Source organism: Fukomys damarensis, unplaced genomic scaffold (assembly GCF_012274545.1).
Source record: "Fukomys damarensis isolate Sample0158 unplaced genomic scaffold, DMR_v1.0_HiC HiC_scaffold_16, whole genome shotgun sequence".
Taxonomy (NCBI): Eukaryota; Metazoa; Chordata; class Mammalia; order Rodentia; family Bathyergidae; genus Fukomys; species Fukomys damarensis.
This window is the reverse complement of record NW_022900928.1, coordinates 76,113,421-76,170,659: the sequence shown is the minus strand read 5'-3', so window position 1 is coordinate 76,170,659 and position 57,239 is coordinate 76,113,421. Positions and strand designations below refer to the sequence as shown.

The window sequence follows — 57,239 nt, the reverse complement described above, 5'->3', positions numbered from 1 at the left end:
TATTACTTAAATCTTCCTAATATAGTTGCGTTTTAGCTTTTGAGTTTCTAATGACTCATAGACATCCTCATTTTCATAATATCAGAGAAAACATCTCTTTAAATCAATCACAACGCTTTATCCCAATTGGTACATTCAGCAGCCCAATAGGATCAGGCACAGCTTGCAAACTGGCCACTTGTGGTAGTCATTAATGTATCACCTTTAACTCATGTGAATTAAATTAATTTCAAGAAGCAGCCCATAATATGTTTGCAGTGATTATGCTTTCCAATATAGCATCTTTACCATTTAGGATGGGGGGTTAGACTTAGAATGAGAGGATTAGATAAGTGAAAGAATTAGAGCAGGTTTGAAGTGAATCCAGAGGTTGTAGAATTACCTTACTATCTTTACAAAGCTATTAACTTCAGGGGGGATAGAGAGAGTGCAGGAATAAGTACAAGAATATATCCTCTTAACAATAACAGGTGCTTGCCTTCCCTTGAAGGTACAGAGCCATGAGTGAGATAAAATGACTGGAGAAAAGAACATAAAGAGAAACCCCTCCTAAAACCAAAAAATAGTAAAAGAAGAAGTCTGAGTTAGGGCATTAGCCGGAATAAAAAGGGAGATGAGGGATAATATGGTGGAGTAAGAGACTGAGTTGGAGAGAGAGGACAGAAAAAAGAAAATTTTAGGGTGGAATGAGGAAAAGAAAAAAGAGAGAGAGAGAGAAAAAAGAATTTGAAGGGCCTCTTTCAGACTGTCTCTGTTTTCATATTATACCACATATACAGCCATATGCAGAACCAAATCCCCTGCTCTCAGCTAGCCAATGGCAGTTCCCCACGACTGAGGCTGAACACAGTCTACAAGGCCTAACTTGAGATTCCCTACCCTCAGGGTTGAACTCCACTCAGTTCTACTACAGGTTTCCCCTGCCCTTTCTTTAAAGATGTTTGAAGTTGGGAGCTCAGAAAACTACCCTTCATGAGAACCTATGCCTCTGCAGAGTTGGTCTAAGGACTGGCCCAATCAGGAGGTTTGAGAACGGGGGGAGGAGGTTGTGGGGGAGGAGGTTGTGGGGGTGTTTCAAGGGCGCCTGCATGGCTACCTTCCTTACTGTGTCTGTCCGGGAGGTCGCGCACCCACCGGGTGATCTCAGGCAGGCAGGCAGCTGAAGAGAACCCCTCCGGGGTCTTTGGGTCCTTGCTGGGTCTTGGTTTGGATTTTTTAGAAAATATTTTTTCTGGAAATTTCATGTCCCCTTTCAATTAATTAGTGTTCTGCAATCATACAAAAAAGTACTTCTTTTATGCATTCTTTAATATTTTCTCCATTTTCCTTTGGAAATCCTTTTGGTTGGAAAAAAGATAGTTTGTCTTGACATTCTATTTTTTTATTTTTTTCTCTTCTATTTTCCATCAGTTTTCAGTGAAATCTTAATTATATTTAACCATTTTTTCAAGATAGTTTTAATTTTATGTTTTGTATATTGAATGTCCCTCAGTAGTCCTTGTGTTATAATATTTTGTTATTTTATGGATGCAACTCTTCCTCTAACTACTTGAGTAAATTTTTCTTAGTCTTTTGGCTTCAAGTTCATAGAATTTACCTCTTAGTGTATACATGTGGAAAGATAAATAATAAACAAAATTATAATATTCAAAATATGAAAACATTTGTGATATATTCAATGGTGATAGGTGCTATAATATAAAATTACAGAGGTAAGATTAATAAATGGAGATAGACAAGAATAATTCCACTCACTCATAGTCGATTACTGACTAAAATCTCATTATGCAATGCATGATGTACTTGCAACCAAAAGAATAGTAACTGCTACATAATTTAATACCAGGAGTGAGTGGGCATTATAATTAATAATAAGCAGAGATGAGACATGGTGTTAATCAAGGAATTAGGGTTGAAAGCAATAAAATCATTGTATTATAAACTGAGAAGTATGTAATCCGGATTATATAGAATCAAAACAACTAATTAAACTGTGTGCTATCATTCCATGGCACTTAAACTTTGTTTTCCAAGACCACAGCATTAACGAGTTTATATGGAAAGAATTCTGGCTACTTCTTATAGACTTGTGGAGTTATGTATAATCAGAAAGACTGAAAGAAAAGATGCTCCTTTTATCCAATGCTTCTAATACAAATTCATTAAGAACATAGTAATCTGGATTTTTGAAGGTTAGAAAAATAAAAATGTCATACTCTACTGGCAGAAAAATGGAAATAAAGTAAAAATAGTATTGAATTTTCAGATGTTTCCTAAGTGCCAACTGTTTGACTAATTTGTCTGAGGAGGAAGAGATTTCTAGGAATTGTAAGATTCAGCAAGGGTGAAGTCTGAAAGGCAAGGTAAACATTATAAGTACTGTTTAGTAATTATGAAGGAGAACTATTCAGAAACACAAATATCCAGATTTGTCTTGAAATTCAAAAGTTTGAATTTACTATGTGTGGTGCTTTGTCCCATGGTTTATGAATTCAAACAGAAACTGTCTTTGAAGGGAAGAGTGAGGTGCTTTATTATAAAACCATATCAGAGAAAGAGTTCACTAATACACTTTTATTTACATTTTCCTCCTCTGTTGGCCAAGCACTTAAGTTCCAATTACAAAAAACTACAAATCTTGTTAGCTTTCTCTTGGCTATAATTTAAGGAGGTTCACATTAAGGTCCTTAAGTAAAAACCTTTCTTTCTCTTCCTTTTGTACTAAAATTCTTTCAAAGATGGAAAATTTTATTAATTCATAATTCTTAAAATATACAGGAATTCCACAAAAAGCGCTTTGGTGATTTTCATTCGAAACAGTGTTAGAGATCCAATAGATTGTAAACTCCTTTAGACAAGGTACAGACCTTCTCTCCCCATCCCTGCCCCTGCTATATCAATTCTAGACCTAAAAATCATCTGCAATATGCTCTTAAGATTGAGAATTGAAAAAATGAACACAGATAGTTGGACAAATGCCTGAGAATTGATTATTAGAAAGAAGAGAGAAAGCAATTTAGAGTGCATACTCTGCTAGATATGAGCTGTGATTAAATAATATGATATATGTTTTTAAAAATTAGTATAAAATCCACAAACAAAACATATTATTTATTATCTTGAAAGGAAAGCAAAATATTTTTTTATCATATAAAAGACACATTGCCATTAATCCCCCTCAAAATACTCCCTCTCCCTTCAGATGCATTTATCCATTTGGTTTTGTCACTTTCAGAAGCAGTTGTAAAAGTATTTTTCATGAGTATCTTCACACATCTACTTTGACATCCTGAACCAATTCAAAATGTTTACTGTAATTTCTGTCAAATAAAAATGTTAAAGTGTGTTGCTATCCATCTTATTCACTAGATCTGGCAGCATGTGATCTCTGGTTCTTCCCCAAAGTCAAAATGCTCATGAAAGGTAAACACTTTGAATTAATTAAGGACACCTAGATAGCCAGGACAGTGAAACTAACAACACAAAAGAGGAATTTCAGATTTCTTTAGAAGGTGGAAAGAATTATGGAAAAAATGTGTTTGAAGCAAGTGGAAGTAATGGCAATGTGTCTTTTACTGTAATACATTTTTCAAAAAAAATTACTGTGTCAGTAATCTTATTAGGATCTTATGTATTATTGCAGATTAGAAACAGGAAGAAAGGAGCTAAAGGTGTAGGGAAGGTGGGATGGGTAGGGGAAGGGTAATAAGGGAAAAGAAAAAAATGTGAGATAATGAAAAGATGAAAATAAAGTGTTTGTAGATGGGGAGGGGAGGAGGGGGTGAAGGGAGGGCAGGGGTAAGGGGAAAAAATGAGAATCAAGACTTGTCATGTAGAGGTACAAGATCCCAACAATGAATGTAACTGTACTGTATCCCTAAAATGTACCAATAAACTCAATTAAAGCTGAAAAAAAATTACTGTGTATTTTGATCACACCTTGTACAACAAATCTTACAAAGAGTAACTCTGAAAGGTAACTGCTGTCTTCCTCATTGTACAGATGTAGAAATAGAAAATTCAAGTGAATTACTTACCTTATAGGCTGAATGAGAGTTAAATTTTCAATACAAATTTGTCTAGCTTCAAAGTAAAAAAAGAATTTAGTATAATAGGTTTAAGCATATTGATCGAGAGTCTAGTCGTCAAAGAGATCTATGCCTTGATGTGCCTCTGAGATAAAATGTGTCTCTTTGTTTTAATAGATCAGTAGCTGTTCTTCTGTTGCCCAATCTAAACATATGGAAACATGATATTATTCCAACAAAACGAAAATTATTTTCTCTTTGGAGAGCAGATATTGAAGATAATCATACAAATGAATTCCAAAGGTCAAATGGGAGAGTAAATGTTGCAGTTACCAAAAACATTTTAAAAAATGTACTGAGAGAGCTCTATTCTTTGACTCTATAGTTAATAAGGGTCAGTCAATACAGTGCAACAAAGCAAACATTTGTGCAATAGAAAAGGCAAACGATGATAACAGGATATAGCCCAAAAGCAGGTCTAACAGCACATAGAAAAATTATATGTGCTATAATGTGTCTCCAAAATCATGGGAAAAATATATTATTAAATAATATCGAATATATGTATTAAAATTTAAATATATCACTAAGTTCCTATATTTAATGTCATAAGATATACAAAATAAATTTTAGATGGCTTTAAATTTATATAGAAAAATCTACAAGCAAAAGAAAATATACTATTTATTATCTTGAACAGAAAGCAAAAGATTTTTTCCTCATATAATAAGCTGCCTATACTATCATTTATCTATCTACACCACATGCACATACTTGAATATGTTTGTGGTATCTATATCTATCTGTCTATTTATCTGAGATTGAAAGGCTATTTTGCCTGCTTATAGTACTTTTTAGATAATTTGAGTATCTATTTTTATTTTTACTTTTTTGTAGTAGTAGAGAGTGAAATGAAGTCCTTCACACTGAGCTACATGCCTAGCATTTTTTTAATCTCTATTTTGAGACAACAATCTAAGTTTTTTGGGTTGGGCTCAAATCAAGCTGCAGTCTTCATGTAGCTGAGATTATAGATGTGCACCACCACATCTGGCTAAATATACTTTGTAAGTGAACAAAAATCATCAACAATGCTCACTCTGTGAATATATTATGTGTTTTTATGAGGTTACTAAAAGTAACCAAATATAGAACCTCCTATATTGTACTGAAGTGATATTTTCAATTGACTGACAAAGAACACGTATTCCCAGCTTTACCTCAGCATTTGAACTCTGTCTCCAGGTAAGTAGAAAGTCTCCTTTTTATTCATCCTGCTCTGCATTATTCATCTGCTGTGCAGATCTGCGTAGTCCTAATGAAACTGAGATTCCTCAGTGCAGACCCTATTGAGATTCTTTTTTTTCATAAGACTCTGACATTCCCAACATTTTCTTCTCTTTTGCTCCCTTTCTTCCCTCATTTCTTCTTTGAAGTGGCACTTCAACAGATAAAGCTTTGTCATTTTAAGCTCAGAATGGAAAAATCTATTTGAATGAAACAAATGAAGTGAGATGATGGATTTATAAGTCTGTTCTGGAAAACTCAGTCTTGATGCCTGGCACATACTAACTCTTTCTGAAGAGACTTCACTGCTTTTACTCACCCTTCTCGTGTTGCCATGGTATTCCTTCATCTAACCTTGCTTTCCTCCTCTTCTTCTATTCTTTACCACCTTTGCCTCACCCTCGAGGCACTCAGGGACACAGTGGAATGATTGTAGCACCATGCCATCACAGTGTAGTGTTTCTGTTCTGCAGGGCTGTCAGGAAATAGCAATTAGAGTTCAACCCAACAGGTGACTCATAAGAAGACAAGATAGTAGCAAGGTGTGGGGGGTGAGTCACAAAGACTGGGATTTCTGGGTTATCAAAGTCAAATACAGTAAAGGGTGTGGCAGGACAGATAGGAAGTCTTTTGGTCAGGAGTGATGCATCTCATACAAATGAGAAAGGGAAAATAATTTCAAAGCAAAATGAGTAATTTTGAAGAAGAGAACTTGATTTTGTTGTTGTTGTCATTGTTGACAAGCAGAAGAAAGGGCTGGGGATTTAGCTCAGTGGTTCTGCTGCCTGCCTCCTAAGTACAAGAACCCAAGTTCAATACCCAGTACAAAAAAAAAAAAAAGAAAAAAAAAGTGAAAAAAGAGAAGCAGAAGAACCCAAACTATAGGTTGCTGGAAAAGGTAAAGGGAAATGTGAATGAAAGCATTTCAATGATTCCTACCATTGCAACTGGGTATTTCTATTCTTGCTCCATTCATCCTCTCTTCGTCCCCTCTCAAATAAACCACCTCTTCTACCTCATTTTCTAATGTGTTGAGGCCTTGAGGCTAGAACTTGTACATCAACTTGAAATAAATGGAGGCATCAGAAAGAGGAATTTGGAGCTGAGTTTTCTTAAGCTTTCACTAAGACAATGTCAGATGACTAGGAATTTTCCTTTCAGGAGAGGAAACCTAAGAAGTGAACGGAAAAGGTATAGCAATATTAAACTGGGAAGTTCTTGCTCACCTTTTGAATGAGTTTATTTGATTCTTGGCTATTTTCTCTTCCACTGAAATTCACTGTTCCAAAGTTCACAAGCAGCTGCAATGGATGGTCCTGGAACCATTTCTTCTCACTCAATGCCCAGGGAATATTTCCTAAAGTTTGTTGTTGGGGAAGTATTATGTATGTCTTGATGGATATCATGTTGAAAGCACCTTTTTTTGAGAAGTCTGCTTTTCAGAAGTCATTCTACTGGTGAGGATCCTTGTTAGAAATTTCCTCTATCTCTAAACTAAATTCAACTAGTTTAGGATAAGTTCTGTTTTTCCTTTAGAATAGCTTTCTTTTCGTATTTATGTGATGGAACATTATAGCGGAATTCTCACTCCTCCAGTTAAAATATCTTCTATCTGCTGTGCTCTCCTGGCTTGTTTCCAAGGTGCTGTGTTAGGGAGAAAAATATAGTCATATTGCTTGGCTTTTACACCTTCCTTATAAAGTCTAAGCATACCCTGGCCCTGTTTTAATGGGAACACAGCAACTCTTATAAGTATCATTAGTAAAACAATAAACCTCCCCTCTGTCCAGCTCACTCTCATATCATTAAGCAAGACCAGGATTTGATTATAAAACACTAGTGCTTTTCTTGAAAGTGCAAAGCAAGTAACTTACTTTTTTTTAAAGGAAAAGGAGAAATACAGTACACAGTAATGTCATATTTTCTGAAGGTGGCAGTATTCAAAAATTTGAGTGGACTGAGGAGGAAAAGGAAAAATGATGTCATGGATATGGAAACAGAATGTGGAATTTGAAGTCTCAAGTAAATCAAAAGTATTTTGCTTCTAATGCTATGGATCAACATTCTCTGTCTCTCTGTTGGAATCTGATACTTACATTTCAACAGTTATTATTATTTTTTTCTCTACTTGCTTTGTGCCTTTCCTCGTTGCAGGGATAAAGCTTATTTAGAAGAGAAGCCAATTACATAGAATCCCCCAAGGCACAGCTTAGAGATACTCTTTGGTCCTTGTAGACCTTGGATCTCCAGAAATATCTAAGATACTTTGATGTGAGGATGGGAACATTTGACATTTGCAAAAATAATAGTTTTATTTAAGCAAAGATATGGACCAGTGAACCAAACTTCCCTAATAATATAAATATTTAAAATATGTGAAAGGATATTTGATCATCCATGACTTGGGGAGAGAATACTAAGTGGCTCAGTCAGGCCATACTGCTAACTTATTTCAAAAAGGAGGCTGGAAATATCAAAGAAAGCTCCATATTAAGCACTTGGCAAAACATTTTAACAAAAAAGAATATGACCACTTCTACTTTCTACTATAGCATAGACATGAAGAGCACAGACTTTGGTGTCAGAGCTATGTATTGTTCCAAAGTTATTAACTGTTTTGAGCTACTGCTAATGTGTTAGAACATGGAGAAAGAAAATTTAAAAAAAAATCAAAGATCTAAATATTAAATCAAAACACAATCTTCTGGAAGGTAAAAGAGACATAGGCATAGACTTTCTGAACAGAATTCCAATTGTATAAGAAATAGTACCAAGAATCAACAAATGGCATTATATCACATCTTCTACACCGAAAATGAAACAACCAACACAGTGAAGAGACAAGCTAGAGAATGGAATAGAACTTTGCTATCAACTTCTCAGACAGAAGACTAATATCTAGAATGTACAGAGCTCAAAATAAAACACCCAATCAAGAAATAGATAACCAAAATAAATAGACACTTCTTAAAAGGAGTATTGATAGCCAATTAATACTTGAAAAAATTAACATCTTTGATCATTAGGAAAAGGCAAATTTAAGCAACACCGAAATTCCTCTTTACTCAAAGAATGGCCATTATCAAGAAATCAAGTAATAGCAAGTGCTGGCTGCAGGGGAAATTGTTGGTGGGAATGTAATTTAATATAACCACTATGGAAACCATTATGGAAATATTTCAGAAAACTAACAACATAAATGCAACTTTCCCCTAGCTATTCCCTTCTAGGCATCTTCCTGAAATAGTAAAGATATAGCAGCACAATTCTTAATAGAAAAATCTTGGATGCAACCTATATGTCCATCAACAGTTGAATGGATAAAGAAAATGTGGCATTTATACATGATGGAGTACTACTCTGCTATATCAAAGAATAAACTTGAGTCATTTGTAGGAAAAATGGATGTAACTTACAACCATAATGTTAAGTGAAATAAATCAGATGCACACCTTAAATATTACATAGTTTCTCTTATAAGAGAACCCCAAAGTATAAGTAATTTAAAGAACAATATAAAAATAGACAATAGGAAGCAGGGAAATATTTTTGCAATTTGGAAGACTATAAGAAGATGAAGGGAGGGGCAAGAAGAGGAGGGAGGAGCAAAAAGAATTAAGATGTTTTGTACATGTACCAAATCATGCTGAATATATCATCATGTACTGCAATGATTTACTAATAAAAATAAAAAATTTAAAAAGAAAAATAGATTTTTCTCTGAATGTATCATTGTAGCATAGTTCTGAGTGTCTGAAGGTAGCTACACATGTCTTAGTGTGATTATTGGGAGAGTTATTTAGGCAGCTTACAAAACATTTTTTTTTTCTGATATAAATGCCCTGAATGGGTTCTGTGTTCTACTCCTGTTAGCTTACTTTACATTAGGAGGTAATGTTGAGTTCCAGGTCATTTTATTTATTAGCCATCATCTAACCCGATTACATGCAGTTCCCATGTAGACTGACAGCAAAATGCTTTGGCCCACCCTGGTCTGTCTTGTACATCATAAGCCAAAGAGATACTAAAACCTGGATTAGATGGAGGAATTATGCTGGTTTCCCTAAGTATATACTAGACAAAATGATTCTAAAACTAGCATACATGATCTATTCGTTCTGGTTTTTTTCCAACCCAATCACCATTATTAATTTAAATTATGACTGAACTCAACTTCAAATCATAGAAATGCCAGTGACTTGCTTAAGCTATGTTTCCATTGATTTTAAACTAATCAGATCATTCAAAAAGCTGCCAAACCCAGCCCAGAGGAATAAAGAAATAAGAGGTAACCCTTGGATGTGGCAGGGCAGGCATCTGAGGCTGCTAAGAGAGCACTTCCCCCAGGTGTGACTATATTAAAGCCATATTTCACTTTAATGGGGAAGGGCTGGAAAAAAGCCAGGCGAAGGTGGCCCCTCCTGATGCATGGGACTCCATTTGGGCTAATAAAAGACCACTTAGCTACGAGGGCTCATTACAATTAAATTGTCTCTAAACAGTTGCTTGCTTGGTAAACCTGGAGTGGAACAGATGGAACACATGTAGTGGGGAGGCAAAGTCTGTATTGGCCCTGAAGTCAGCAGTGGATTGTGAGGTCATTGTAAATCTAACTGCATGGTGGTGATGTTGAGTGCTCTTTAATCATTTTTTGCCCCATCAGAGGACCCACAGCCATGGTATTCAATCTGCCCAAAAGTTTAGGATAACCTGTCTTTCCTCCTTCCTATAATATTCTATTCTAGTTTGGTTTCAAGGTAATATTAGCCTTGTTAAATGATTTGGGGATTGTTCTCTTTTTCTATTCCCTGATTTAATTTTTAAAACAGAGACTGTTTATTATTTGATAGATTGAAATTACTATAAAGCTTTAACATAAAAGCTTCACTTATAGACTTTTACTTTTAAATGTATAATGTTATAAGCTTTGATACATATGTACACAGATGAGGTCATAACCACGGTTAAGGCAGTGAGAGTAGCCATAATTTCTAAAAATATTCTTTTCTCATTTTGTAATTTATCTGGTTTCTCAAACCTTTATACCAAGTTGAGACCCAGGGAACCAGTAATCTACTATGTATTCCACAGTTTGCATTTTGCCTACGTATATAAACTTCATGCTATATTTTTATTCTTCAAATGTCTTTTGAAGTTATATAAATAAGATATAAGATTTATCTGATATGTTTACCTAAGTAATCAATATAAGTGGCATTCATTCTTTTGGCATATCTATATATTCATTTGACATCATTTTTCATGTGCCTTCAGGACTTTCTATAGTGTATCTTTTGGTTCTGGTCTGCTGGTGATACGTATTTTAAATTTTTCTTGCCATTTTTGAAAGGTATTTTCACTGCACACAATATTCGAGGATTAGAGTTTTTTCTTTCCAGGATTCAGAAGATGTTGCTACATTGTTTTCATTGCTGATATTGTTTCAGACAAGAAACCGCTGTCATTCTTTCTATTTTAGCCTCCTTTTCTTTTTCTACAGCCTATTTCTATGATTTTCTTTATCACAGATATTGATGAATTTAATTATAGTAAACATTGGTATAGGTTTCTAAATGTTTCTTGTACTTGAAGTTGATTGTGCTTCTTAGATTTATGAGTTTGTAGTATTCATCAAAATGTGCAACATTTTAATCATTATTTCTTTAAATATTGTTGTCACCTCCTTTTCTTCACTTTCTTCCAACCCAATCACCATTATTAATTTAAATTATGACTGAACTCAACTTCAAATCATAGAAATGCCAGTGACTTGCTTAAGCTATGTTTCCATTGATTTTAAACTAATCAGATCATTCAAAAAGCTGCCAAACCCAGCCCAGAGGAATAAAGAAATAAGAGGTAACCCTTGGATGTGGCAGGGCAGGCATCTGAGGCTGCTAAGAGAGCACTTCCCCCAGGTGTGACTATATTAAAGCCATATTTCACTTTAATGGGGAAGGGCTGGAAAAAAGCCAGGCGAAGGTGGCCCCTCCTGATGCATGGGACTCCATTTGGGCTAATAAAAGACCACTTAGCTACGAGGGCTCATTACAATTAAATTGTCTCTAAACAGTTGCTTGCTTGGTAAACCTGGAGTGGAACAGATGGAACACATGTAGTGGGGAGGCAAAGTCTGTATTGGCCCTGAAGTCAGCAGTGGATTGTGAGGTCATTGTAAATCTAACTGCATGGTGGTGATGTTGAGTGCTCTTTAATCATTTTTTGCCCCATCAGAGGACCCACAGCCATGGTATTCAATCTGCCCAAAAGTTTAGGATAACCTGTCTTTCCTCCTTCCTATAATATTCTATTCTAGTTTGGTTTCAAGGTAATATTAGCCTTGTTAAATGATTTGGGGATTGTTCTCTTTTTCTATTCCCTGATTTAATTTTTAAAACAGAGACTGTTTATTATTTGATAGATTGAAATTACTATAAAGCTTTAACATAAAAGCTTCACTTATAGACTTTTACTTTTAAATGTATAATGTTATAAGCTTTGATACATATGTACACAGATGAGGTCATAACCACGGTTAAGGCAGTGAGAGTAGCCATAATTTCTAAAAATATTCTTTTCTCATTTTGTAATTTATCTGGTTTCTCAAACCTTTATACCAAGTTGAGACCCAGGGAACCAGTAATCTACTATGTATTCCACAGTTTGCATTTTGCCTACGTATATAAACTTCATGCTATATTTTTATTCTTCAAATGTCTTTTGAAGTTATATAAATAAGATATAAGATTTATCTGATATGTTTACCTAAGTAATCAATATAAGTGGCATTCATTCTTTTGGCATATCTATATATTCATTTGACATCATTTTTCATGTGCCTTCAGGACTTTCTATAGTGTATCTTTTGGTTCTGGTCTGCTGGTGATACGTATTTTAAATTTTTCTTGCCATTTTTGAAAGGTATTTTCACTGCACACAATATTCGAGGATTAGAGTTTTTTCTTTCCAGGATTCAGAAGATGTTGCTACATTGTTTTCATTGCTGATATTGTTTCAGACAAGAAACCGCTGTCATTCTTTCTATTTTAGCCTCCTTTTCTTTTTCTACAGCCTATTTCTATGATTTTCTTTATCACAGATATTGATGAATTTAATTATAGTAAACATTGGTATAGGTTTCTAAATGTTTCTTGTACTTGAAGTTGATTGTGCTTCTTAGATTTATGAGTTTGTAGTATTCATCAAAATGTGCAACATTTTAATCATTATTTCTTTAAATATTGTTGTCACCTCCTTTTCTTCACTTTCAAGAATTTTAAATCCATGTGCTAGGTCACTTGACATTGTTCTCCAGACAAATGTCAATTTTTCATTTTCTAAATTAGTTTTTCATTCTCGGGGTTGGTTACTGTGTCTTCAGTGTCACTTATTTTAATATTGAATTTATGTTTATCTCACTCAGTATATTTTTATTTTCCAACATTGTAGTTTTCATCTCTAGAGCTATGATTTTATTTTTGTTTTCATTAGGTACCTGCTAACTTTTTGAACATATATAATACAGTTGTTCTTGTCTAATAATTCTAATGGTTATGACAGTTTTCCAGGTTATATCCCATTGGTTATTTTTTCTATTTCAGTCATATTTATGTTTTCCTTTTCCTGTGTGGTAGTATTCAATTGGATTCTGATATTGTAGCTTTTACATTGTCAGCTGCTTGATATTTTCTGCAGAGATTCCTGAGTTTTGGCCTGGCCTCAATTACAATATTTGTAAATAGTTTAACCCTTTTGTTTCTTGTTTTGAAGACTTCTTAGGTGGGATGTAGGCCACAGCATTTAGCCTAGGCCTAATAGAAGTAAACCCGAGTCCTCTAAGCAATGCCCTACAAATTATGAGGTTTTCTTGTGTTTCTGGTTGGGACGATCTGAACGGACAATACTGCGTACACCAACTCCTATAGCCCTAAGTACTGTTCAAAGTACAGTGCTTTCTTCACACACATTGAATTAGTAATCTTTCTTTTGTTGGGACAAAATAGCTGACAAACATAACTTAAACAAGGACAGCCTTATTTTGGCTCATGGTATCAGAGGTTTTCCATGGTCAGTTGACTTGCAGGAAGAAACATGGCTCAAAGTCATGGCAGAAGAAAGCTACTCACTTCATGGCAGCCAGAAAGCATTGAAAGAGAAGGGAGGAAAGTCTGGAGAAAGATACACTCTGCACACCTTTCCCCAGTGGCCTGTCTCCTCCAATCAGGCTCTAACTACTAATGGCACATTCAGATAGGAGGCCCACCTTGAATATTTGAGAATTTCAGGGGATATGTTTTGTTTCAAACCATAACATGTATACTCTGTTGAATTTTCAAGGATAATCTGCTTATCTCTGGAATTTTTTGACTGTGCCTCTCTTTCTTCTGCCTCTCTGTTCTGGCAGAACACAGATTTTCATTTCTTTTCTTTTCCACTAAGTTGACATTTCACAGACAAAGAAGTTTCACAGATTTTCTTTTTTCTTTTTGGTACCGGGGACTGAACTCAGTTCCTTGCGCTTGCAAGGCAGGCCACCGAACCGCTGAGCTAAATCCCCGGCAGATTTTCTTGATTGGCAAAAATTTTAAGTTTTGTGCCTTCAAATGAGGGAATTTTTCAGGCTTTGACAGGATTGTGATTCTTTGAATTATATCCTGGATATAATCTCACTATCTGAAAAGAATTGGGGAAATCTTAAGCCTCTTTTCTTTCCTAAATCTTTCTTGAGATCATGATCTTTTGTTGCCTAACATCCAGAGTCTTTAAAATAATCATTCCAGATATTGTGTCTGTTTCCTTTATTTTTATTTCAGGTGTCCAGATAAATATGTTTTTATCACTCATTCATGGCCGAAAATGGAATTCACATGTATTTGTTTTATTTTATTTAATAGCTTTTACATATATCTTGTTTTTTTCTTTAACTTTTTGAGTAATTTTCAAAATGTTTAGATAACATCATTACTCTTTGTGTCTTCAAATTTATTGCGTAATGTTGTTAATATTCTCTTTATTTCTAAGAAACTATTTTATGTTTTGTTACATCAAATTTTCATTCTTAAATTACTTGTTTCATTTTTTATTGAACTCTATGCCAAATTTTATATATTTTATTGTATTAATGTTTTCTGCTTTTTCTAACTTCATTATTATATATTATCTCTATTATTTTCTTTCATCTATTGTTTTCTTGAAATTACTTTGATTTTTTAAATTTAAAACTTTCTAACTTAATTCATAAAAGACATAAGATTATAAGTTTCTCTTTAAGAAAGTTGGCAGTATTCTCATTATAATTTATTTCTAAACATTTTATTATTTCTAATAGGATTTCTATTGAATTCTGTATTATTAATTTTTTAAAAAAATGTACAAGATAAGGGTGGAAATAAAGTTGGATATCTTTACTGAATTTTCCTATTTATTGATGTGATCTGAAAGGGGTAGACTTAAAGTTACTTATTGTGTTGTGCATTTTCACATTGTACCAATTTAAAAATTTTAATCTGTTAGTTTTTTCTTTATTCTTCACATTGAATAATTTGTATTATTTTGTCAATCATCTGTAATCTTCATTATTTGGCTCAGATCACTCATTAAAATTCTTATTTGAAATATTATATTTCTTAATTGAAATTTTCATTTAGTTTTGAGTCATCACAAGATTTTATGTATTTTTAATTCATTAAAGGCACATTTTCCTTTGTCTCACAGTGCATACTTGTGTAGCTGCTTTAAATCTTTATCCACTTATTCAAGCATTTGTGTCATCTTGAGAATGGCTTTCAGTAATATCCTTGGGATGATTCTAATCTTACTGATTCCTTATATGCTGAATAACTTAGTTGTGTGAGTGTTACATTGTGGAGCCTCTGCATTTGGAAGGCTTTTCCTTGAAAAGTTTTAACATTTTTATTTACCAAGCAATTGACTTGTTGGGTGAAGACAGTATGCTTTGTTTCTTGCAATTCAACTCAGTTATCAGTGTAATTATTTCATCACAGACTGAATTGCTTGCTGTCTGCCCCAAATATGCATATTTAAAAGATAAACCAGGATCCGGGGATTTAGCTCAGTGGTTCCACTGCTGCCTTGCAAGCACAAGGTCCAGAGTTCGATCACCAGCACTTAGACAGAGATCATACAAAATTAGAAGTTTTCCTTATTTTCGGTATTTTCACCATTTTATAGTGGATCTCTTGGTTCACAACTCAGTCTTATTTATTAGTTTGGAAACCCAGTAGATTTTCTGATAGGTGCCTAAATCTCCTCATATGCTGTTCAGACTATGATTGTCTCACACTTAAACTCAAGTAGGAAATTGAAATTATTTTGCTGTCCCCCCCATAATTTTGAATTTTGACTCCTTTCTGTATTGTGCCTTGAGATATTTTTGTTTTTCTGTGCTTTGATCAACTTTACATTTTTAAAAAATTTAATTTATTGGTACATTCTAGGTAGACAGTACAGTTACATTCATTACTGGAATCAACTTTACATTTTAAAAAACTAGACAATAGCCGGGGGATTTAGCTCAGCTGTTTGGTGTCCTGCCTGATATCAGGCGCAAGGACCCGAGTTCAAACCCTGGTACCAAAAAACAAAACAAAACAAAAAACTAGATAATAGTTCCTTTTAACCATATTAGAAGAATCTACAGCTTATTTTCCAAAAGCCTGTCTGAGTATCTTAGTTTCATAGCAGAAGTTGTAATAAATTTATTTTTATTGAAGGTGTTTGAATTTAACACATTATTTAGCATTTTTTAACTTTTTTTTCTTTTGTATTGTTATCCTTTTTAATAGTCCCTGTATTTATTTGGTTAGTCATCTTTAAAATTTCAACATGTTTAGTGAACTTAAAAATGTAGTTAGCTCAAATCTCTTTTTTCTAGAGAAGAATTTTCTATTTTCTAAATAGTAGAAGAATCTGCATATTTTTTAATCTTGATATATCTACATTGCCTTGTTAATGTTTACAGTTAATTCTTATGAAATTTATATTTTTACCTTCCTCTTTTATCATCATTGCTTTTTAAATTTTTGTGGATATTGTTTATTCTGGGTTCAATTTTATTCTTGAGATTCACACAAGCACAATTCAATATAGTTATTTTAAAATTTGCATTCATTTTACACTCTTGAATGATAGTACAGGAAGGTGTAGAATTGTAGATAGAATATTGCTTTATATTTTCATTGTGAAGAAATATTTTTCTAGTTTATTTGTTGTTTGTAATTCAATCTTTTTTCTTAGGCTGCTTTTGTAATCTTTTATTTTCCTTGTGTAATTTCAGATCACCTTGATACATCTTTGAATGTTTCTATTTGCTCAGGACTAGAGTTTATTCTACTTCAAGAACCTGAATATTCAGATATTTAATTATTTATAAGCTTTTCTCTAGGATTATATTTGTGACTATTTCCTCTTTTTGTTCTTACTTTCTCCTTGAATTCCTAAAGGGTATATCTACTTTATATCTTGGCTTTCCCATTTCTTAGCCTCCTTTGTGATTTCTTTCATATTTTCATTCTTTTTGTCTTTCACTGTTTTATTGTAATTAACTTATTGATATTCATATAGTTTGCTTGTTCTATACTCCTTTTAGTATAGTCTGTTTTTTAAGATATTTATTGAGTACTTCTCAATTGTTAGTTTTAATTTCTGGAACTTCTAGTTGGTTCTTTTGCAAGTCTACAAGGTTTGTTTTTATATTTTGTTTACCATTATCTTGTATATTTTTGAATTTATTTTATTTTTGTAATACTAAGCCTCCTGTATTCATAAGGTTTTAGTTATTACTTCACACAAATGAATATTCTTTTTGCTTTTTCTTAAAAAAAAAGAGTAAGAATACTTTTTGGCCAGAGTTCTTGAGGTATATTTCTTTGTGGTTTTATTTTGCTCTGATGGTTAGAAATGGGAACTGAGGGATTTGATGAAGCGCCATCTATTTGGAGCCAATATTATGAAGCAGAAAAGAATAATGGATGGTTCTGAGAATTTACCAAGAGGTGTTATCCACTGTAAAGGTTTGAAACTCTAGATTTTATTTTATAATTAAGTCTTTTGTCCTCATCCTGTTAGAGATAAGGAATCTCTCTACTCACTGCTACTCAAAAAATGTAAGTAGTACTGACATAGTAAAACAAATTGCTTTTTTCAATATAACCACTAACTAACTACATCAATTGTGGAACATACTTCAAAAGAGAATTAGGTCATTATAATTTTAGAATTTTGTAGTGCAGAGTCATAAAAGTTTTGCAGATTTTAAAAAGGAATCCTTCAAATCTGAGTACTTGTCTATGAAAATAAAAATAGTCTTAGTTGGTACTTTAAACTTTGTGCAAGCGAATAATTATTCTCAGTAACATGGAAAGCACACAAAAGAAATTTAGAATAAGAAAAATGTAAGATTCAAAGCCTATCAAAAAATAAATTTCTGCTAACCTGGATGTCAAATTTGGCAGGACTGAACCCTTAAGCCACACGATGTACTTCTTCACTCATTCATTGAGGCAGTTGTACAGAATTCCAACGATTCTGCCAGAACCTGGAGATACAGCTGACAGTACAATAGTATGGCTACTACTTTCCTAACTTTAGGAATGGTTTGTATTAGTTTTGCATATGTTAATTGTTTATAAATTAGAAATGTGTATATCATCACATGGAATTACATCCTTAAAATTAACCCTGTATTTTAAGGAATTCTGATTACACGGTTTATTGTAGGAACAATTTTGCTTTCAGCAGTTTTTGCTCCTCCCTTTATCTCTGGTGTCATTTCATTTCTCTTTGATAGTCTTTACTCTGCCTTTGAATCACACTGTCTATTTTTCTTCTACCCATTATTCCGAGGTGACCGGGGCCTTCATATATGCTATTTCCTCTCCCTGAACCACTCTGTCTTTATCTACTCCACAGAGTAAAATTTTCATCACTCTTCAAATCTGTCTTTATAAAGTGTCTTTAAATGTTACCTTATATTTGTCCTTTATAGTGATTCCTGTTGTTCACAAACATCTATTAATATATGTTATTTTCAGTTGTATCTAACACAGAATGTGATCAAATATTTGTTTAAATAATAAAGTTTTCCTTGTTTTGTTTTTAATCTAGGCATATGTATCAAGGCTTCCTTGCTTTTCCCTCATAGGGAGTGTTCCTTGGTGATTAACTAATCATGTGCTCCAATTCTCATCTCTGGGAAGATCTCTCTTATCCAATATTCACCTTGACCACACTGAGAGGGACTTTGAGAAGAAGGATCTTATTTCTTTAAAAATCCACTTCCTCTCTTTGTGAGTTTAAGCACTTGGAACTTTCTAGGAGCTAAGAAATTCTACATCAAGAAACCATGACCAGGTTTGGGATTTCATTCACTCAATGAAAAGCTTGGTGTCTTACACCAAATGTCATTTATTTCTTTGCTTGTGAATCTGTAATAAACAGGTATAGATCAGGCTCACCCTGTATATTTCTGCTTAGACTCAGGTCTCCTGCAGCTTCAGAGCACAATCATACTACAGAAGTACATGTAAGCATCTTCTAGTATCAGATATAATGCAATCATTGATTATAGAAAGTGACATGGTCAACTCTCAATAACAAAAGTACTAGTAGGGGAAGGGCATCACTCCATTCCCTTCTAAAGGACAAAGGTACAGATTGGGTTACAGTGGCCAACACTGCAATCAATCAAGGTGGAACATGGTGGAAAGAATGGCATTTTCATTTTTACCTTCTGCTGGAACTTTCACTAATGATGAACTTTTGAGAAGGTATTTTCTTATGCTTAGGATTTTCTCCCAGCTTTCAATTTATTATTTTTATTTGACTTGAGTGAGAATTTCTTAGTTACATGTTGTCTTTTCATGAAAAGTATTTCTAATTATGCCAGTTTATTTAAAATTCAATTTCCTTCTAAACTGGTCATTTTTCAGAGAAAGTGAACCATATCTTTTGATAATAAAAATTTAAACAATTCTTTTTAAAGGCATATGCTCCTTTGCCACTAGATGAGGCTTCCTAGGCACTTCTTTAAAGCATGTTCTCTAAGCAAATACGATATTTTAAAAATATATATTGTAAGGTCAATATGCCTCCTATCCTACAACTTTCCTGGCTAGATAGAAAATAGTGAAAGGTAAAACAGAGAGAATTGTTTGATGACATAGCTTGGTGTCTGTATACTCTAGAAATTTCATCAAGATGTGTTAGCCTGAAGCTGGTCTTGCTGCATCTGCCACCTTTATCCTACCCAACTTTTCACTGACAAGACAGTAGAAGAGACTCTTACTCCTACTTACTATGGAAGTTACTTGTACTTGGGAAAATGCCAACCTTAATCACTAATTGATTAATGAAACTCAAAGAAGGGAGCATTGTGCTCAAAGAGAATGGATCTCTTAGGGAAGAAAAATATGAAGTTCTTTGACATTTCTTTTTTTTTTCATTGTTTATTGGTACTTTTTAGGTGTACAATACAGTTGCATTCATCATTGGGATCTTGTACCTTTACATGATGTATCTTGATTCTTATTTTTTTCACATTCCCCTGCCCTCCCTTCATTCCCTCTATCCTTCCCTATTGTTTCCATTTTTGAACACTTTTAGTTTTCCGTATCAGAGAAACTATTCAGTATTTACACATATGTATCTTATTTATTTCACTTAAGAGTATGGCCTCACTGTGCATCCATTTAGCTACAAATGTCTTGTTTTGACATTTCTATTAGGGACACACAGTGTCTCTAGAGAGACAAAAAAAAATTCAGCAAGAAAGGGAGGTTATTTGTCACTACTTGACTATAAGTCCTGTATCAATTAGTACTCACTTAAAAAGAGAATGCTACTTTCATTGTTTCTCTATTCTCCTATGAATTGTTCATCTAGTCTCCAACTGAGCATAAGGTATGGTCTTTATATTGGAACTATGTGAAACAGAGAAGAGTTCTTTGGAAACATTCATATTTTGGAATCAAAAGAGTGGAGGTGTAAGGGGCTTGGAATTCTTTTGTGTTTTAAAAATGTTGACTATTCTATTATCTTCTTCAAAAACCTTTGCCAAAGTTTTAGGTCATAAACAGCAGAATTCATTGCTCCACAGTGTAAAATCTTTTTTGTAGGCATGATAAATATGTTCATTCTTTCTACAGTGCCAGTTACCCTTACAGATTATTTCATGAAATAAATGTTTACTTCTCTATATTTTCTAAGAATTATTTCAGTCTGTGTGTACACAAATCTGAATCATGTCTGCTGGCAATCACTTGGGAGGAGGTGAATTTTACTAGATATTCCTGGGATTGGTAAGGGAGCAGTGGTATAACAAAACTGAGCATCAGAACTGTGTAAGTAAGCTTCCTGTTACTCTAACATTTACCTGAGGTAATCAACACAGAAAAGAGAAGTTTTATTTTGGCACAGAGTTTTGAAAGTTTCAGTCTATGATCAACTGCCCCCCTTACTTTTGGGCCTGTGACAAGACAGCATGTCATGGTGGCAGCAGGTGACATTCCTCATGTCCAAGAAGAAAAAAGAAAGAGGAGGAAGACAGGCTGAGGTCCCACTATCTCCTTTGAAGTACACGCACTCAAGCTCTGGAAGATGTGCCACCAGGTTTTCCTTTCTAAAGTTCTCGCTAAGTATCTTCCAGTGTTGTTGCTGGCTGGGGTCAAGCCTCTAACAGTTAGACTTCAAGAGACATCCCAGATTCAAGAACTGTGTTGAGTATTGTTTTAAAATGTTAGTTGAGGATGGCTGAGGTAATAAGCAGGAGAGGGTTTTACCCATCCGATCACAAAGTTTGTTTGGATCCTACATGTTATCAGGCAAAGTTACAGGAATGAAATGAAGGATGCAGCACTGGAAACCTTGGGGATGGTGCCTGAGTAACATCTCTCCATACCCGTGACTATGTAGGCCAGCACCTTTAGCATTCAGAATGGGAGAGGTGACATGTGGTAGTACAGCCTAGAGCCCTTTGAAGGATCTATGAAAAGAATGGATTTTGTGGTCATGATTCTTAGTTATTATAGTGCATTTTTTGACAAAAACAAATCTCATTAAGTTTTGATTCGGGGGACAAGTTCAGTGTAAGCAAAGTTGATTAAAAGCAGTAGCTGCCTCTCCCAACCAATTAGTGATAGTTCATCCAAAGGAGCATTTGGGATGCTGGCCTGGCACAGGAGTACTATTACTGATTCTTTCCAGGAATGCACTGCAAGGATGATGGTTTCTGCGTGTACCCCCTAGGTTTGCGAGGGAGGAAAGAGGATGAGATGATATGGCTTTGTGTCCTTGGCAGTGGAGTGGCAAATCATATCTATTCCAGAAAGAGAATGACTGCACAGCCATGAACCCTGGGTTCAGCCTCTCAGAAGGAATAAACACTGAACCCAAGTGCATTAGCTCTTCACGGCATCTTTCCAATCAGTCTTTCAGAAATAAACAGTTTATACACTCAGAGTAACCCTACAGGACCCCTTCAGCAATTATTTTATAAGTATTCCTTGGAAGGCAAACACATTTCTCCTGCTCCTCTGTCCATGGCAGCCACTCATCTGCTGTAAACTGTTAAAGTGGACTGCTGGGCAGCATTCCCTGGGTCCTCAAGGCCCAGAAATATTTTTGGAAAACAGGGTATTTCTGTATTTACCATCCACTGGTGAAGTGTTTTGTCATCTGAAAGAATCCTCTCCATAAAGCCTTCCTACCTTTCCACCTGACCTGAGGTTTTCTGTTCCTGGAGCGTCTGAGAATTTTCTGATTGTCCAGAGAATTAGCTGAGGGCAGAGCCTGGGAAGTAGTAGTTCACTTGATATCGGAACTTCTCTGTTCTGCTCCATAGGAATGAGAAACTGCCCATTTCTCCTAAACATACACTATGAGACAAAGACTGCAATCTGATTTAGTCTTTAATGATAAGAACGCATGGTGAGTGCTATCAACCAACTCCTTTTTTTTTGTTTGTTTGTTTTTTGCTTTTTGTTTTTGCTTTGTTTTTTTGAGACAGGGTCTCACCATGTAGTTGAGACTGACCTGGAACTCCCTATTCACTCTGCAGCCCAGGCTGGCCTGGAGCTCACAGTGATCCTCCTGTCTCAGCCTCCCAAGTGCTGGGATTAAAGGCATGTGCCACCATGCCTGGCTCAACCAACTCCTTTTTAAAATGAGGTAACCAAGCCCAAGGCAAAGGGGAGCGAATATGCAGCATGTCTGAGACTCCACCCACCCTGTTCCAGGGTCCTGCTCTTTCTACCGTGACATCTCAATTCCCTGTGAGGACTGGCATGTGCTGCACATGGTGCACGTTCAGGAGCACAACTGGCCATCAGTATGGGAAGCCATCCAGGGTTTCACAGACTGGACAGGGAAACAGAAGTGCAATTGTATTAGGCAAATTAACCAAGGTCACAGAGCTAGAAGGTGGTAGTTCTCATATTTGAACTCTGGTCTCTTTTCCCGAGCCTACACATTGTATTATTGCTCAGAAAAAGCTTTATCCCACCCACTCCTCTTTGTCAGTCCTACCACAGATGATAACTGTGGGTCTGAGTATGTATATCTTCTCAAGAAATTATTTTCCTCCTTTATTGGGCAGAGTTATGGTAGTCTTGTCTTCCCTTGATTTTCCCCTTTCATTAATCTTAGAGTTGTCTTTTTTAAACTTTGCCTTCTCTTTTGTTAAAAAAGATTACATTGAAGCTTTTCCTTTGAAGGCATCAAGAAGGAACTACTATTTCTGCAAGTTCATTTTGTCTTTAGGTAAGAGATTTTCTAAAGATCTATGGGGTTTTAAAGTTTGATACACTCTATCATGAAGGACTAGATTCTTTTTTATCCAGTCTTGGATATGTATGAATTTGGAATAAAATACCTGAAGCCATATCAAGTCATGAGATTTAACAAATATTTTATCCTGATCTGAAAAACTTTGTATCCTTTATCTCCTGATATGTTGCAGTTTAAAGTTAGCTGGGTCTAAAATGAGGATTGATGCTAATAGGTAAAACTACATGAGAAATGATATCAGAGTTAGGGGAATGAGTGGATTAAAGATGGAATAGCAGTATTTATAGAAACTCTACCTAGAAGCTTCCTTTTGGAGAGAGAGGCTTCCCTTAATCCAATCCAAATTCCAACCAAAGGCAGGATTAAGGTGGTAGAGGGTCTTCTTAACTACTACTTAGAGTTCAAATTAGATACTGACAAAATTAACTTATCACTGTCAGAGTTGATGCTACCTAAAATTCTTCTTTACAGCAGCCTTATGTGAAAGTAGTGTATCTACTAGATAATATTTTAAATGTGAAGAAAATTCCACTTCTTTCAAAACACATTAAACCTTTGGGTGAGGAAAAGGCTGTAATATTCTAGGTTTAATGTGAATACACATAAAAATATAGAGCATTAATAATAGCTGTGGTACTTGTCAAATTAGTAGTAGCTCTAATTCTTAGTAAATGGGAATCCTTTCTTGAACTCTCTCCTAACGGAGCGAGGACAGAATGAAGGCCTCTCACTCAGCTCCTTCCTCCACAAGGGGCACCTGCTTCTTGACAACTTGTTTCACCTTCTTGACCCCCATTTTTTCTTCCTGTCTCCCTCACTGGATCACAACTCCACCATTATCCAGATGGATAGAACACATAATAGTGAACCTTTGTCAAACTCTAACCACATGTCTGTGTTTTTGAAAGCATTTTCTTGAGGATCAGCTTATTAAAATAACTCAAGGCTCCTTTCAGGTACCTAAAAATCATTATGCCTGTTCACACATGAGGAAATCATGACCCACATAGGGTAAGTAACCTACCAGAGTCATACAATGACTAAGTGAATTTTAACAAGACTTGACTTAGAATGCAAGATACCAGAGCCCAAATTCTATAAACTACTAGGCTGTATTGCCTATACAGATATATAGTTTTTTATGTATTGTAGAATAGAATTCTAGATCAATTCTTTATGCATTCATATTATTTCTATTATCCACATAATATCCATATACTACATGTTTTGTGTGTATTGAGGTTACTAACAAATATAACTGTCTCAATATTTGTTGAATATATTATATGCCAGGGTAGCATATTTTGTAACGTTATATTTGGTACATAATAGATGAATATTACATTATTTATAAATCATATATAAGATAGAAATATTAAATTGAAGTTAATACTCGCTGAATGAGTGAATGGGTAATCTCTATGGTCAGTTTAGCCCTTGTCACTTCGGTCTCTTGTCTCCTGTGCTTATGACACTGGTGTCAGTCAAATTCTCACAGGTACACATATCCAAGTTGTTTCTAGAAAAATGATGAAATCAAAGCATTTATATTGCCACTACTGGCAAACAACTTTTGGTTCCGAAGTTCCTGAAGAACAAATGCTCTTTATTATGGTGAATTCCTTTCACTAGAGTTTCTTTTCTTTTTACTTTTTCTTTTTTTTTAGGAAAAATACAATTTTTCTAGGATCTTCTGGACTTTGAAGAGTTTTTTAACTAATTCTCCTCACAATGTAGCAGTGATCTATAAGCCAGAGATAATGGCTTCACAATTACTTTCAAGTACATTTTTCTCAAGAAACCAGATATTTGGCTGAGGTCAAAGCATCACTTTTCTATAGAAGGTCATCATGTGTTCTACCTAAATAATGAACATGCTTACTACTCCACTAAGCTAAAATACACATGTCAGCTACTACTCATCTTTTATTTTGGGACTAAATTGACAGACAAAAACAATCCCTAGGTTATTATTTGAATGAGAAAGAAGCCTACAGTTGTAATCAGACAATAAACCAAAGAATAAGACAGAGTCTGGGAACATCCACTCTAGTAATTCAGATTGTGGAATTCAGGCAAAATTCCCAGATTGGAAATTAAGCAGGAGATGACCATTTAGAAATAAAAATGAAGGAATTTAAGGCCCATGATTATATATTACCTCATCCAGGAAACAGCATGGGTAAAGATATCCCCAGTAAGATCTCCAGTTTGTACACACACACACACACACACACACACACACACACACACACATGCACTTTTCTTGGTCAAATAAAGTTGTTTGTGTTCATGCTGTTGCTTTAAGACCCCAGCCTTTAGTGAGAGAGAGCGTCCGTTTTCCCAGAGCAGTTCAAATGAACATGGAATTGGAAACAGATGTGGGCTCCAGCATAATATTGCACAAGGGCGAATGGGGCATACAGGGAAGGAGGGGGAGGTGGCAGGCCTGCGTGAAGGGACCTTCAGCAGCCCCAGGACTCTCATCACTTGAGGGGGTCTGAACTCTGAATTCCACCAGCTTGCGCTCTGAAAATGAACTCCTAACAGAAAACAGATGGGGGTTGGACCTGGAAGTTGGGGGAGGGGGAGGAGATGGAGGCATGAGGAGAGTTGGAGAGGAAGGTTAGAAAGCAAGCAAAGTCAAAACAGTGCAGGGTGTGAGTTCAACATTCCTCCTGTAAGGAAATAAAGGCGCTTGAGCAGGGGATGAGACTTGGAGTTGAGGCATGGCTAGGTCGCTTAGAACCTCCAGCAGAAGGAATTCCCATTGTTTTTGCTCTGCTGAGAAGAACCAATGACATTCAGAAGTTCTAAGAACAGAGAAAATCAAGCCAGATTTTTTTTTCTTTTGCCTTTTGCCTGGGAAACATCTCATCCAAACAGACCACTTGCTTTTGTAAATGCCAGTAGTCCTGATAAATCAAATGCACTGGAGCCAGCATAGTGCTCATGTTACTTTCCATAAGGGCTTTGTCTAAGCAGAGGCACACCAAGGGCGACTGCAGCGGGGGAGGGAGCTGGTCCAGAGCATCGTCTGGACAGTAATACCTCCTAGGTCTCTCCAGCCTGGGAACAGAGATAATCCACTTCTGTCTCCCTGGACCTGCTTATCCGAGATTTGACAGTTCCCAGACTTCAATGAAACTTTCCATTTTTTCTTTCCTTTGTGAAAACAGCTTTATTTTCCCTTCTTAGTAAGAAAAAGGATAAAGTGGACTGCTCCATGACTGTAGTGGATCTAAGGACAACAATGTTTGGCCTTGCCTATTAGAATCTCAGGGCCCTGAGTTAGCATGACACACTCATGTGAGTGTTATTTGCTCTCATGCTTGTTGGGCAAGATAGCCTTAAATGTTCTTGAAGAGATTTGTACTCTATAAACATACAGCAGTGATTCTCATTGGGAGGATAGGATTAGAGAGGGGTATTTGGCAATGTCTGAAGATATTTTTGGTTGTCCTAATTTGACAAGGGTTACTATTATCATTTTCTGATTAGAAGCCAGAATTGCTACAAAATACCCTACCATCTACAGGACAGACCCCCACAACAAGATATTACCTGGTAAGAAATTATATCAATGTACATAAATCGAATTATAATATGTGTAATCCATAATCCTTGTGACAATTCAAGAACAAAGATGGTATAGATAAATAAAGTTCAAAGCTTTCATTCTAAGGCCATGTTTCAAACACTGCTCTCCAAAAGAACCTTAAAGATATTGAAATAATAATAATAATAATAATAATAATAATAATAATAACAGTAATAAATACAGTAGTTGCTTCACTGAATTGTACCACATGCTAAACAAAAATTTAAGCACTTTACTCATGAATAAGTTTGTCTTCCACCAAAAAATGTATGAAATATATGGTAGCATTTTCCTAATTGATGAAGGAAGGACCTGAGACATGGGCAGGTTTAATAATATGCCTGAGGTTTCACAGCTGGCAAATGCAAGGCTAGCTTTCATGGGTACAAATGCATACGGCTCCATTCACAGAGAGGTCTCTTATTTGAATTAATGCTCTGCCATTGCTGTCATAAAATTCTTAATAGTTTCATCTTTGAACTATGACTATTTGCAGTTACTGCCCAATGGGACAAGAGAACCTGTGTAAGCAGAGAAAGTATGGGTAATGTCTATGTCTATTCCCTGCTTCTCAATACACATGCAGTATTAATAATATCCTATGGATACATGATGGACCCACGACCCACGAGAGTTGAGAAAAACCCACAAGGACAAGGTAAACGAAAAGCATCTATGTCTAAGTGTGGACACTGGTAGCCCCACACATTCTATCAAAAACAGGAGTTTCATTGAACCTAGGGAAAAAAGGTAGTGAGGTTCTAAGAAACCAGAATGTGTAGGCACTCAATCATAGCCCATACTCCTCATGGTTCTCCCCTGGATTAGCCGATTTCACACAATTGTATTTATGGCAGAGAAGGAAAGGGAAGGACAGGAAAAGCCTTAGGCCTTTCCCTTCCGTCCTCACTCACCAGTGAACCAGAGGTGTAGAATGTGGGTAGAACATACACATCTTGGGAAGTGAAACAGAAATAATTGAGCTGGTTTTCCACTATTATGGTAAGAACATAATATGCATGTACATAAGTGCCTAGGAATATAAATTATGTAATTTCAGTGATTGCTGTGGCTTGAGAGTCCTCCAGAAGATCATGTAGTAGAACCGTAATCTCCAGTGTGCTAGTGTTGCGAGGTAGACCCTAGTGAAAGGCATTTAGATCATGAAAGCTCTGTCCACATAAATGTATTCAGGCAGCATAAAGGCAGTGGGTTGGTTGTAAAAGTTAAGTTTCCATGTATGCTTGTCTAGCCCTTCGCCTTTTCTACCATGAAAAAACACCTGTGACACCCCACCAGGCGCTGTCACCATGCTCTTGGCGTGCCCAGCCTCCACAAGCAAGAAATGAATACTTTTCTTGATAAATTGCAGTCTGTGATGTTCTGTTAAAACAATAGTAAACAGACTGAAACAGTGATTCTGCACACAAGTCAAGGGATTTTAGATTTGAATTCACACTGGTATTGCAGAATTTAAAAATGAATGGTAACTCTTGTGTAAGTAATGTAAAATTCCAATTTTTCTTTCCTTAAAATTACATTAAAAGTGGAAAAAAATATGAGAGAGGGAGAGAGAAAGAGATAATTAAATATGATTTTCTGTGGCATTTCCCCTTGATTATTGAATGGGAAACTCTGCATTTTCATTTTGAGCTGGGCTCTGCAAATTATATATCTTGCTGTGAGCAAGATACAGCCATGATTTGAATTTTGGCATTGTGCATGGAGAATAGGCGCTCTTATGTATGGGGACATATATTTCCATTCTACAATCCAGCGTGATATAAATGAGCTAGACTTCAACAGCAATTTCTCTATTTGTGGAGAAATTTGTACCTCCCAGGGTACAAATTGGCCTGGGTGGTATCCATTTCCTGAAAATTGTGATTGTTGGTTTCTCTGGGCAATATGTCTGTCTGCAGGGGCTGCCTCCTGAGTGGCATGCTCAAATCTTGCATGGAGCAGCTAAACTTTGATGTACTGCCCTCTAATTTGTATGTCTCATTAGCGTGCTTTTTAATCCATGGAGTTGATAATATTAGTAAATTTAATTTATGGATCCCAGTGATCTATGTGCTAGAGATTTTATGTATCTTATCAATTTCATCTCCCACACATCCTTAAAAGCTGATCTCCTGAGTAAACGATGATCATAGGTCTCATAAAAGGAAGCTGTGGAGTCATTATCAGAAAAAACCTGAGTCTGAACAGTTTCCACTCTGCTTCAGCTGGGAGAGCTCTCCCTCGCCTTCCCTTTGCAATAATGGTTTGGTGCTTGCGTCATTCTCCACCTGATCTTCAGCTGAACACCTTTGTAAGGTGAAATGTAATAAAGGACACTTCCTGTGATTTTAAAAACACATCCTGGAAAATTGACCTGTTTGAAAAGGTAATTTTTCTTTACAATTTCTTATTTTGTGGCATTGAGGCTTAAAATAAAATTTACTGGAACAACTTATGGAGCCCATGTGCTAGTGATATTTTGTTGAAATAAGTATCGATGTCTCGGGAATGTTTTCGTTTGAAATATCTAAGTGATAAAATTGTGAAATGAAGTCATTCTCAAGTGAGACATAGGCTGGGGACATTTTGATGTTTTGGCTATATCCATGGCATTATTCTACATACACGTTCTAATCTGTTTTATTCTTTTACCTGAATTTTAAAAAAGGAAATAAAGACCGTTTTAAGAAAATCTGATCTTAATCTATTTTTATACATTTCAACATGGCTAAAATAATCAAATTCTTCAGGAAAGCTGTAGTGTATAAAACCCTCAGTAAGCTGCCACATAGGCTCCTTAGGAGTCACCATTTGACTGTGTCTTATCTCGCTGACCGCCACTCAGAGGTGGGGTTCAGCATGCATTACCCAAGATACTAGAGTGATGGGAAGGGGAGAGGTAACTATGGGGAGAAACTTTTCTACTTCAAAGGATACATCTTTTTCCTCAGAATACAGCCCTTTTATGTATGATTTCTTAAAAGTGGAGTTCTGTGTACATAGCTTATATAATAGTGTCTCTTTTCTTTTTGTTTTCCCCTCCTCTCTCCTTTGAGACACTTGTTTGCCTGAGACTAGCAGAGATGTACACAATAGCATAGCCTATGAAGATCTACAAAACTGGGCTTAATTGCCAACACCTTTTCTGATTATATTATTTTACCTGTTTGAAAATATGGTTACACTTTTCGAAACTCTCCAAACATTACATTGCTCATCTTTAATTAAAACAGACATGATCTACTTAGTCCATAGGGTTGCTCAAATATTTTTACATGACAGAAATGCAAGCTAACCTTCACATTATAAATATTAAATAACAGAGTTCCTGGCATTTATTACATATGGATTTTGAATGCTAACATAAGAAACAATGGTATTGCTAGTATTTTTTGTTCTTAAATTTAATGAAATATAAAGAAATGTAATATAGTATGCTGTAATCTTCCCAACTTCTGCTGAACCCAAACCACTCATAGAAAAGCCCATTTGCTAAAATACTATAGTTATTGTGGTCATATCAAGTTTCATTTTTAAATGATACAGTTGTTTGCCCATGTGAGTTAAAATACATATTTGTGTTACCAGATTTAGTTTTTCAATGTAGGATTTTAGGTTATTGAGAAACTAAATGTTGGTGTGCTTCAAGTGAAATTTACATCAATGCATATACAGCAAGTGTATTTCTGTGACATCTTAATTGATGATGTAAAATATTTTAAATCTATTCTTAGGGATCCTTGTACTTGATATTATAAACGGATACTGGCATTACCATGGAAGGGAGTTTTGATATGGATATTATTATTTCTTTTGCCCTTTGTCTTGATATAAGTGACCTAGGAAAGCAAATGTATGTGTCATATCATAGTGTCTATAGTATCATGGATTAGATCTTTGGGTTTTTTATTGTTATTTCATTAAAGTTCTGGTAGAAACTATACAAAGAAATAAATGTATAGAAAAGTTTTAGTGAAATCTTTTTCCTGTCATATCAACAAAACACCAAAATTTCTGTCAATGAGTTTAATTTTCTGTATTATAATGAAGCATCTATCACCTGTTATTCTCTTCATAAGAACATTTTCAGGGCTTGATTGGTTTGATAGGAGAGACACAGAGTTTAGGCAGAGACATGGAAATTGAAATGAAGAGATCAAGGGTAGGTTCTTCTGATGCTGAAATATAAGTATGGTGGAAACGAAGCCATAAATCATTTGATTTTCTTTGAGGATATTATAAACATAAAATCATGCCATTCATCTCTTCTTTATTTATTCACATACCCTATGTAACATATAAAAAAGAAATTTCGATTTCTAATTTTTCTATAAATTTACAATCTTAATTACCTGATTCTATACAAATCAGAGTTAACTGTTATCTTGTACCCCATGGACACTATTGAATTCTCCATAGTTCATTAATTATTATCTGCTACATGCAGCTTGAGAAGGCCCCCATGAAACACAATATAGAAACTGTGCTCTTAATCTTGTTTATCATCTAGAAACAGATGGCCCTCTTCCTAGCTCAGATGAAAATTCAGGCACTGAAGTGTATGTACACACACACACACACACACACACACACCTTCAATTGTTTTACTATATCAATGGAACTAAATGGTGAACTGAATGCCTTCTCATTTGCACATCAGATAATTGATGCTATTTATGATAGAAATGAAATTGGAAGCTAAGAAATCAACAGAGAGAAAGCTGCCTTGGAATTGCCATTCTGTTTTCTCTGGAAGAAGGGAGGAGCCAGTGACTCAGTTTGGCATTACATTGACCTGATCAAAGAGCAACATCAGATCCTGGAGGAAAATTGAGTATCTTGAAAGTAAATGCAATATCAAGACATATTTCACAATTGATTGTTTCCTGGCAGTCAGATTCATTTCAAGGAAAGGCAATGGACAAGTTCAAACAGGGTAATAAAGAGACTAGATGAAGTATGAATTTCTTTTAACCAAACCCAGGAATCATGCCAAGAAACATATAGAATGCTTCCCAGACTATTGGAAATGTGTTGTAAACATGGCATTTAGCATAACCATGCAATATAGTTTGTACAATATTGACCAAACAATGTGGTCATAAGACTAAAAAAGTTAGATCTTGAATGAACTTTCACATATTAAGAACTTCCTATTATTTTAGATACCTTACATAACTAAATGAATCCTTAAAAAGGACTGAGAATTTATGCTATTACTCCTATTGAAATTGTCAAATAGAGGCAGTCTGGAGATGATAAGGATAAAAGGCACATGACAGGACTTTTAAATTAAAACATAACTAAAATGTTAGCTGCTGCTCTTGCTTATAAAAACCCAGGCAACCATAATAAACACACAAACATTCAAGTGATATTGGCAGAGGAAAAATTGTTTCTTTGCAAATGAAACTAATTTTGATACACATTCTCATCTGGGACTACTTCCAAACTTACTCTTCCTTAAAGGTCTGTGATGTGCAACTTGGGAATCTTTATGTCCACAGCTTGATGGACCATTTGACCACTTTCAGTGGGTCCGGTTCTGGGTAGGTTGAGGTGTTGTGAATCAGAGCCACCTAGAGGAAGTTTTTCAAACCACTTAAGACAGATTATGATGTTTTCAGAGGGAAAAAAGAATTGAATGTGTTATTATACCAACAGAGCATCAGAGAAATCTTTAATAAAGGCAATGATAGTCCTCTCTTGTCCTTCACAAATATAAAGCCTTATGGGAAGAAGGGCTGATTCATTTCTAAGTCACCTTTCTCATTTCAGAAGGTGGGTTTTCACTAAGCCTGTGGTGAGTCTCTCAATGCTGTATCATTTCCTTAGTAATTTCCTCACTCATGGCCCTGTCAAGCCAGAGACTCCACCAGAAAAGTTGTCATGGTCTCATTGATGAAGTCACATCAAATCGAAGGTGGGGACTTGGAAGCACTGAAGGACATATAGAAGGTAATTTGGAACAGCATAGAAGGCCAGAATCCCAGACTCCTACCCCTGAGCTATGCGTCCTTTCTTTGGAATCCTGTTGATAGCCAAACAATTTCTGGAATTAAATACCCTATTTAGACCGGTCATTTGAAGTTGTAATCTCTCTCTCTCTCTCTCTCTCTAGTTGTAATCTCTCTCTCTCATACATAGCAACCATCTTTCTTAATTTCTAAGACCTCTTCCTTTTTAAATAATTCTTCCTCATATGGAACTTCTGGTTTATGTTAAAAGTATAAGACATACACTTTAATTTTAAGGATATTGATTTAGATGATCTTAAATTCTTTTCTTATTCTAGAATCAACTCTGTTTTTTCCCATTTGTGTACATATACTTGCATGCACATGTGTATGTATTTATGTATTGGTACAGGGAGATTATTTACTCAAAAGTGTATCTAATTTGAAAACTAAGTTACCTTCCTAGAAATGCAAGAAATGGTAATGTTGATGGCAAACTTCTAACCAGTTTCTGCTTTTTCAGGTAATCGTGGTCCCTGGATTTACCTGGCTCTGCAGCCCACGAGAGCACTTCTGTTTACCCAGCATGGTGGCCTGTTTCCCATGTGTGGATGACTGGCAGGACTCTAAAACTGAGAACTGGACTCTCACTGCCTACTAACAGCAAAGGAGTAGTTCATTATAAGCATTTCTCAGTTAGTTAGCCAGCTTCCTCTGACTATAACAAATACCTGAGATAATGAACTTGTAAAGAGAAAGGTTTATTCTGGTTCACAATTTTAGAAGTTGCAGGTCACGATACGTTGCCCCTATTGCTCAGAGCCTGTGGTGAGGCAGCACTGCATGGTGGAAGTCCATTGCGGAATAAAGCTGCTCATCTCCTAGAAGGAAGCAGGGTCCTTTTGTTTCCTTCAAGCACCAGCCCCCAGTGGCCTGCAGACCTTCCACTAGAGCCCATCCCTTGGGGGTTTTCACCATTTCACAAGTACTTTGATAGAAATCTGGGGGAACAATTATCCACATAACAACATCCATATGGGGAGCGTTATTTCTATATTTTCCTATTGAATCATAAAGTCATTCAAGTAGGCTGATATGTTTATGTCATTATTGTGTGATCAGATGACCACACAGTGCATGGTCCCTTTATTCATCATCAGTCCTTCTATTCAGCTTCCCTGAGAGAGTGGAGCTAGTTAAGTGACAGAATGTTGCATGAAACCTGTATCTGTAAACTTAAAAATCTGTTCTGTCTTGCTGTAGAAGATTTAGGTTATGAATTTCATTAATCATTACTCAAAAGATATTTACTAAGCCCATGCCGCACGATGGGCACTGTTCTAAGCACTAGAGAACAGTAATGAAAATAAAGAGGGAGCAATGCAGGCTCCTTCCACTCCCCATATCCAATTTGCCTGGTCAAAATTGCATACACCATTGCCCATGCCATCCCTAGCATACTGCTTAATCAGATTTCAGATTCTACACTGAAGCCGTTATTAAAGATCCACAGTCATCTGTGATTTAAATTCAGTAGCTTTGATTTCTTATCACTCCTCTTAAAGGAAGATAATGTCTTTCCCACAGGGCCCTTAGAATTTCTCATTCATACTTGCCCTCTGAGTGCAACTTTCAGTTCTGCACAACCAGAAAAGTTATGAATGGTGCTTTCCCTCTAGTTTTTTCACTCTTCCCACCCCTGCCTCCCAATAGAGCAGCTGTTTTCTATTACAAAGCAGGCTGACAAGGTGCTGGTCTGGAGTAGAATCTCTTTGGCAGGTAATTTTGATGAGGCCCAGAGGTAAGGGGGTGGGTGTCTCTGATGGGTTTCCGGTGCTGTTATCAGCCTGTCCCACATCCTCAGACGTGGCTGCTGTCTGTACATAGGACTGATTTCTGGCTTGGAGCCCATGAGTGCTGAGAACATCAGTCATCCATCAGGGTTAATCCATTAACTTTTTTCTACTTAAGCCAAGAGCTTGGATATGGAAAAAAAAAATCCACCTTCCCTCTGGCAGAGAACTGGGGCTTAAGTACCGAGTAGTGACACTGCCAGTTCTGATGAGCACTCATGCTTCTATTTGTTGTTGATTTACAAATGTGAAGTAGCAATTCAAAACCCGAAGGAGACAGTACAGAAAGAAAGTAAATACCATTTGCAAAAAGCCCCATTTCATGTCCACAATACCTACAGAAGAGTAGATCATTTGTGTATAAATACCAGGGTTTCTTTATCCATTCATCTGTTCATAGACTCTGCCCTAGAGAAGGATAAACTTTAGTCATTTGTAGGAAAGATGCATTCACCTTCTGACCCTAATGTTAGGTGAAGTAAATCAGACACTTGAGCTTGAATACCCCATGATTTCTCTTTTAAGAGAAACCCAAAATATAAATAAATTAAAGAGCAAAATTAAAGATAGATAATAAGAAACAGGGAGATAGAACTTTTGCAAAAGGGAAGAGGACTGAGAGATGCAGTTGGAGGTGGGAGAGGAAAGAGATTTAACAAGATGTAAGATGCATTGTGAACATGTACCAACTCCTCAGGATGAAAGCAGTTATTATCTATTACAAATATGTAGTAGTAAAATGTTTTTAAAAAGAGTAGATTCTGTGCTGAATTTTGACAGAGAAGTTTCACCTACGGCAGTGGTGGCGATTCTATGGTGCATGTGTTATTTATTTTTCTTTTAAGACAAAAGATGTTAATGTATGAGTTTTTTTTTTCCTAAACTAAAACTTTAGTATTCATGTTTATCTGCAATAAATTTACCTGCAATAAAAAAGGTAAATTGCAATAAATAAGTAGGTTTTTGTTGTATTTGGGGTACTTATCTATAAAAAGTTTGCCATCACCAACCTATAGTTTCAAACTAAACTTTATATTCCTTTTAGCTTTTGGGAATATATGTGTTTGTTAACAAAAAGGCTCAGCTAAACCGTACTGAGCATTGTGACCTGGACCCTAGTTTCCTAGCTGGCTTTCTTTCTTTCTTTCTTTCTTTCTTTCTTTCTTTCTTTCTTTTTTTTTTTTGAGACAGGGTCTCACTATGTAGTTGATACTGATTTGGAACTCACTATGTAGGCCAGGCTGGTCTCGAACTCACAGTGATCCTCCTGCCTCAGCCTCCCGAGTGCTGGGATTACAGGCATGCGCCACTATGCCTGGCTGCTAGCTGGCTTTCTGATGGGTATTTCCAGAAACTAGTTTTCCTTGGAATTTAACTTTACTGTTTAGATGCAACAAAGACACCTGGAAAAAAACTAACACCTTTTATCATTAAAATAAGAAGTTGTTATTCCTAGTTGGCCTCGCTAGACAAGCGCACTTTCTCTTTGTGAAGAATACCAGATGTCAGGAGATTTGGGTGCATATTCCAACTCTATGATTAAGAATAATACTAATAATAGCAAAGCATGACAGAAGCATTTAGCATCCAGTAGCATTTACACTAACCATATTTATCAAGTGCTCACTCTGTGATAATGTAAACTAATGTACCCATGTAACACATTATCTGATTTGAACTTCATTACAACTCTGATCAAGTAGACATTAATATTATCTCTTTATTGCAAATTTGTACACAGGCTTATTTTTTTTTTCTTATGAAAAGCAGGGGTGAGAACAGGAGTTACAGAATATATTTCTAAGTTTCTGTACAACTCGATTCCTAAAGGAAACAACAATAATAGCAACAACAGCCACAAAAACAACAAAAAACAAATAAACAGCGAATTGTGATTATGTATGCACACACAAACTATATCTATGCATCTATCTATATCTATATAGGTAGAGTCTACACACTCACAACTGTCTTAGTCACTTTCTTATTGTTAAAGCACCCAGAACTCAAAGGGAGAGCGTTTTGTTTTGGCTCGTGTTTCAGTAGTCTCAGTGCTTGCATAGTGCGGTGTCAACTGACTGCAAAGCAGGACAGTGTGGCAGAAAGGCACGGCGGAGGAATGGCTGCTCATGGCATGGAGGCAGGAAACAGCAAGTCCAGGCAGGAGTTGAGGAAGGGAGGTAAACCCTTCTAGGGCAGGCCCTTGGTGATCCGTCCTTTCTGACCTTATCCCACCTCCTAACACTCAGTCAGCTGTGAGCCTTCATAAGCCAGTCACCTTCCAAAAGTCTTGCCTGTGAGCATGTGAGGCTCTTGGGAGGCATCTTGTTATAAACCATAACAATATTTATACAATAATATAGTCATAGACTTTTAGATAATTTTGTAATGTAAATAAAACTTCCATGCAATTATTGGGGTGGACTCTATGTTTGTTCTCTCAAATCCATATGTTGAACTCGTAATCTCCAAAATGATTGCATTTGGAGATGGTTCCTTTGGAAGATACTTAGATTTATGTAAGCACTCATCCCATCATAAAGGGGTGGATGCCCCTAGCCTAGAAAGAACGTTCTCCCCATGCTCCTTTCCCTTCCTCACTCCCCTGTGTGAAGAAGTAGCAAGAAGACAGCTTTAGCTGATATTCAGAAAGTTCCCTCACCAGCAAACCAAGTCGCTGGAATTCTGATCTTGGACTTTCCAACCTGTAGAACTGTAAGATATACATGATTTTGTTTAAGCTGCTCACTCTGTGGTACTTGAGACTCACAGTTAACCATTTTAGTAAGATGGACAGAATAACTGTCACTAGTCTAGTTCTAAAGGTGAGAAAATTGAAGTTCAGAAATTTGTGTACTTTGAGAGACAAGACCCTGAAAATTTCTCCAAATGCTACTTCTACCCTCAATATTTCCCTCCACAGTCTACGTTTACAGTTTGTGCAAGATGAATTTTACACAGGAGCTGCTCTAATGGAACTCTAGTTTTAGCTAAATTCTTTCCAGGTAGCCCCAAGTATGTGCCCTGCCTCATACTTTCTTTGGTATGCAAATACCATAGTGTGGTTTCAAATGGGGCCTTGAATTCAGAGATGAGTTATGTTAAAGATCTGGGGAGAAAATTTAACTTGACTTTTGCACTCATGATTGTCTGATATTTATAAATCAGAGTAGGAGCCTTTTCTAGACTTAAGCTTTCACCAGAGACTCTTCTTTTGTGTCTCTTGCTCAGAAACATAGTTCCCTTGGCATTTGGCCCTGATTACTCTCTCTGCTCAGCAGAAATCCTTACTGAATGGCCCCTTGGGACATGATTTGAGCAGATTTAATATTGGATAAAGGAAGGACAGTGGTGCACATTGCCCTGAACACTCTGCAGAGCTATCTCCCTGAATTTGAACCAAGTGGCCTCCTGCAGTGTATGCCTAACATATTTCTTTGAGAGCTACATTTTGGAATTTGATACTTACTCTGCTTATATTTTCATGCACTTATGGAGCCATGTATATTACACAAAAGTATGTACATTGAGGGAGTTTAGGGCTTCATAAAAGATCTCTGACATTCTCAGAACCTTGGTGCTGGTGGATCTGAGAAAGATTAGGAAGAAGAAAGGAAACAAACACAGTTCTGGATAGAGCTCCTTTTTGGGCCATTTGAGAAATTGTGCTTTTCTTTCCATCTTGCCCTTGGCAGACTCCAGAACACTGAGGGGATCTTCATTGAGTATGTTTGCAATGTGACAGCACACACATCAGCATGGTATCATTTCTCATTCCACCATTTCATCTCTTACTCCACAGAAAACTAGCTTCTTTTTCTGGGTCTGACCCTTGACCCCAAACTTTGAGCCAGAAATCATTTAATTCTTCCTGTTCACTTTCAGGAATCTACACAGCCAAGAGGGTCTACTGACAGCTACTTTCTGCCATGGACTTAATTCCCTTGTAATTTATCTCCTCTGCATTGACACAGAGTCCTAGGGGAAGTGCCCTTTTTAATCAGCAGAGACCTGGGGCTAAGTGGACAAATTGTGTGTCATCCCTAAAAGATTCTCAGCCTGGAGAAGTGAGCAAAACATGCTTCTGCAAACACCCACACTCCTTTCACAACATAGGTTAAGGTTCTGGAATATTTGACTCATCTATCTCTGTCCTTCCGAGATAGGCAAGATGAACACCAAGCACAGAGCTGTGTGGGAAGGGTTTGATAGAGGCTAGCAGAATACATGGTAGATTTTGCAAGTGATAAGGACTAGAGTGGGGGATACTTTGAAAAATTCACACTGGGTAAGGTCAGTGTCACATTGGTGAATGGAACAGGGCTACCTACAGACAGTGGAAGTCTCAAGAAGCAGGCTTTGTACTTAGCTCTTTTTTTTTGCATATCTTTCCATCGTTTTGTCAGTTTTTATCACAGATTTGTATTATGTTGTTGAGTCAATCAGCATTGAAACCCAAGGATACCATTTGAAGAGTATAGTCAGTGCACTTTGCCTTCAGGGACTCAGGATAAGCCTGGGCATGTTCAGAACATCTATTCTAGAGTGCCTCAGTTTCACAAAAACAAATCCTATGATTTGATTTTATAAAACTTGATATTTTCATGGTAAGGAACTTAATGAAGTGCTCAACCTTAGAGGTAGAAATGTGCAGATTCAAAACCTGATCAATCATGTGATGCTTACTTTCATTGGTTAAATGAGGACAGTAAAATCATACAAGTCTCTAATGTTATTTTAAGGATTAAGTGAGGCAGTGCCTGAAATGCTTAGCAAAGTGCCCCATTATCAGAGTCAGCAGTGTTATCATATGGCCATGTCACCATGATCCAACTCAGCTATGATATGTGACAGTTCCTGCCTGAAGCCACATTTATACCAAGCTTAGCTGCACTGGACTTTACCAACTCCAATTTACTACCAACTTTACCAACTTACTACCTCCCCCAAATTGTTAACTATTCAAAAGTTACGATTGTTCTTTCTTAATTCTAGGCTGATCTCTGTCTCCTGACTTCCATATGTGGTTTTTAATTAGAATCTCTGGGGCAAAAGAATACGTCAGTGGCAGCTCTTCAGGTGACCACAAGACTGACTCCCTTCTTTGTTCTCCTCGCTCTGCGCACAAGCTCCTTGGGTGTCTCAGCATGTCGGCTGCTCTGCCTGTGTAGATGCTGTTTCTCAAAGTCCCTCTTGGTGATATACTGAGGGCATTGCGTTTCCTGCTCATCCCCCCTCCCCTCCCCCTTCTCCCCCTCCCCTTCCCTTCCTCTCTCACCCTTCCTCTCCCCCTACCCTTCTGTTCCCTTCCCTTCCATGCCCTTCCCTCCTCCCCTGCCCTGTCCTTTCCATTCCAGACACCTTACTGCTGAGAATTTTTTATGTGTATGTTTCCATATATTTCTTTTAAATATAATATATACACACATATGTGATATTTATGTAATCTATAGATACCAATAAAGCTATTTCATTCTCATTTGTATTACTTAAATGCAGTGTGTGCAGTTTTCTAGTTTGTTTTTTCATTCACTGTTATCTTCAGGACATGTTCATAGTAATGCATATGTAGTTTATACTTCTTAAACTACAGAACATTTCATTATAAAAACACCGAAGTCTGTCTATACATCCATCTCTACTGTCACTTGCCATTTGGACGACTTTCTCTTTTTGCTGCACTAATGTAGTATTAGACACCCGTGCATCTTGTGGCACATTACTCCACCAGGGTGGTCATTTTCACTAGGGCCAACCCAAGCATGCACACCTTTTCACCACGGATGACTAGGCCACAGAGGACAGAGACTTTAGGGCACTGCCATTGTTCTTTGTGAAGGTTCTGCTAATTTATACTCTCATCACTAAGTGGCAGTTTCTGTTTCCTGACCTTTTTGACCAAATACTGGTACTTTTGCCCATGTGGTAGATTTGAAAGTGCTTTTGAATTACTCTGATTATTTGCATAGTTCAGCATATTTTCACACTTTTCACATTCAGTTTTCCACTTCAGTTTGCTATTTGCCGTGATTGACACATGGAAATACTTTGGCTGTTTTAGTATTCAATTCTTTGATTTTATTTTCTTTATTGTGTATATTTCTCTTTATATTCACAACACACAGGATAATCACATAAGCTGAACCTATCTAATTTCAGTGACATTTAATTCTCTTTATACACCTTTATACATAAACTTTAAATATAAAATATCCAGGTTTATCAGACATGTTCTTTATGATTTTGGCTTTTTTGTATTTGGTGTAACAAATCTTTCCTATTCTAAAATCTTAAAAATACCCACCTATACTTTGTCTTAATTGTTTAAAAGACTATTAACATTTAATTTTCAATTACATAATTTAGAATATGCAATAAATATTTGTATTAGCCAATCATTAAACTTGCAGTATACATGATATAAGCATAAACACACATATATATGGATATATACATATGAATATATATATATATATGCATATTCAATTCTCCATACAGCACTTACTAAAATAATCCATTCTTTTGGTTCACTAATTCTATTTTATCCTTATCCTCATCCAATTTAGACTTCATTCCTTTTATGGAGTCATAGTAGTGATCATAGTTTTCATTTTTAAGGTTTGAGACTGGTTTTGATTTTCATATCTTCCTATTTTCAGTGTCCACATGTTTTGTTCCGTATTGCTATTTTTATTTTACACATTTCTTCTTTCTGTTTATCTTTTAAAACCATCTCAAAGATTTTATGATCATTTTATAATTTTTCCAGTCCATTTGTTTCCTTAAGTGAGTTTCTGAAATGAGTGATTTTGCTTGTCCTTTTTGAGGAGTCATTTTCTGCAGGTATTTGGAATTAGTACTTGCCGGCTCATCTTGTGTACAGAAATGGTTTCTCTTGCTCTCTCTGTGTACTTGTCCTTCTCTCCTTATTCCTGGTTCTTTCCAAAGCCTCAGCAGTGTAGAACTAATTTTTCTTTGTCTGCCCTTCTGCCCCATGAATGGGATAACAGGAGCCAGTCACTGTGACTGGAGACCAGCACTTCAGCTACACAGGCTGTGTGAACTGTGGGCTCAGCTTTTTGTCCTTACCGCTGAGCTGTGTCCCAATGGTTTTCTCCCACTTTAGTGCATGGGCTGTTCTCAATGCCATGAGCCCACAAAAGTATTGCTATGCTGTTGTAGTTCCTTTTTGGCCCACAGTGAAGGTTGTCTAATTTATTGAAATTACACATGTGCTTTTTCATTTTAGAGTATGATTTAAAATTATTCAGTATTGAAAAGGGAGGATATACACTGATCAGAAATGTGTTATGGTATGTTCTTCACTTTGTTCGACTAGTGCCAAAACTAGAGTAGAAATAAGATGTGTTCAAGCAATCACAGGAAGAAAGGGAGAAGTATATTTTGGCTCACAGTCACAGTCCACAGTCCACTAACTCCAAGGCAGGGTGGTGCGGCAGCAGTGCATGGTGGAAGAGGGCATGGAATTCAGGAAACAGTGAAGGAAAGGAGGAGCTGGGCAGGGAGATACACACGTCCTGGTCACCTCCCAAGTATTCACTTCTACCAACCAGACCACTACCTTACAATAGCAAGCTATCAGCTACAAATCCCCATAGACCAATCACCTTCCCAAAGCCCCACCTACTAGTACATAAGACTCTTGGGGGAATCTAGATGTAAACCATATCAAAACCCATCACATTTCCGTTCCTGGCACAGCCATTTGGAAAAAAATAAAATAAAAAAAAATAAAAAAACAGAGTCAATGTTCACAGCCTGTTTTGTCAGATGATCAGAAGCTTCTGCTCTTTTGCTAGGGATTCTGAAATTGATTTTTGTACTTATTACGTTTAGGAAGGTTTTCTGAGTCACAGAATGAGAAAGTGTGATGTTCAGTTTTGACTGTCTTAAAATCCACCTAAACTGGATTGAGCCAAGGTCTTTCTGACTTTGATTTTGTCAGAGGTAAAATGAAAAGGTTGTATTGTATGATACATAAGAACCTTTTTCATTTAAATTTGCTTAATTCTTGTGCCGGGAATCACCTACTTTAACTTTGGCATCTTCTTTCCACCTTTGATTTGGGTAGAGATCACTGTCAGTTAAAATCTATAGCTCCTTTTTTTTTATGCCTCACCACAAAGCCAACTTCTTTCTAGTCTCCAATTAGTTTTTGCACCTAAAGACTTTGCATGTTTCTCTTTAAAATTAATTTTTGTATTTATAAATATTTTTATTGAAGTAAAAAATGCAAAAAGAGAATTAACATATATCAAGTGTACAACTGGCTAATTTTTACTAATTTTATCTGTTCACCTAGCTCCAAGTCCAAGAGCAGAATACTTCCAGCACCGCAGGGGCCACCTTCTATATTCCCTTCCAGAAATGACCTAGCTTCCCCTGGTTAACCTCCACTATGACTTCTAAGTTTTTCCCCTTCCTTGATCTATCTGTGGAATTATAAATATGTACTGGCTCAGGCTACTTTGTGACATATTATATTTGTGACATTTGCTGCATAGAATTCTGTGATGTAAACTATGTTGCATTTTATTTATTCATTCTACAGTTAGTGGACATTTGTGTAATTGTTCGCATTTCTCTTGAGTATGTAGCTAAAAATGATATCTCTAGGTAAAACAGAGCATGCATCTATTTAGTTTCAGTATACACTATTGCAGAGTTGTTCCAAATGGTTAATGCAATTTACTCTCCTACCAGTACCATATGGGAATTTCAGTCGTTCTACCTCTTGCAACACTTGATACTTTTCTTTTCTTTTCCTTTTTTCATTGTAGTCATTGTGGCTTGTGGGTTGTAATGTCACATTGTGGTTTAATTATATTTACGAATGATGAATGAAGTTGAATAACATTTGCACACAATTATTGGCAATTCTCATCTCTCAAATATTTTGTACATTTTTTCTACTGAGTGATTGGTCTTTTGTGTATTCATTTGTTGGAGTTCTTTACATACTGCAGATATGAATGTTCTTATAACATGTTCATTGTAAATACATTCTCTTATGCTTAGTTACATATTTGCTGTTTTGTTTTGGGGATCAAACAAAGGGCCTCAATCATGCTAAATATGCACTCTACTACCTACTCATATCCCCAGATCAGTTGTTTTTTTGATAAGCAGAATTTCTCAATTTTTTAATGGTCCAAATTTTCATTTTTATGTATATGTTTAACAATTTTGTGTTAACCCTTAACATTTAAATATCACCTTGTGATATACCTAGAACTGAATATTTTGTTGGTTGTTTGGTTGATTAGTAAGGTATGGGGTTTGATTCTCTATTATTGTCTGTGCTTATAAACTATGTTCATGTACACATGTATATGCACACTTGTGTTTTTTTACCAGAATTTTTTTTTACATATTTTAGTACTCAATTTAGCAAGCAGTGCCAGCCTCATGTTTCCTAAAATATTATTAGCATGTCATTAATGCTAATATACAAGTCATCATTTTTATTTAATTAACTTGAATAAAATAAAAATGACATAAATTCCGAGGAGCCTTTTACTGACGCAAATACTTTTTGAGAAGTAGCGCAGTACAATGTTGTAATACATTCGAATCTCCTGGTGGATATGAATCAGAAAGCAAGCTGTTTTTAGAGGCCTTTGGGAACGACGTGAGCACTGCATAGGCGAAGTGGGCGAGCCGTGAAGAGGAGCTGACTCTGGCAGCGCTGCTGGAGCGGAGAGGCTGGCAGGATTCTGAGGCACGGAAGGAGGTCCTGGCAATTGAGTAACAAAAGAGATAGGGAGTCCACAAAGGAGAATATCTCCTCTTACAATTGCTTTCAGGGCTGAATAATTGTAACTCAGTGTGAGCGTTTATTTTTTCAAAAAGTCCAAGCAGAGGGCAATGAATGCTTGCACCCCATTCCCTCTTCCTTACCTGAGGTCCACACGAATCCCGCTCTTTCCCAGTCTCATTCTTCTCCTGTGTAGAGCGGGATGGGGGGGTGGGCGTGTGTGGTCCATCTTCCTACTGGAGCTAGCTGGAGTCACAGAGCTGCAAGACTGAGGCCCAACTTCCTGGAATAAATGAGAGTCGCTATATCTCCGATGGTCAGTTTGATCACTTCAACTGCCATGCATTTGTGTGCGACTGTGCACATACGTCAGCGTGCATGTGTGTGTTTGAGATGCTCTGGGTGTGTGTGTCTGTGACAGTATCAGGATTCCATCAGTGACTGTGGTGGCAAACATTTCAGGAAACTTAAAAGAAGTCCAAGGTGAGGCAAAATACAGTGTGTAGAGATGTTTGCACTCCAGTTTTACATGACGAATTAACTCATCTCCACATGGAACTACATTTTACCAAATACCTCTGACATTGAATATATTTCCACACTGTATACATGCACTAACTCTGATTTTTTTGTGAAAAAAAGATATTTTCTGGAACAAAAGGCACTAAGATGATTTAGTTCCTTTATCAATTTGCTATTGAGAGTTAAATCACCTCGAATTTTATTTTACTCTACTGAGATTGTTCCTTTATGGATAAATCTTTAAATATAAATTTTAGGAAGACCTAGCTTTTGTTTAAATCCAACTTTACTCATATGCAATTGGCCATAATTCCAAAAAGTCCAAATTTCCTGTGTAAAAATTGAGGTCTAAATTTGTAACAATAATGTGGTTTTCCAACAAATATTGCCCTTCATCGATCCTTTTGTTTGTTTGTTTGTTTGTTTCTTTGGCTTTGTTTCTGAGACAGGATCCTGTTATGTAGCTTAAGATGTTCTTGAACTCACTTTGTAGGCCAGGACAGTCTCAAATTCTTGGAGATTCTCCTGCCTCAGCCTCATCAATACCGGTATCACAGATGTGAGATATTACTCTGGCTTTTCTCCAGCAATCTTTACCATGTTTAATTTTACTTATATTTATCTGTATAAATGATTTCTGTCACTTTTTCCTGTCACTCAAAACCTTCAGATAATTCTATCAGTGTTTGACTTACAATAATACATTTTACTATGTAGATTGTCAGTTATTGTCAATTTTTTGTTGAATATTTCTACTACTCTCCTGTTTTTTAATGTGCTAAGGCTGAAAATTTTTATTTTATCAAACAGTTATGGTTCTTGACTCAATTTTCTTTTCTTGACTCAATTTTTTAAAATCTGTATTTGCTGAATTGAAATGTTCCTTTGATTAAATATGACTCCGGCTTTTTAAAATCAACATTAAAGGACTCCATGTCTGGATATCATTTTCCTCTTCCTTGAAAAGATCTGTCCCTGTGGTTAAGTGGTCCCTGACATGCAGAGTCAAGGTGGAAAAGGGACAGGAGTGAGAGATTGAAGTGAGGACGGGCTCTAAGCACAGCCATCTGCAGCAGCAGTCGTAAGCTCTTTCCTCTCAGGGAAGAAGTGATCTCCAGGTTTGTGGCAGAGCCTTGGTAACAGTTCTGGCTAATTCTTGGCGGTGCTGAGGGAGATGTAGAAAAGTCAGTGCAGCGGAAAGCAGGGTCCTCCGGAGGAAGCCGTAGGACAGGTGCGCCCCTGGTTGATTTCCTTGTTAACACAGTGTTGAAAGATGGTAGAAACCCCTTTCTCCCTCTGGAAGCCCTCCTTGCATTATCTTTCTGGGCCATGTCAATCCCCCATTTCCTCTCCAGTGCATGCTGTATTCTAAAATGGAAATCCTCAGAAATCCCCGTGCAGCCAAAGGCTGACTTGAGCACAAGAGAGGTTAAGTCGTTGGACTTGGGGTTACTTGTGGCTGTTTGAAAGGAATCAGAGAAGAGGATCTTTTTGAATGTAGGAGTCTGATTTCTTGGGAAAACACCCAGCATCAGATTTCTGTACTGAGCAGAATTCTGTACTTTGCATGGCTTCCCATGACCTGCTGCTATCTGAGGAATTTCCAAATCCTGAGAATGATTCCTTGTTTACAGAATTCAAGTTTTGAAGGGTTTATCACCCAGGGCTGAAGCATAAGCCTCTGCATTCTTCATTCTGGACAAGGTGGCTCTACCAGAGCCACCCTCTCAGCAGCATAGCTCGTGTGGGATAGACAAGGAGAGAAGCTGCTTCCACATCCACCTTCCCAAAAAATGGCAGCCAGAGGCGGATGTTTGTACTTAGGCATCACCCATTCATTTATTTGCTGTTCAGAAAGCATTTACAGAATATCTTTAATGTGCAAAACACTGTTCCTAACTTGTGAAAAAAAGTACAAAATATTTTTAAACCCAAAACTAAATAATAGCCAACCAAAGCATATTGCCTTCCTCCTCAAGGAGACTATATAGGAAAGGAAAATAAAATAGATGAAAGATGTTACAACCCAAGTCAGTGGCACAGGAATTACCTTGGGAATGTCCAGGGGAGATATTTGAGGATGTGCAGAAAATAGGAACATGACAGTGTGGAGTATACAATTGATTTGCCCCTGGGGTAAACAAAGCCGCAGAGGCCAAGACACCCAGTGGAATTGTCCAACTTGGGTCCACAGTACTTGCATAGTGGAGAATTGAGAAATTGGAAGAAAGATGGAAATTGGGGAGTGAGGCTATACTGTGCTCAGAATGCAGGGTGATACTGTCCCACCCCAGGAAAGTGATCTTTCATTGTATGATGAAAGCAGAATTTTATGAATAACCTGTGGTAGTTGGAAGGAAACCAGAAGTAGGGCATCCCTGTGAGACACAGCAAGTGATAATATTTTTAAAAGGTATATTAATAGTTACTCTTCATAAGTCCTCTATAATCAATAGGGAAGATATTATTGTCTGCATTTACAGACGCATTATTGAGGGTTTAAAATGACTTTTTGCAACTTGAACATATAGTGAAAGGACAAGCCTGCTGTTAGACCCAAATTGCTTAACATTCTTTGAGAGTCTTTGGTAAAACAAATCTCTGTTCTTCCGCAAACTCTATCGATCAAACATCTTCTGAAACATCTACAATATTCAGTTCTTCATGCACAAAGGTGGCCTTTGTCTTGATCCACAGTGGCATGGAGTGGGAAGTCTTGCATAAGATTCCTTTGCAGAGACTTTTTATTTATTTTGGTACTGGGGATAGAACTCGGGACCTTGCGCTTGCGAGGCAGGTGGCGGAACCACTGAGCTAAATCCCCCGCCTACAGAAACTTTTTAAAAGTAGAGTTAATGTCTGCTGTCTTTCAAATTCCACTTCTCAATCCTGTACATTTCAGTGTCATGATAAAAAGACATGATTTGAAATGTAGTGAAAATATTGCCAAACTCACTTAGTGTTAGGTAAAAAGAGCCAAAAACCAGAACCAGACCAGGACCATAATAAGCCTTTATTATGGAAGGATATGCTGGGATGTCTCTGAACAAAGGAAAAAAAGCAACGTGACAGGGACAGGGAACTTCTTTTATAGGAGTGGGGTGGGGCTAGCCTGAGCTGGGGAGGATTTGAGTGAGGTAGTATTAAGAGATTGGAGGAGCCTGTGACATCACTAGGAGGGGCTTCTGACATCACTAGTTGCTAGGAGGCAGCAAGTATCAGATTGCCTTTCTTGGCAGGAAGAGGGGTATATTGGGAAGAAGACTGTCCTTTAGTGGGAGAAGCCATATTTTAGCAGGGCATTATGGGAAGGAAGCGGCGGCTATTCTATGTAGCAGCCATCTTAAGGTGAGAAAAATTTAACACTCAGCACTAAGTCACTTGCTTATTGACAATATGGATGTTACAGAATCAAATGACTTTTCCCTAATAAGTATATTCAGACATGCTCTGTATTTCCTTCACCAGGATTTCATTAAAGTTCACTTGTATTTTATAGGTTTTTGGTCACTCTCAGATATTTCTAAGTCCATTTAGAATGTAAATCTCACATGCAGTATTACTTGTCTGCTCTATGGAAATTCAGATTTGACCAATTTTCAGGGAAAATGTGTGTGTGTGTGTGTGTGTGTGAAGGAATATTTAGTTTTCCCAATTCCTTTACCTCTCCCTCCCTCCCTCTCTCTCTCTCTCTCTCTCTCTCTGCTATTCTTGGCTTTCCAAAGAAAGGAAAAAAAAAGAACTTAAGGAAAAGGCTCAAAGGTTTCTAACAAGCCCAACTGCTTTCTTTTTTCTTTACCATAGTAGCCAATTTCACTTGCCTCATGAACGTGCCAGAAAGGCAGCAGACATTGGTTTGCATACCATTGTGTGTCCTGCAGCTCACCGTGTGCCTGTCATACCCAAATGACATCTCATCTCAGCAGCAATGCAAACTGAAGAATGAGTCTCCAGCCCAGCACCAAGGAGTTGGTGAGGATGCTGTCAGTCTTTGTGGGTGCTTTAGCTCCATCTGTCTAAGGGACTCCGTTGTGGACCTCCTAAGTAGGGTTCAGATGGAAGGATAAACTTCTCATGGGAAGCAGAGGAGAAAAGCAGAGCAGTAACCCCAATGTTCTTACACCAAAAACTCTTTCAGACTTAGGAGCTCCTCTTAAATTTCTGGTCTATTTCTTTATACAAGCTATGAGCATCTATAGACGGTAACTGGGAATTTCTAGATACTATTATTAGAACATAAGAAGAATCTCACCTACAGTTCCTAAATTTTGGTTTAAGACAAAAGGAAAATTTCTTTTCTTGTTCATATTCTGTTTAACATTATTTATATTGCCAAACCCAACATTATGTGTGGCATACAATAAGTTTATTAAAAGCTATGTAATATAAGAATTGATAAATGAATGGTCAACTAAAAGTAAAGGAAAAGAAAATCTCTCTCTGCTATTCTTGGCTTTCCAAAGAAAGGAAAAAAAAAGAACTTAAGGAAAAGGCTCAAAGGTTTCTAACAAGCCCAACTGCTTTCTTTTTTCTTTACCATAGTAGCCAATTTCACTTGCCTCATGAACGTGCCAGAAAGGTAGCAGACATTGGTTTGCATACCATTGTGTGTCCTGCAGCTCACCATGTGCCTGTCATACCCAAATGACATCTCATTTCAGCAGCAATGCAAACTGAAGAATGAGTCTCCAGCCCAGCACCAAGGAGTTGGTGAGGATGCTGTCAGTCTTTGTGGGTGCTTTAGCTCCATCTGTCTAAGGGGCTCCGTTGTGGACCTCCTAAGTAGGGTTCAGATGGAAGGATAAACTTCTCAAGGGAAGCAGAGGCGAAAAGCAGAGCAGTAACCCCAATGTTCTTACACCAAAAACTCTTTCAGACTTAGGAGCTCCTCTTAAATTTCTGGTCTATTTCTTTATACAAGCTATGAGCATCTATAGACGGTAACTGGGAATTTCTAGATACTATTATTAGAACATAAGAAGAATCTCACCTACAGTTCCTAAATTTTGGTTTAAGACAAAAGGAAAATTTCTTTTCTTGTTCATATTCTGTTTAACATTATTTATATTGCCAAACCCAACATTATGTGTGGCATACAATAAGTTTATTAAAAGCTATGTAATATAAGAATTGATAAATGAATGGTCAACTAAAAGTAAAGGAAAAGAAAAGTTACTTTGGTAGAGTGGTTTTAAAATTTTATCAGTGGAAATTACATAACATCTATTTGTGCTTGACAAATTTGCGCAAAATTTAGCAATTTAAAATAACATTTACTATTCCACATAGTTTGTAAGAGTCAGCAATCCAGAGCTGAGAGGTTCTGGTTTAGATCCATGAGGTGCAGTCAAGATGCCACCTGGGGCAGCAGGCACCCAAAAGCTTGAATGACCTGGAGAGTCACATTCAGGGAGACTCACATAGCTCGTGGCAAGTGTCTCCGCTACATGGGCCTCTTCAGAGACCTGCATACAAGACCACAAGCTGATTTCTTCACATAGAAAAGAGGAGGTGAAAGACAGAGAAATAAAGGGGCAAGAGGCCCAGAGGGGGAGAGGAGAGAAGGCATTAAGTTATGGACAAATTCCAGGATCATGTGGGAGGAGACTGAAGAATTAAGGTGTGAACACTCGGAGGCAATGATCACTGAGGTTCATTTTTAGCACTGGCTACCATCATACACTGCTAATCTTACCTCTCTGACAGTTCATAAATTCAGTTATGTAAAAGAAATGGACAGACTTCATCAAAGCCATGAAATACCCAAGGTGAAAATGGGTAGTTCTGTATCCAGTATTAAATTTGTTTTTATAATCTATTGCAGGAGGAATATCCAGGCTCACATAGCTTCAGTGGGCAATTTTATCAAATATTTAAATTTAATGCCAATTTTATGTAATCGTTATCAAAACTGGAAGAAAAAGTTTCAGAAAAAGAAAATAATAAATCAATATCTCTCATTAGTTTTGATTTCAAAATCCACAGTAAGGTCTTAATAGATTGAATATGGTAATGCTTAACATGAATTTTGCACCATGACAAACTGGGCTGTACTCCAGAAACTCAAGGTGGATTTGACATTCAAAATTAATTAGTGTAATCCATTATATTAGCAGGTTGAAGGAGAAGAAAAGATGATTATACCAACCACTACAGAAAAAAAGACATTTGATAAAATTCAACACTCATTCATAGTTTTAAATAAAATCTCTCAGAAAAATAGAAATAGAAGGAAAATTCTTCTATTTGGTAAAGAGAATCTATTAAAAGTCTGCATTTATTGTCACACATAAGGTAAATGAATGAAAAGTTTCTCTTTTCTTCTTTTTGTTTTTTGAAACAGGATCTTGCTATGTAGTTCATGCTGTCTTTGAACTCATTATGTAGCTCAGGCTGGCCTTCAGCTCAATAAGATCCTCCTGCTTCGGCCTCCTGAGTGCTGAGATCACAGGTGTGCATACCACACCCAGTTCTCATCAATCTTAATGGAGTTTGGGGAGATTTGTACTGCACAATAAGTCTAAAAGCTGGGGTGTTTGAAATGAAAGAAATAAAAGTCTTTATGTTTAGATGACTTGATTACTTCATAGAAAAATACCTAAGGAATCTACCAAAAAAGAAAAAAAAAAGAAGCAAACAAAAAATCCCCAAACCAAATTAACCAAATCAAAACACCTGTGACTCAAAACGCTAACATTTTCAGAATATAAGATCAACACATGGAAAATTCAACTGTATTTCTTTATACTGAGAATGAATACAGGAAACCAAAATTTAAAGCTTCACTGAAAGCATAAACTTTTATAATTACTGAAAAAATGAAATAAATGGTTGAATGAACTTAAATAATAAGCAAAGAGTACAGAGCAATAATTTATGAACTATAAGTCTCAAAACAGTAAAGACGCCAATTCTTCTCACATTGACCTATAGGTTTAAAATAGTTCCCATCTATATCTCAGCAAAACTTTTTTTTAGACCTACAAATTTATTTGGAAATTTATATGAAACCACAGAGTTTAAAGTAGTTAAAATTTCCTTGAAAAAGACTAAAGAAGGAGGAGTCACTTTATTTGTTGTATAGCTATGGTGTGAAACTGAGAGAGACATAGATTAACAGATATGCAGAAGGAGACCCAGAAAATATACCCAACTAATTTTTAAAATGAATTTTTCTTATTCTACAATATTTGTAGTCTCACCTGCGGCTGTAGGCAGTTATACAGGGAACTCCCATGGGCCCTTTACTTAGTTTCCTTCAATGGTAACATCTCCAAATCATGGTATAATATCACTCCCAGGAAATAGAAGAAATAGAAGAGTTCTAAAGGATCTTGCGTTAGTCCTTTTTTTTTTTTTTTTTTTTTTTTTCAGTACTAAGGATTGATCCTAGGGCCTTCACACTGAGCTACATCCCCAGCTATTTTTATTTTGAGATGAGTGAGGGCTTGTTAAGTCCGAAGGTGCCTCAGCAGAGCTCAAACTTGTGTTCCTCCTGCCTCAGCCTCAGTATGCTAGGATTATAGGCATGTGCCAATATGAATAGTCCTGTGTTTTCTTTTATAGCCTCACTCTCCTATTGCCCTTACCTCAACTTCTGATTCTGACAATTATGAATCCATTCTTTCTCTATGGGTATTGCTTGAATAAAATGTCCTAAAATGAATTTTCCAAAACATGGCCATTTGGTACTGGCTTTTTGTACTCAGCATAGTTCCTTAGAGACACGTTGTTGCATATGTCCATAGTTGGTATTTTTTTTTATTGCTGAGTTGATCCCAAGGAACAAGTGTAGCACAGTTTGTTGAGCTATTCATCTAAGAGGATCTGGCCAGTCTGGATAAATTGCCTTGAACATTCATCTATAGGTTTGTATCTTCCTTTTACATTAGTTTGATTAAGGATATTTAAGGAAATACTACCATCTGTGGAAATATTTTCAGTAATTTTTAAATAGTACTGGAATTTTTAAAGGAATTTATCTCTGTGCCTCTCTGAAGTTCTCTCCCTTACTGTGTGTGACACCCCAACCCACTGAACAGTCTTTGGGACACATTGTCATGGAACATTAACATCTCATTAACATCTCCCTTTTCAGCTGCTTTGTTATTCCTTGAAAGTTCTGGTTAGAGAAAGGAAGGATGAATACTGATTCTGTGTATTGATGGAAGAGAGTGAGAGAGAGAGAGAGAGAGAGAGAGAGAGAGAGATTGTCAGATAGTATCTTTCTCCTTAAAGTTTAAACTCGAATACAGTTCACCATCATTACTATGATTTTCCTCCCAACTGTGAGTACCTAGTTTGCATGACGAATGTATTCTGTTTGTGAATATGACTGTGTTGTGAAAGAATAACCAAGATTGAACTATTCTAAAAATATAAATAGCTATATCTTGACCTAAAATTCATCCTGGGCCTTACTACATTGATTAAAATTGCCTTTGTCTGAAATTTTGAGATAAATAGGACCATGTCATAATTTTTAGTATCTCTCATACAAATCCATTCAAAGATAGTGAATTAATCGCCCAAATATTTTTCTTGCTCCTGGGAGCACAGTGGTTATTTGGAAGTTAGGACCGGTGACTTATAATTCTACCCAGGGAATACCTAAGGAAACATGAAACTGGTTTCAAATACTATAGAGGTTATACATGGAACTACAATTAGCTGAATAGAGTTGATAGTGTTTTGCATGTTTCTTCACAGAGAAGAGAAGATGGGTGAGTAAAAACATAAAATCTATTTTTATCTGTCTTTGCCAAATTTGAGAGTTAACCATATTATATTGGGTCCCTAATATAGTTTTCTTGCGAGGGAAATATTCTTCAACTCAACACTTACATTCCTATACTAGCTGTTACCATTAATCTTCTGTGATAACTTTGCTTTTAAACCAGATTTTTAATCCAGTGCTTATCAATTTTGTAGAAATGGTTAGCTCCTGCAATTAACTGATTGGAAGTAAATGATTTTTTCCTTAATAATATAAGGAAATTTTATCTAAATTTCAGGAATAAGAACAAGCTTCCTGGAAGAGAAAGAAATTTGTCTCAAGGCTGTGGTGTCAGATTCTACCTAAATTTCCAGCCTGTCATACTGATCTGTGGATTAAGACGTGATGGAGAAATGAATGAATGAGATGTATTTGATGTGTTTCTTTGGAAAACACTGACTTCTATTTATATTTCATTTGGGCCAAACCTTCCTAAATATAACCATTTTGTGTGCACTCTTTTCTTACAGCTCAGATGATTGCAATTTCTCACTGCGATCTAATTCAGGAATTTAGTAGAATCATTGCATGTCAGACTCTGAAAATATCTTGAAAAGTGTCTAGTTCAAATTCCCACTTAATATATCAGAAAAATGGATAGAAAAAAACAAATCGCTAGTGTCTCAACTAGGCTCCACAGCCATGTGTGCTCACACAGTTTTTTCGTTCTACTCTAATTTCCTCTTTCTCACACCAATAATCACTCCCCACCCTTCACAATGGACAGTTCAGCTACTACAGGATAAACCAGTCTAACTCCTGGAATAAGAACAGATGGTTACCAATGGGATGGAAGAAATCATGGGGAAATATGTTGCTATGTTCTGTTCTGGCATATTGCCATGAGGAAAGGAATCCAGGTCTTGAAAATTAGGGTGACCAGCCACATCCTCTAACTTTTGGAGCCCCATAGGAACTCTGGTACAGTCAAAACTAACTTATTCCATTTGCAATCACATATGGTACAAATATGTAACTTTCCCTGTAATTTTTTTTTTTTTTACAAAATTAAAGTATCTAAGAAAGAAAGAACTTTGGCTTCCCAAGACTGGTAAAATTTATTTTCTCTGTTAATGTCGTTTGATTTTTAAAATCAAACCTTTGGAGATTAATGATAAGATTATGAGGAATCACAGAGAACATGCAACAGAGTATTCCAGGTTTGATGCTGAACTGGAGCACTGGCTTCCTCCTGGGAAGTGAGATCCTTCTTTGTGGATAATTCTACATGCTCTGCTGGCCTTGGATGCTTTGATGTTAAAGGACATATTAGAGAGAGTGAATTTGTGTTCTAAAGCAAGTAAATAGGTATTCTCAGTGTTTAGAAACATTAAAATGCAGTGCTTCAGATCTTATAAAGTTTTCCTATAGAGATAAAAATATTTGGAAACTCCTGAGTTGTAATTCATGTTAAGTTTTGTTTTAACTCAATTTTGCACACAGTTCAAAAAAGAAAATAGGAAGTGTAGGTAATGACTTTAAGACCTTTCTAGGCAGTTCACTGGGTCTTGATATTAACTTTATGGAACACATTGGGCAGCAACTGGGGAAACAAAGGCTTAACTAGAGAGTTTTGTTTAATTAATTTTATTGGTATATTTTAGGTATACAATAATGATATTCATCACTGGAAATCTGCACATTTAAGTGATCTATCTTGGTTCTTTTTTTCCCCATTCCCCTGCCCTATTTTCAAACCCTCCACCCCTCCCTATTTACAAAGACTTTGTTTCCATTTTTTCTTTTTCTGATATTAATTCCTTTCCCTTCTTTCATTTCCCTCCCCCTCCACTTCTCCCTCCTTTTTGCCTCTTTTCTTCCTATTTCACATTTACTATTATACCTTTTAGTCCTCATTTACACTTTCAGTTTCTCACACCAGAGAAACGCTTTGGTATTTACACATGTGTGTCCTATTCATTTCACTTAAGAGTGTCACCTCAGGCCAGGGATTTAGCTCAGTGGTTCCACTGCCTGCCTTGCAAGCACAAGGACCCAAGTTCTATCCCCAGTACAAAAAAAAAAAAAAAACGTATCACCTTAATATGCAACCATTTATTTATAAATGGCTCTAATTTCTCATCTTCATGACTGAGTAGTATTCCATTTTATATATTTTTTAAAAAACCACACATTTTCTTTATCCAGTCTCCTGTTGATGGGAAATTGGGCTGTTTCCAAGTTTTAGCTATTACAAATTGTGCTGCTCTGAACATGGGTTCACATATATCATTGTGGTATGATTCTTTTAATTCTTTTGGGAAGATGCTCATCAGGGGAATACCTGGGTCAAATAGGACTTCCAGTCCTAATTCTTTGCTATATCTCCATATTATTTTCACAGTGGTTGTACCAGTCTACATGCCCACCAGCATTGGAGCAGGGTTCCCTTTTATGCATAGCCCCACCAGCACTTATTATTGGTTATTCGTTATTCATGATAGCAGTCATTCTTTCTGGGGTGAGATGGAATCTCAGTGTTGTTTTCATCTGCAGCTCCCGAATGACCAGTGATGTTTAACATTTTTTCATGTTTAGTTGCTATTTCTACTTCTTTTTCTGAGAAATGTCTGTTCATTTCAGATATCCATTTTTGGATTGGGTCTTTAAATTTGTGAGATCTGATTTGCTTAAGTACTTTACTCTAGATAGTAGACCTTTGTCTGAGGAAGAGCTGGTGAAATTTATTTTTCCAGCATTGCGGGTTTTATCTTCAAATTATTGGTGGTTTCTCTTGCTATGCAGAAGCTTTTTAATAAGAAGAGATCCTACTTATTGATTGCGCTAATTCATGTCCAACTGAGGTTTTTTCATGAAATCTTTTCCTAAGCCAGTGTCTTCAAGAGTTCTGCCTAACCTTTATTCCAGCTGGCTTAGTGTTTCTGTTTTAATATTTAGATCTTTAATCCATTTGGATTTTAGTTTAGTGTGTGGTGAGAGATATAGGGCTAGTTTTAATATTTGGCAAGTTGAAACCCAATTTTTCCAGCACCATTTATTAAAGAGCCTGTCTTTCCTCCAGTAAGGGTGTTTGACTCCTTTGTAGAAGATGAGGTGGCTGAGTGTGTCTAGAGGTGTTTCTGTATCTTCTAGTCTTTTCCACTGGTCCTAAGGTCTGTTTGCCAGTACCATGCTGTTTTCTTTTTTTTTTTTTTTAAATCACAGTAGCCCGACACACACAACAAAAATAAAATTGAGAAAACACTTAAGCAAGACACAAGGACAGACTTCCAGTTCACCAATGGCAAACAGTAGGGCAAATGAGGACGAAAAGGCTGATAGTGAACCACCAGGACACCCTGAACTCAAAGCACGGGAAGTAACAAAACAGATCAATCAGGCTCTAGAAAAATTCAAAACAGAAATAATTTCCCAGATAACCACAGAGATAGTGAGCAAAATGGAAGTCATGATTTGAGACTCTAGAGCAGAAACTAACAAAAAAATAGATGAGCTCAGGACCATGATAGAAGCCATGAAGGCCTGGCATAAGAAAGAAATGGAAAAAATAAACGCCCAAGATAGGAAAAAAAAAATGGAATCCATAAAACAGATTCAAACAGATATCCAGGAGATTAAACACTCTATTGAAAGTGTATGCAACAGAATAAAAGAATGTGAATATAGACTCT

The 57,239-nt window shown here is 36.5% G+C and overlaps 1 long non-coding RNA gene across 1 annotated transcript; it reads left to right on the top strand.

Moving 5' to 3' along the window:
* The first annotated feature begins 11,544 nt into the window (after window positions 1-11,544).
* LOC104849203 lies at window positions 11,545-33,297 on the top strand. The gene is made up of 6 exons (XR_776670.2): window positions 11,545-11,565; window positions 23,019-23,090; window positions 24,074-24,128; window positions 26,619-26,684; window positions 32,557-32,679; window positions 33,202-33,297. It is a non-coding gene; the product is annotated as an uncharacterized LOC104849203 (long non-coding RNA).
* Window positions 33,298-57,239: the final 23,942 nt, after the last annotated feature.